This window comes from Notolepis coatsorum, assembly GCF_963971535.1.
Source record: "Notolepis coatsorum genome assembly, chromosome: 9".
Taxonomy (NCBI): domain Eukaryota; kingdom Metazoa; phylum Chordata; class Actinopteri; order Aulopiformes; family Paralepididae; genus Notolepis; species Notolepis coatsorum.
In genome coordinates, this window is record NC_140173.1 from 31,344,202 (window position 1) to 31,416,290 (window position 72,089).

General features: G+C 44.6%; 1 protein-coding gene across 1 annotated transcript; it reads left to right on the forward strand.

The window, feature by feature from the left end:
• Positions 1 to 12,628: 12,628 nt before the first annotated feature.
• On the forward strand, positions 12,629 to 28,095 carry LOC311234569 (pro-cathepsin H-like; the record flags this gene model as incomplete). The annotated part of the gene is made up of 7 exons (XM_084321818.1): positions 12,629 to 12,687; positions 16,918 to 16,996; positions 17,085 to 17,153; positions 17,595 to 17,701; positions 23,017 to 23,086; positions 26,571 to 26,660; positions 28,045 to 28,095. The coding sequence occupies exons 1-7, from the start codon at positions 12,683 to 12,685 to the stop codon at positions 28,093 to 28,095; spliced, it is 471 nt and encodes a 156-aa protein (XP_084177944.1). The 5' UTR covers positions 12,629 to 12,682.
• Positions 28,096 to 72,089: the final 43,994 nt, after the last annotated feature.

Consider the following 72,089-nt stretch of genomic DNA (forward strand, 5'->3'; position numbering starts at 1 on the left):
TTTGTGATAGAATACACTTTCCATTTACAAGTAACAAAATCAAAGAAGCAATACAATTTATCCATAAATTGTATTTAACTCCAATAAAAATGCATAAAATGTCTAGAGATAATTCAATAAACTGTCCTAGATGTAAAACTAACGAAGGAACATTTCTACACATGTTTTGGCACTGTGATAAACTAAAACGATTCTGGAATTGTATTCATTTATTTACAAAATCTGTATTAGAAACGGAATTTGACTTGTCCCCATGTGCCTATTTACTTAATGAATTACCAGAAATCCAGATGGATCCAAAAAAATATAGACTGCTGATTGTCATAACATACTTTGCCAAGAAATGTATTCTCCTGTTTTGGAAAAATGACTCTTCGCCCACTTTTGAGATGTTTCAAGATCAGATATCCCAGCTTCTTCCATTGGAGAGATTGACCTTGGAGGAGCGCGGCCGGGGGTGGATGTTCCGGGACCTTTGGTCTCCGCTGTTTTCTCGATTGAGCAGAGGGGCTGTTGATTGATACGGCTAGTGGCGGTATGTGAATATATCCGCATGCTGTCGCTGGCCGTGTCGATTGGTGGTTTTGCTGTTTGGTTGGGGGAGGGGTGGGGGCCGGGGGTCTTGGGATGTCTATCCCCGGTTGTGTATTTTTTGGAGGTGGGTTTCCCTAGTGGAAGAAGTTGTACAACAGACGCGTAAGAGGCCTGTCTGTTGTATAACAATGATGTTGTTGTTGTCATTGTTGTTATTATTTATTATTGTTTATTTAAAAATACGTATGAGAAAAAATGAACAGTGTAAACAATATCATTAACTCTGAATATAAAAATATGAGAAAAGCAAACAAGACGCGGTCTCGGACTGGTGGGGGCCTCTGATTCGAGGTCTTGGTGAGTCGGAGTGTTAAAGAGGCATGATGCTCTGGCTCGCTGGGGCGCCGGATTTGGGGTCCTCACGGGGTAGGGACCTTGGTTGTCGATACTGGAGATGACTGGTGCTCAAGTAATCTCGCCTTATGGTACATACATGTGGGTATATGCATGTATATATGTATATATATGTATGTGTGTATGTATATGTATATATATATATATTCTTATTAATTTATATATTTAATTTATACATGACTATTTTATTTTTCATTATTCTGATTTAACTGATGGTCTTGTCATTGTCGTTATTATTATTATTATTATTATTATTACTGTTATTGTCCTGTGATGTCTTGTTTATTAGTATTGTTATTGTATTGTCTTGTTTCATGTTGAAAAGGGAAAATAAAGAAACTGTAAAAAAAAAAAAGTATTCTGTACTTCTGTATGACAACTATTAAAGAAACTTGAAACTTGAACTTGAAACTTGTAAAGGGCTAACCTTCTGTATTGTCACAGTGAAAGGGTTAACCGGCTGTCGTGTGGCAGTGAAAGGGTTAATGCCAATATCGGACATCCCTATGTCGTACCTCTGGAACCAGGGCCCTGTTTCATGTACGTGGTTCAACTAAGTCGATCAAGATGTCCATTATCCAGCTTCAGTTAACCCGATGTTCGAAGCCGGGATTTTCCTGTTTCACAAAGGTGGATTCAGTCTCGTTAACTCAAGCCAGACTTGCGAGTCAGGCTAAATGCGCGCGGCCGTTTTAGGTGAAAAGCCAGCACGTATCGATGGCAGAGATCCTGATTCTCAACGGCATTGATTGATTAATTGATTTAAGACTTTATTGACAGATTGCAATACGGCTCAATCGCCTCGCCGACAAGTTAAATGCGTTATCTATAGGCTAATTCTAAGTCCCTCATTACCTCAATCAATCAGATTATATTTCTTTAAACTTGCCTGCTGGATTGAATAATCAAATGAGATCTTGCTAGCGAAAATTATTAGTTAACTGTTATACAGAATTACGATACGGCTCTCTTACCCATTGATTGATGTATAGTCAATCTTTTACTTATCTTCTCTGTGGTGTAACGGGTTCTTCTTTTGACTTTCACACGGACGACCGGGGTTCAAGACCCTAGTCTTTTCCTTCTTTTTGCAATATAGGAATAATTCAATTTGGTGCACGTTGAGAGCTATATAAAGAATGACATCCTCAATGCATGTAGATTTATAATATTTTAACTTAAAACCAGGCTACTTTGGCGTATAATCATTAATATTATATTCAAAAAAATCATATTGGAAACACCGGGATTTGAACCCCGGTCGCTGGATTGGCAGGCTTGAGCACTACCGCTGGGCCACTGGGCCAGATGGGATAAATTCATTGTTTATACATTAATGAACGAGAGACCCGTGTTTAGAATATCCTTTGTTTTGAATGAAGTTTATCTCCTTATCCTCATTCATTAATGTGACGTCAACGGCTCATTCAATTTCTCAAATCCGTCAAACAGCGCATCTCATCAGACATCTTAATCCCAGTTACAATTAAAATAACCACATCATGTGTACATCGCACGAGCGAGCGCCACCGTCGCCACGGTATATATAACGTGCATTATTTAGGACAAAGTGAATTTAATATCAGCATTTTGGGTCTATTTTACATTTCAAAAGCCCCCTCTGGAAGAATGGAGCACAAAAACGTAATTCAGAATGGTATAATGCAGATCGTAGACTGTGGGAATAGTTTCAGGAAACGGGCTGTCACTTCTTTGCGGGGGCGTGGCGATAGTTCAGGCTAACTTGAACTTGAACTCTGCTTTCGACCAGGCTCAAACTTTTGGATATGTTGTCATGGTGATTTGGAAAATCCACGGACATGAAACCGGAAAGTCCGGCTAACCCAGTTATCCAGCTAAAGTTATCCGGCTAACTCAGTTATCCAGGTACAAGAAACAGGGCCCAGGTCTGGATGGTGCTAGCTAGGGCGTGTTCAGCTGCCGTACCTCTGGAACCAGGTCTGGATGGTGCTAGCTAGGGCGTGTTCAGCTGCCGTACCTCTGGAACCAGGTCTGGATGGTGCTAGCTAGGGCGTGTTCAGCTGCCGTACCTCTGGAACCAGTTCTGGATGGTGCTAGCTAGGGCGTGTTCAGCTGCCGTACCTCTGGAACCAGGTCTGGATGGTGCTAGCTAGGGCGTGTTCAGCTGCCGTACCTCTGGAACCAGGTCTGGATGGTGCTAGCTAGGGCGTGTTCAGCTGCCGTACCTCTGGAACCAGGTCTGGATGGTGCTAGCTAGGGCGTGTTCAGCTGCCGTACCTCTGGAACCAGGTCTGGATGGTGCTAGCTAGGAGGTGTTCAGCTGTCGTACCTCTGGAACCAGGTCTGGATGGTGCTAGCTAGGGCGTGTTCAGCTGCCGTACCTCTGGAACCAGGTCTGGATGGTGCTAGCTAGGGCGTGTTCAGCTGCCGTACCTCTGGAACCAGGTCTGGATGGTGTTAGCTAGGGCGTGTTCAGCTGCTGTACCTCTGGAACCAGGTCTGGATGGTGTTAGCTAGGGCGTGTTCAGCTGCCGTACCTCTGGAACCAGGTCTGGATGGTGCTAGCTAGGGCGTGTCCAGCTGCCGTACCTCTGGAACCAGGTCTGGATGGTGCTAGCTAGGGCGTGTTCAGCTGCCGTACATCTGGAACCAGGTCTGGATGGTGCTAGCTAGGGCCTGCTGAGGATACAGCTGGTTCTCTCTCATGTACAGCAGGACACCGAACAGTCTGTCCTGGTACTCCGACCGGGACATGCTCTCTCTCTCCTCCTCCTCCGTCCATCCCTCCTTCCACACTCCTCCTCTGAACAGGGCTTCCCAGGTGTCTTGACTGAGGAAATCATTCAGGCCAGGAAATATAGTGCAAAATATAGCCCCAGTCAGGCCACTTTTTAAGCAGGGGGTCTGGGGTCCCCCACCAGGACATTTCTTGTTACAAAGACTTAATTTCCTGCATTCTGGTGCAGGCATTTTTTTATTTGTACCCTTTAAATGCCAGTGTTTGTGATGGCATCACAAATTATTGTTAAAAAACAGGCTAGCATATGTATGATTAGCAACAACACTGATTTTGATGGATTTTCATTTTTTTTGTAATGTCAGATTGAAAATAATACAATCTTTTATTCAACTTCAGCCCTGATCATAACACCACATATTAATTTTATAATTCTAACCCTTTAAATGCCAGTGTGTGTGATGGCATATATTTGCAATATATTAAATGCAAAGTAGATTTTTCTGGGGGGGATTAGCATGTGTCAATGATTAGCAACAACAGTTTTTTGTAAGGGTCCCGCCTCCACCAATCACATGCGGCTCCTTTTGTGTGTGTGTGTGAGAGCAAGAGAGAGAGAGAGAGAGAGAGAGAGAGATAGTTCTCCAACTTGTGTGAGTTGCAGTGATCTCCTGGTTGTTCCCCACCTAGGTTATCTAACTATTGTGCTGCTGCAACTAGAAACACTGTCCTGGTCTGCTCCTAAGTTCAGTGGCCTGACTGCAAAAAAAATAAAAATTTGTTTTGGATTTTTATTTTTATTTGTATTTTTTTTAAATCATCTGGCATTAACCAGATACGGTAGTAATAATGATTCACTTTAACCAGATACTGTAGTAATAATGATTCACTTTAACCAGATACTGTAATAATAATGATTCACTTTAACCAGATACTGTAGTAATAGAATGATTAACTTTAACCAGATACTGTAGTAATAATGATTCACTTTAACCAGATACCATAATAATAATAATGATTCACTTTAACCAGATACTGTAATAATAATGATTCACTTGAACCAGATACTGTAATAATAATGATTCACTTTAACCAGTACGCTGTGACCTGCTGGGGCAGCGGACTGAGAGCAGGGGACACAACCAGGCTGGATAAGCTTGTCAGGAAGGCCAGCAGCGTGGTTGGGGTGGAGCTGGACTCTCTAGCGAGGGTGGCAGAGAGGAGGAGCCTTGCTAAGCTCCAGGCCATCAGGGAAAACCCCACCCACCCACTATACACAGACTTGGCTGACAGGAGGAGCATGTTCAGTGCTAGGCTCACACTACCCAAATGCAGCACTGAACGGCACAGGAAGTCCTTCATTCCAACAGCCATCAGACTATACAATGCATCACTGTGCCTCACTGCATCACTGAGCACAGAGCGGCAGCTCCATAGTGGCAGGAGGCCGCGATTAGCGGCCTCCAGGCTCCACAACAGGGGGCAGCGACGGCTGCCAGACATTGACCTAGGACTAATAGGAACCCAAGGAGGACAATAACACTACCTGATGCATACTGCACCTTATGTGACACTGTGAATACTGTGAATATATATATTTCATTTCAGTTAGTTAAATAGTTAATTATATTGACCAATTTGTTTACACTGCTTGTGTTGTTTTTACTACCTGTACCCCCCCTTCTCCCATGCTCAGTATATTTTTACTGTATTTATTTACTGTATATTTTATTCTATTTGTATTCTATTTTACTCTACACTTATCCTAGGCAACTTGATTTGATTTGTGTTATTATTCTAATTCGTGACCTGTCCTGTCTAAATGTTTAAATGTTGAGCGATTTGCAGTGTCAATTTCCCACGGGATAATAAAAGTATTTTATTTTTATTTTTTTATTGATATTTTTGCACAAATCTTACAAATATTCAAGAAACATCTTTCAACAGCATAATATGCAAAGTCCAAGATTTGTTTTTTTCTTTTTCGTATTGACATATAAAACATACAAAAGACTTATACAGACATACCAAAAACAGACATGGAAATTAAAAAAGTACTTACAAAAAAAAAACATTACTATATGTGCATATATAACTAAGATGCATATACGTTAATGCATATACATATATAATACAATATAAAGTATAGGTACCATCAAGTCAGATCCCATTTTTCACCTTCATCATTGATAATACTGAAACCCCACCTTAATCATTCATCCCCAGACCGTTCAGTCAGGTGTAGAAAACTGTCCCACACCTCAGCGAAGATATCCTCTCTTCCTGCGACTCTATATGTCACCCTTTCATATGATGCTGTCCGGAACATTAGTTCCATCCATTCTTTAAAAGTAATATCAACAGGTGATTTCCAATGTCGTAATGCAATTCTACATCCTGATATCATGGCCATTCTATACCACATTCCCCGGTATTTAGGCAGTTTAATCCCTTTCGGTACTATACCCAAAACACATGCCATTGGGGCGTTATTTATCTTCACATTCAGAACCTTACTTAGGAATATCACAATTTGATCCCACATTTTCCGGACCTTCTCACATTCGTATAACATGTGCAGTAAAGTGCCTGTCTCCTTCTCACATCTCCAGCAGATGTCACTGTCCCTTAATTTCAGTCTGGCCAGTTTACTAGGCGTCCAATAGCTTCTGTTCAACACTTTGTAAAAAATAAGTTGTGATTGCGCCTCCCTAGAGAATTTACTCCATTTGGACACCAGTTTCTCCCACATTTCCTCAGTAATATCCTCACGTACATCGTTCTCCCAGCTCAATCTCAGACCCGCCAATTTGGGTGCATTGTATTCTCTTATAACATCATAAAATCTTGACGCACCGCCTTTCCTACGCCATCCTTTATAGAATATTTCTTGAATTGCAGTAATCGGGCCACACTTTGGTCCTCCTATTGATGACGATATACAATGTCTAATCTGTAGGAATTTATAAAAGTTTTTATTATCTATATCAAAATTCTCTTTAATATCCTCAAAAGGCAAGACCCCATCCTCCCCGGCTATATCACCTAGTACATGTATCCCCCTTTTAATCCAATCGTCCCATATGACTGATTTCTTGCCAATCTTTAGTTTCTTATTATACCATATAGAGGCTCTCGTAGTTAAGTATGGGCTATCACCAGTCATTTTGTGCGATTGATTCCAAGTTTCCCTGATAAATGCCATTAAAGGGTTTTTAAAAGGTATAGGTCTGTCTGATTGTGTCAGGAAGGATTCCAGAGATGAGGGATATATCATTTCCTCCTCCATCTTGACCCAAGCAGGTGCCTCCTCAGACGAGTGATTCAGTTTGGAGAGCTGGGAGAGCGAGAATGCATAGTGATACCAGTCTAGTTTAGGCAGGGATAAGCCGCCATTTTCCTTTGCTGCATACATTTTGGCCCGTCCAAATAGCGGCCTTTTGCCCCCCCACAGATATACATTAATGACTTTGTCATACTGTTTGAGTAACTGGGTCGGGAGAGTCAGCGGCAACATATATAGGATATAATTTAATTTGGGAGCCAGTATCATTTTTACTAGGTTTATCTTTCCCAGGAGGGACATATTCATTTTGGCCCAATTCTGGGTCAGAGCACTAATGTGTTCGATTATAGGGGCAATATTGGCTTGCATCAACTCTTTCAGACCTGGGATCAGCTTTATTCCTAGGTATATCAACCCTGACGGCATCCATCTGTATTGCCACCCCCTTCTGATATCAGGGGGACAACATTTAGAGAGAGGCATTGCTTCTGACTTGCTCCAGTTGATTGTGTACCCAGATATTTCGGAGAAGGACTCGATAATAGTTCCAATGACCCCAGCTGCTGTTCGGGGATTGCTGGATACCAATAAGATATCGTCCGCATACAAAAATAATTTATGTTCTACCTGCCCCGCTATTATCCCTTTGATGTCCTGATTAGTCCTTAGTGCGATAGCAAGTGGTTCGAGGAAGAGCGCAAACATTTGGGGAGAAAGCGGAGAACCTTGCCTCGTCCCCCGCCCTAGGTTAAAGGGCGAGGATACGATCCCGTTGGTCAATACTGATGCCATCGGATTTGTGTATAACAGTTTTACCCACCCAGTAAACGATGGTCCGAACCCGAAGCGCTCTAGCGTGTGAAATAAGAATGCAAATTCCACCTTATCAAAGGCCTTTTCGGCATCCAATGAGAAGGCCACTGTAGGTTCTATATCATTCCTGACCTTCCACATTATGTGTAGGAGTCTGCGGATATTATCAGCTGAGTTTCTCCCCTTCACAAAGCCCACTTGATCTGAATGCACCAAAGTTGGTAATACATCTTCTATTCTATTCGCAAGTATCTTTGCCAATACTTTTTCTTCCAAATTGCTCAGGGATATAGGTCTATAGCTTCCACAGCATTGAGGGTCTTTGCCCTTTTTCTGTAGTAATGTAATAGTGGCAGATCTCAAACTAGTGGGCAAGCCCCCCTTTAACAATGAATCCTCATATACTTTTAATAGTCTCGGAGCGATTATATCACTGAATTGTTTGTAGAAATCGGGAGTAAACCCGTCGTCTCCTGGTGCTTTACCCAATTTAAGGCTGTTGATTGCCGCGTGTATTTCTTCTATCGAGACCCCCCCCTCCATTGATTTTACTTGTTGTTTCGATAATGACGGTAATTTGATTTAGTCGAAGAACGCGTCCATTTTTAGCTGATCCACCGCCTTCTGTGGGGTATACAAGTCCTGGTAGAAGCACCTGAAAACATTATTAATTTCCTTTTTGTCTGTAATAATCTTGTCATCTTTATTACGAATCGAGGATATAATATTTTGATTATGCATTTGTTTAACCCGATTCGCTAGTATTTTACCCGCTCTCTCCCCTTGTTCATAATATCTTTGGTTGGTCCTAAATAACGCATATTCAGCCTTCTTTTGATATATGTTGTTCAATTCGTATTTGGATTTGCTTAGGTTTCTCCACGTTTCTGGGTCTGGTCTCTGACTGTGCTGTTTCGAGAGTATTTTAATTTCCTCATCTAACCCTGTCATTTTTTGTTTCTCTGCCGTTTTTAGTATCGCACCGTATTGTATGAGTCGTCCTCTCATGTAAGCTTTACATGTGTCCCACATTATGCCACTATCATCTATTGACCCTTCATTAAGTTCCCAAAATTCCTTAAATATAGTTCTAATGTACGCACGCGATCCTTCATCATTTAACATCAGGTTATTGAATCGCCATCTCCGAGATCGTTGCGCTTCTTCCATGGATGTGATCACTAAATCAACCGGAGCATGGTCAGATATTACAATGTTCCCTATCCCAGTACTTGCCACCTGTTCTACCAGTGCGCTAGAGATCAGGAAATAATCTATTCTAGAGTATGAGGAATGCGGGTGAGAGTAAAACGTGTAGTCTCTTTCTTGTGGGTTCATAACCCTCCAAATATCCACTAGACCCAATTCCTCTATCAGAACACCAACCGCCAGTCTCCCTGTGTTGTCAGCGGTCCTGGGTTGATACGATCTGTCCATTAAGGTGTTTCCAACCAAGTTGAAGTCCCCCCCTATGATTACGTTGCTATTCCCTATTTTCCTGATCACCTCACATACCTCATGGAAAAAGTCTGAGGACGACCCGTTGGGCGCATATATATTAGCTAAAGTAGTCCTCTGTCCCTCTAAATCAGCATCCAGTATAACCCATCTTCCCTCATCATGTGAGAAACTATTGTGCACCTTTAGGTCTAAGTTTTTTCTCACCAATATTGCCACCCCCCTCTTCCTAGAAGAGAACGTACTATAGTATATTTGTCCCACCCAATCCCTTTTAAGCTTGGCCGACTCCTCCTCATCCAGGTGCGATTCCTGAATTAGTGCAATATCTGTCTTTTTTTGTTTCAAGAACGTCAATATCTTTTTTCTCTTAATGGGATGATGACATCCGTCTATATTCCACGATATTATTTTAATCAGCCCCATATTCCTCATAATGCATCTCCCCTGTGCAATCCAGGACGTAGTCTAGTGCCTGAGACTGTGAAGATATATATACAATAGTATAGCATACAATGAAATAAAAAAGAACATATAAAAACATAAATACATTCCCCCCCCCCACATTTACCCAAGCTACGTTCGATATGACCCCAGATAGAACAGTCGTACCGAGGGTGAGATCGATACTCACCCATGCACCTTGGTCCCCCTCGACTAACAGAGGAGTGCATATGGCACAAGGCAGGTTGCCCAAAACTGTGCCCCTACTATCTTGTATACCCTGATGTAACGTATGGCTCACACTGTAATCTATATACAGTGCGATCAATTCAACTGAACTTGACAAAACGGTAACGTTTCCAACAATTAACATTTGTATATCTCTCAGATATATATTGGTACATTGTAACTTCTATGACATAGCCATAGTGGCCTGTGGTTCATTTCGTTATACTTTTCTTGTATCCATCCGGGATATTTCCCCTCCCACAATTTTATCATATTCTCCTATCCATTGCCCTCTATTCTCATTTCACATTTTTTTTTTTTTTTATTATTATTATTTTTTTTTTCAATCACTTTTTTTTTTTTTTTTTTTTTTTTTTTTATATACATATTGGCATTTTGTGATGTTATTTACTCTATGACGATGCCCCCGTGACTTATCTGTATCCATGCGCTTCATGAACTTTATCTCAATTGTCCGCCTCCGACTGTCCCCGTCTGAATCCCTGTAGTTTCTCCCGGTATCCGTGATGACCATTGCCCTGCTGTGTGGGGCGTTCAGTCCCCGTCGCCTGCATGTCGTCCCCCGGTCCCCGTTTTCTTCCCACTGTCTGCCAGGTAGACAGCCGCATTATCTCCTCTCAGTCCGGGTCGGTAGTCGGGTTCACCACGGTGATCTTGAATCCACGTTTTGCCATATCCGCCGTCGCCTCCGCCGCGCTCTGGTACAGGCGGGTGCCATCCTCGTAGAATACCCTCATCTTCGCTGGATATGGTGTCTGGAACTTGAGATTCTTCTCCTTCATTATTCTCTTGGCCTCGGCATATTCTCCTCGCTTCTTCAGTATTTCAGTGGGGAAGTCATGGTCGACATAGAAGCGATCGTTGCCACATGAGACGTTCTTCTTCTGCCATGTTCGGCGTATTATCTCTTCCTTCATTTTGTAACTCCCAAACTTAACCACGATTGACCGTGGCTTCAGCTGTGGGTTGTTAGGCCTTGGGGCCAGTGCCCGGTGTGCTCGTTCGATACGAAGGTCCATGTCATGAGGCAGTCCGAGTGCGTCCTTAAACAAGCCGTCTAGAAATCCATGCATGTCTTTTCCCTCTTTCTCCTCCGGGATACCATACACCCGCAGTTTAGCCTCCATGTCGGCCTGCCTCTGTATCAGTTTTTTTATTAAGACCGTCGCCGCATCAAGCACATTTTCATTTTCTCCGATTCTCCCCTCCGTTTCACCGAGCCTGTCGTTCATTTTGTTCATGTCATTCCTTATCTCCCGAAACTGACGCTCATTGTCTTTTCTGAAGTCTTTGAGCTCGTTGTATATGTTCAACAGCGTGGCTTCTTGTTCACAGTCATCGTCGCCATCTTTTCCTCCCGTTACTTCGTCATTCTCTGCCATTCCGTCGTCCTTTTCAGTCGTAATCGTGTTCGCCCTACGTCTCGTGATAGCCCCTTCTGTCATCCCTATTAAATATGTACCCTGGTGTTGTTAATAAATGTTTTCCGGGGCTAAATCATTTTGCTGTCGGGGAGCTCGCGAGTTAAGCAGCCATGTTCTTCCGCGGTCAAACCGGAAGTCAATAAAAGTATTTCTATTCTATTCTATTCTATTCTAACCAGATACTGTAGTAACAATGATTCACTTTAACCAGATACTGTAGTAATAATTATTCACTTTAAACAGATACTGTAGTAATAATGATTCACTTTAACCAGATACTGTACTGTAGTAATAATGATTCACTTTAACCAGATACTGTAATAATAATGATTCACTTTAACCAGATACTGTAGTAATAATGATTCACTTTAACCAGATACTGTAGTAATAATGATTCACTTTAACCAGACAGATACTGTAATAATAATGATTCACTTTAACCAGATACTGTAATAATAATGATTCACTTTAACCAGATACTGTAATAATAATGATTCACTTTAACCAGATACTGTAATAATAATGATTCACTTTAACCAGATACTGTAGTAATAATGATTCACTATGCCCTAACATGTTACTTGTTTATTGCACAATGTTACTTGTTTATTGCACAATGTTGATTCTATTATATGTTATTTGCACATCGTTGCAGGCAAGACCACCCGCATTTCATTGTATACTTGTATGCCGTGACAAATAAATCTCTTGACTTGACTGACTTAATCAGGAACAAATACAACCTCTCTGTAATAGTTAGTTACAATTTCATCCAGTCAAATAATTTACATGTACATGTTGGCTCACAGAAGTTGTTTGCAATACCCTTATAAGTATTTGTAGAGAGAGTACTGTAACTAGAGGTCCACCGATACCACTTTTTGCTGACCAAGTACAAGTACTTCATTTGGAGCACTCGCTGATACAGAGTACCGATTTGAATGCTCTACTTGATATTGAAAATGTTCAACAGCTACTTTATTCTGTAGAGAAATTGTGTTGACATTCTGTCTACAGACACAGTTTTATCTTTGAATCTAACCAAATACCAACCTCCCAATTAACCTTCTAATTTAACCCATAGATACTCCTTTCATTGTCATTAGATAGCATTGTGTTAGTACTCAGTTCTTAGTATCTGTGACATTAATCGATACATAATGTGAGTAGTTTAGCCTGGGATCTGGATGCTGGGTACTGGTCCTGGTACTCGATGCACCTCTAGCTGTAACATTGTGTTTTGTTTTGCTTTGAATTGCATATCGTTTTGTTCTCTGATCTCTGTTTCAGTCTGAACAGCAACTCATAGACTGTGCCCAGAACTTCAATAACCATGGATGCATGGGGTTAGTGACACTAATGAAATCACAATGCCATTATCATCCTTGCATAAACCTCCAATCATTGTTGACTGAATGCTGACCTGATTGCTCAAATGGTATTTCTAGTTATTGTCAACTTAGAACATATTTTTCTAACATGTGGCATTATACTAAATGGATTCAGACCAAAATGTCATCAATGGGGCTACTTGTGAGCTGTGTGAACTCTCCTGGCTACAATTCCATTTCTTGGGACAACCACTAGAGTCGAAGATTGTCCTTAACTCATTCAGCGCCAGTCACGATGAGTCAGGTTTTAATCGTTATTTATTTTATTAGCGATATCCATTCATTTTCATCCATCCAGCCTGATGTTATCGTTGGGAATGGGTCTGAGCTCGCAAAAGGGCAAATACCGCCACCTACGCCTTCCAGCTGGTATTGCACCTCATTGGGAATGGTGCAATTCCTTTTCGGGGACGATCCTAGCCGTGCAGGCTGGGTTTAAATACTCAGGCGAGGTAGGTCTATACAAAGATGGCATGGACATGTAACCCCGCCCCGCCCGCCCATATGTAACGGTCGGTAATGTGGTACGGACCTCCACGAGCAGTATTTGGAATGGCGATCAGATAATTGGATTATTTCTTTTGCATTACATCAGATACAATGTAAGAACACTATATATAAATTTGATCGTTGATCTGATATTTATTTCTACCTCGATCGACGCTGTGTGTGTGTGTGTGGCTGTGTGCCGTTGGTGGCAGGAGGGGGGGGGGAGCCCCGCGGTCCTGGGCTCTTTTCATTCTTGCACGAGGAAGGATAATAATGAGGCTCTAGCGTTGATTTCAGGCTAGACTATACTCGTATTCATAACGGTATAAAACGAAAATGTACAGATGAAAAACCAATCCGTTTTGTACATGCTGACTGGAAGCAACTCACTGATAATCGACGGGGGTATTAGACCCATAGCTATAATTTAAGATATATTTTAAGCACTCGCAAATCTCGCAGTCCCCCCATTGACTAAAGCGGTGGCGTACTAGCGCCCTCTAGCTAATTAAGCGATGGCGCAGAATGAGTTAAAAGCCCTCATGTCCCAGATATGTCCAATGGCATGCTCACACTCACTTGTTTCTTTGTTTATTTACATTGCGTACAGCTTGTGTTATATTACGTTTTATTGTATTTTCTTATTCTTGTGGCCATCTTGGTCTATATGTCATTGGTCAAGTATATTATTATATACTTATTGTTATGTGTCTTGTAAGCCCATATGGGCTGGTCGCGTGAATACTTTCGGCAGCCAACATGCCCTTCCGCGTTGCTCTGATTGGCCGAGCGCGCGCACACACAGTAACTACATGCATGGTATGGTATTTATTTTAGACAACAAAACATATACAGATCATTACATCACATATTTGCTTTTGTCAAGGATGGGAACGAAAAGGCGCAATGACTTATTTACATCGTTGTCCTTGGATGTCAATTAGATTAGCCCCACCGTTAATTGTAAACAATGATGCATGTAGTTACTGAGTGTTGTTGTAGCCACCGGTTAATTCGCGATTTTTTTTATTGGTTTGTCATGACAAACCAATTACATAATCCAACATATGTGTAAAGAAACAACATATTCCAGTTAACAGTATATTTTTTTAATGATTCGTTACGGCGTAATCAATACTTCCATTTGTATAAATTGCGTTAAGGGGAGTTTAGTATTCCTGCCTGGATGAGGAGCTTGTTGTCGCGGTTCATGCGCATGCGCGCGCTCGGCCAATCAGCAACGCGGAAGGGCATGTTGGCTGCCGAAAGTATTCACGCGGGCTGGTCATACACCTGTAGTATGTAAGACACGAAAATAAAAAACATCAAATCAAATCAAATCAAAATGTAGTGATCCATGCCTGTTATACTGTATTAGTTATGGAAAACAAGCTTTTGTTGGCATTGTGCATTGACCCAAGACTTTCATATTTCCTCTTCTCAGTTCTCACATTTCTAATAGTTGGTTAATTAAAGGAACACTCTACCCCCCCCCAAAAAAAAGCTGATTTATGATGCCCATGATCTCACACAAAACTCCTACAAAATGATTTGTACAAATTGTGTGATGTCACATAATACAGGAAGTATTAAATTCCAGGCTGGAATAGATAGGGTTGTAGCTGAAAACGTCTCATGGTGCCAATGAGCCCACTTACATTTAATTATCTTAAAGTGAGCAGTCACGGGACACCACATTGTACTTGGGCTTATCGATTCTTTCCTCGTTTTCTTAGCAAAATTTCATACTTTTTCCAATAACTTAGCATGAAATGGCTGGTATGTCTGGATTCCTCTGGTCTGTCTCTGGTTTTATATGATACCTATACTGTAGCTTCGCTCTAGCCTTAAAACTGAGCTTGCGAGAGTCTCTGAAAGACGGCGAAACTCTCAGTTTCAGAGGGTTCAAATAATGGTTTTGGAAATGTTAAGTGATATGATAAATGACGCCGCAGGCCCCAAGTTGAGTATCATTGCCTTAATGAGTGATTAACAGTTCCTAGAAAGCCACATAAAAAGGGCTTGATATGTTATTTTTTTATTTTCATACATTTCTCTGACCTTTATTTAAAATGTATCATAATGACATCACACATTCCATTTCTTTAACCCAATAGTTAAGTTAATAGTAAAGTTTTGGGATGTGTGAGATTATGGCCAAAATATAATCACTATTAATCATAATTTATTTGGTGGAATGGTCCTTTAATAAGGTCATGGATATGCATTGAAAACGAGGTGGGGGCACTTTTGTGGATCAACCAACAGAGTGAGTTATAGAGCTGCTAGTGGCAGCTAATAATAATAATTCATTACATTTATATAGCGCTTTTCTAGACACTCAAAGCGCTCCCCACAATGTAGGGTGGAAATTGCCTCCTTCACCACTACTGGTAGCACCCAACCTTGGGCTATGCAGGCTCAATGGCTGCACCAGGCACACATCACACTACACAATGGCTGAACGGCTCAGGAGACAGGGATTGGTATCAGCCAATTAAGCGGAAAAGCTATGTCTCATTGTGAGTATAGAGTAAGAACATAGCCATCTGGTATTTTTGAGGATGTTCTTTGTCCATTGTGTGGTTTGTCCCCATGGAATGACCTGGAGCAGGGAGAACAAGACCGCACACTCAACATCAGTGACACAGATCATGGTCGGAATCAATCAGTCTGATGCTTAACTCAATCAGTGCCAGCTATTAGACTGGGCCCGCTGTAGTTAGGCCAGCTTTCCATTACAACTTTTCACTGTGAGTCACGTTGTTTGTAGAGCTAAATCTATATTTTATATTATAGCTATGTATCCAATATCATTGTCAATTGACAGTAAGAACCTTCCATTCAAGATGCATAAAAGAAATATTCTTTTCATCAATACGTTCCCGTTTTATACCGTGGTGAATATGAGTGTTATATCGGAATGATCTGGGATAATTCCTGCAAGGCTATTTATAAGGCGCTAAGCTAATAACGTTAAATCCATTGGCGTTTCATCCCTACACACGATACACAGTTAAAAATCCAAATGCATATGATCGGTATTATGTTCCATCATGAATGCATGAAAGGGGGGGGGGGGGGGGGGGGGGCGTTTCTGATTAATTGATTGCCAATAACGGCATTCGTTATAACCACAACATAGGCTGATCTGGGGGATGGCTATTAAATCCTTGCACGATCAAGCTGAAATTGACGTCAAATTGCTCTTACCTTTGGCCGGTTGGATTCCAAAAAGAATTTTCCAATTATTTGATCGCCACATTGGCCCATGCTATAACCCTTTACTGCATAATGAATTCGGCATCCCAAGAAGTATTCCATGCGATCGAGTGAAGCCCTCGCTTCAGACTAACAGAAAAGTCCGCCCGGAGCGTAAACAGTGTGACACCAGGTCTGCAACAGGGGTTACTGCATTCTCGAGACAGCGCCACTACCAGGATCTGTCCGGTACTGCACTTTCGGAGTCCCAATATGCCTTTCCAGCCAAAATACAGCTCTGTGACAGTGAATAGGATATTAATATCGGGAAAAAAAAAAAAGACGAACCAAAAACGTAATATTACGTGGCTGTCGGGCAACCGCATAATATTAGGCGGTTGGCCCCGAATGAGTTAAGGGATAGGAAAATAGGGTCTAGGTTGAAAATAACCTGAATTATCCTTTTTAATAATGAAAGGAATTGCTTTGTTTCAGCGGGCTTCCCAGTCAGGCTTTTGAGTACATCAAATACGGCGGGCTGATGACAGAAGATGACTATCCCTACAAAGGCCATGTATGTAATTTTTCCTACGTGAAACTGTATACTTTATAGTTTCAGAATATTGTTTCTTGAGGTGGCTTTTATCCCTCTTCCTTTTTAGGATGATACTTGCCATTTCATGCCTGAGCTGGCAGCTGCATTTGTCAAGGATGTTGTCAACATAACAAGTGTGAGTATGTCCAGTATAGGAACATAGCAATAAATGATAGGTTGGATTCCAAAATGGAATTTACCACCCAATATTTAAATATATGAATTCAGATGATGCCCATTGAAGGTAATAATATGGCAAATAAGATTAATGAGACTTCATAATGACTTTTACACTCTTGTCAGTAGTCATGTATTGTAATAGGAAGTATGCTAATGCTAATGATACATCTTTAAGCCTATCTTTTCTGGTATATAGTTTTTTTTATTTCAAAGTCATGGCACGTATGGAGGTGGAGAACACATTGTGATGTTAGTTTCACCCATTATACAGTATGTGGTTTGCTTTATCAATTTCAGACATATTGACAGACACATCTTGAGCCTCTGTATACATTTAACGTTTTCATAGTAGATTCTTGTAATTCATTGAGCTTTCCGTGTGTTTGTTCTGCAACAGTATGATGAGAAGGGGATGGTTGATGCAGTGGCCAGACTCAACCCTGTGAGCTTCGGCTATGAGGTCACAGCTGATTTTGTTCATTACAAGGAAGGTGTTTATACCAGGTGAGAGGAGGAGCTCTGTGGCTTTTATTTCTGTAGCATGTATTTCAACTTCGAGGATAAACCCCTTGAGATATACAATCTCGTTTTCAAGGGGGTCCTCATTTATCTTCTCTCACACCCATGAATGGTGTGTCAGTGAGGTACCATTAGAGCCATTTATAGATGGTTTGGTCTTATTGTACTGTGGATGCCATGTTACCGTTAAAGTGATGATGTGTAATTGTGGTGCCTACTGGCCACGAGTGGTACTGCCTCTGTGATAACAATATATTTCCCATGAGCGTCACGTCTGTGACGTAAGGTAGTTGCCAACGGCATGAGAAACATCAGCCACAAAAGACCCATAGCTACGTATATCCACGCGATTGGGTTTCGTTCTTATTTATTTATCCACTGTCATTTGAAGTGTTGGTGTAGTGCTTTTATTTATTTTCGGACATCACGATGCATCGTAGAGGCATGGACATGTAAAACGTATTTTTTTTATATTATTGTATTTATTATTATTATGATTATTTAATTCTAAGAATGTCTGTTAGGGGTGGAACGGTACGCATTCAAACCGTACACCGTTCGGTACGACCTCCACGGTGTGTGTATTGTTCGGTTCAGGGGATGCGCAAAATAATACGCACATACACGCACGCACACACCCACCCAGAGACAGAGAGGTGGTAACTAAGCTAAGCTAACTAACGTTAGCCGCTAACCGTGGAAACGCTCACAGAGAAGTGACTCCACGACATCAGTTCCATAAGTGGGGGGGGGGGGGGTATATTGACGAGGCTTGACAACAGAGGTTCAAAGATAACTTCACATTTATTGGCTGTTCGTTTATATATATCGCTTCATGCATCAGGCTTCTCCAGGTTCCAACGCCGTGTTACTGTTGACTATTGACTTCCTCATGTGACGTCACTTCAAATACGGCTGCCAAGACGCTCAAAAGTCAAACCTAATACTTCACGGGGGAGGGAGGCTGTATCTCTCTTTACTGCATGCAGTGGAAAACGAACAAAGGCGAGTCGAGTAGGTACCATGTAGTGGAAAAGCGGCATAAGAGAATGTTTCATGCAATTAAAAAGTAAATATATATATATTTAGTACACATGATTTATTTATTTTAAATAACACAGTGACACTTTTCCTTTTTGATAAGAAATCCAGCCATATTCCCTTCATTGCATTTCAAATACTGCACTTTAATTTCAAGCGGAAAACTAATCTTTCCATTAAGAACTGACAATCAGGGAATTTAAACATAGTTGACATTGTTTTTGTGTGTTTATTTTAAAGAAAGGAAAGTCTAGTGCTGGTTGAGCATATGCATACTTTATGTTGATGGCCTTTGTCTATAATGTGACCACACAAATAGAAAGGTTTAATTATTTTGTTTGTTTGCACGAAGTTAATACTTTGACAAATGTAGCCTATAATTCTTCGTCTTTGTGTGCCAAACATTATTTAAGGTAAACCGCTGTAAACCTTTTTTTTTACCAAATAAATGAGAAGCATGTTTAAATCAGCAATGCCTCCCCTCTTGCTGTACCAAAATATCTCCTAGCTCTAACCGTCAAAATGGTGTGCCTGATGTCAAACTGCCTCATTCTTTCAGTTTTTGCATGACTACGTCCTTGAGAATAACTGAAAATTTGGATTCTTTTTAGGCTATATATCTTATGCTGATGTATGGTATTTTTTGAGTGTTAAAAAGCAAACAAAAAAAAACAATGTATACCGAACCTAACCGAAAACCGTGACCCCAAAACCGTGATATGAACCGAACCGTGGATTTTGTGAACCGTTCCACCCCTAATGTCTGTAGAGTCGACGTGAACGCAATCACCATGATTCCTCCCAAATAAAGACCTTAAGAACACGGCGCACACCAGTCTGTCCGACTTACGACTGCTCTTCAGCGCTCCTAAATCCTACTCTTAGCTACGAACGAATCCCAGAGAAAGGACCGTTCGTGAATCCCAAAATCGTCCCGAAGAGGTCTCAAGTGGAGCTACGATGAAATTTGCTCTTAACTTTTGTCTTAAGTCCGTTGGTGAATGACACCCAATGTCATTAATTCAAAGCCTGTTGTGAAGGGCCAGATTAAACTGAATATATATATGTATCGTTTGATATACTTTGTATATTATTTATATATATACACGGAATATCCCTTTACCTGCGTTCAGACCAGAGCAATATTCGCTCTCCTATTGGATAGCACCCTAGGCTCCAGGCAGTCTCGCACTCAGACAGGTGCAATGGGCGAGTTTGGGGCATGTCAGAACATGCCTTTGGCAGTGTATTGATTCAGGAGCAAAGTGGTCAGGTTTGGAACTAGATAATCACTTAAAGGGGCTATGCGTTATAAATGTCATTTTTCAGTCTCTAGCATTGTATTATAGTAATAGGAGTTCGTATCAATGTGTTTTTGGGCCTAAATACTATATTGACGAATTCCTCAGCTACAGCCCATCCCCTGTTTGCCTCTAGTAAATCAGGTCATGTTGATTTGACGACCTGGTGCACGTCACAGGGCGCTGTTTATAGCGCACGGTGATGTGATTGGCTCTGTGGTTTTAGTAATGCCCGCCTCCATTCTTCGACAGACAGACCGGCGTTAGCTCTCGGGATTCGGGAGCGATCGCTAGCTAGTTAGCACCAGCCGGGGCCGGCGTTAGCAACCGGGGGCGTCGCGGAGCATTCAGCCTGCTGGCTACCTAGATCCACTTCAACCAGCGTCGCGGAGCATTCAGCCTGCTGGCTACACAGCTTGTCGGTGTGCTAATAGCCTCTGCAAGCTAACGGTAGCTGGCTCCAGGCTATTAGCACATCGACAAGCTGCTGGAGCTCCCGACGCTCGGCTGGTTGAAGTGGATCTAGGAATGCTCCGCGACGCTCCCGGTTGCTATCATGTGCAGGTCCTCTTCTCAGACCTGTGTACTGCACACGCATCATGCAAGCTACACATCGCTGCATGTTGATCAATGGTGGCCCACTCGGTGCATCACAGTGGGCTACTATTGTGCTAACAACAACCGCGGTGTCCGGCTTGTCGGCCGGCATGAGTGCTCGATTTAAAATGGTTCTCTCCTCTTTGTATACCTTTGTCCTCACAAGTATTCTGCCAGGGAACTTATGGATACGACAATAGTAGTAGTTATAAGGTGTTTGATCATTGTGTCGTTGTACATATTGTGTATACACCGTTAGAAGCTAACGTAGCTTAGCTTGGTAGCTATTGTGCTAACAACATACCCCGACGTCTAGCTTGTTAGCCGGCATGAATGCCCGATTTAAAATGGTTCTCTCCTCTTCGTATACCTTTTTCCTCACAATTATTCTGTGTACCACGATAGCTATGAGCTAACTAACGTTACAAGCTCAAACACCTTATAACTACTACTATTGTCGTGTCCATAAGTTCCCTGGCAGAATACTTGTGAGGACAAAGGTATACAAAGAGGAGAGAACCATTTTAAATCGGGTATTCATGCCGGCTAACAAGCTAGACGTCGCAGCATGTTGTTAGCACAATAGTAGCCCACTGTGATGCACCGAGTGGGCTACTATTGATCAACATGCAGCGACATGTAGCTTGCATGGTGCAGTGCTTTGCCCCACAGGTCTGAGAAGAGGACCTGTGGTACCCTTGACTGAGATTTCATAATCAAAACTGTTAGATCAACCCTGAAAACTGAAAATATCTGTGGTAATAGTTCATAACATGGACTCTCAGAGTGATGGAACCTATGTTAGCTTCTAACGGTGTATACACAATATGTACAACGACACAATGATTTACATTATTACAAATATGGTAACGTGGTTGTGGCTTTTACAAATAGTGGTAACATATATATATATAGATAGACAGTACTGCTACATCTCTATATTTATGACATACCATATTTGTATGTAACCTGAAACCTAAGGGGGGACCCTGATGTAAACAAGACGAAAGTCTTTCTCTGGTCTGCATCCCCTTAACAATTGTGTGTATTGAGCTGTACTGTATTGTACCCATTCTACAATCTGTTAATAAAGTTTTCAATCAATCAATCAATCAATCAATCAATCAATCAATAAGACCTCCACCTGGATGGAATGACGGGGAGATGGGCGGAGCTATTTGGTGGGTGGCTGTCACTCAAAGTGTGGGTGGAGCCAAGCCAATAATAGCCTGCTTTCATGAGGCTGAAAAATGCTGGTTTTGAGTACAAGATTAGAAATATAAAACAATGATTATTTTTGGAATAAAAATTACACATGTGTTACATAGACTCACAGGAAGTGTGTAAAGTTGCCCAAATAGTGCTAGGAATAGCACTGCATGACACCTTTAAGTATAAATACAGCGCAAGGTGCGCACACCGTGCTTAGTCGCTTCGTTCATTCAGTTCATCTAAAGCAGCAGTGTGACAAGTTCGGTAACATTGAAGTGAGCAACTTTGCATCTAAATAGAGCATTGAGAACCGCATGCAAATAGAATGTTAAAGTGTCAGAGTTTAATGCAGTAACGTTGAGTTCGACTTAATCTAAGGTGAAGTAATAGTCGATCATTTATTGTGTGTCGTGCGGCCACAGTTCTTCCGTGTGTAGCATTACCCATCGGTTCGTTGTGTCTTTAGCTAGTGCACTTATCCAGGCTGTGTGGCCTAAATACGTGCCCACACCCGAGGAGTCCTAGGCGAGAACCGTTGGACATGTACACAGGAGAACCAGCACCGGCGATTGCAGAACCATTCCTGGTTGGATTATATTGCTTTGGGACCGTGACCACCGGAGAAGAGCACCGTTGATTTCCACTGTCGTTTGGGATTTAACCTCGTGAGGATTACAACCCGGGCCTGCCTCTTGGAAGGGGCTGGCTAGCTGTCGTCAATGCTGTCGAGCATCTTGGATTACAACTATTGCTTTTGTCTGCTGATCAAGGGAGACAGCCCCTTCATTCATTGTGCTAAGCTAGGCTAACATGCAGCCAGATAGCTTTCTACTGAACGCACAGAGAGGAAACTGGTATCTATCTTCTTGTCTCTCTCTGGAGAAGACGGTAAGCTAATTTACCAAAATGTTGGCGTGTTCCTTTAAGTGACTGGTTCACGGCAACAACGCATGAACAAATAAACTAAGACCAACATGTGACAGCTGCCCATGCCACTGTATAATGGTATAATGAGCTCATTTTTATTCTTATTTTTTAATGATAATTAGAACTCACTCAGAACATTTTAGAAGGCTGGTTGGTGGCAAGGTACGCTATTATTAACTGGTAGACATCATGTGTCCTTGATGTGTCCTTGTCATCCCTCAGATACTTCCTGATTGAGCGAGGGAAGAACATGTGTGGCCTGGCAGCTTGCTCGTCTTACCCTCTGCCTCTGGTAGTGTGAGCCACAACGCATTGCCTCTGGTAGTGTGAGCCAAAACGCATTGCCTCTGGTAGTGTGAGCCACAACGCATTGCCTCTGGTAGTGTGAGCCACAACGCATTGCCTCTGGTAGTGTGAGCCACAACGCATTGCCTCTGGTAGTGTGAGCCACAACGCATTGCCTCTGGTAGTGTGAGCCACAACGCATTGCCTCTGGTAGTGTGACAACACTTTGCCCACAGAAGACCCAAGTGTGAGGACCTGTGTGATGTTTTAATTATTCATTTTATGTTTTCAATTGCATGATTCCCCCCCCCCCCCCCCCCACCCAAGTTGGTTTTCATTTGCCCCCATCCAAGATTTCAGATATTGATATGCCTTGTTGGCCACTAAAGCCTATACTCTGGAAGTTGTGTGCTATTTATTAACAGTAATGGTAGTTTGAATACAGAAATCAGGACTTGTGAAGGACCTGTCAGCAACAAGCGGACCACATCTGAAAGAGCCTCATCTGAAATACGAGTTTATTTTTTACACCAGTGTTAATGTTATAATTTTATATTTCATCGCTGGGCCTATGGAACAGTATTGGTTACTTTTAATGTTTTAACTACGTTGCAGATGGAACAAAATGTAAATGAAACCTCCCTGCCACCGAACCACTGTATGTATGTCTCATGTCGCCTTCAAGTGGTGCTAGCAGGTACAGCACCTAAGTATCTAATGGAGTTGGAAAAGCCTGTTACATTGGTGCCATTTGACTAGGATCACATGGTGAGCCCAGTCTCCAGTGTGGAGTGAGTACTGTTGTGCATATTTGATTTGGCGTGATCGGTAGAGCTGCTGCCTTTCATGTTGCCTTGTGATTCAAAGCTGGGTTGAGGTGCAGGTTTCAGCCTAGACTGGGAAAGGAAGTGAAAGTCCTTGCTGAAAAGAATGACACTTCTAAATACATCTATACAAAACCACACACCCAACTTTCATTCTATGTTCAACAAGAAATCGGCATACACTTTCAGCTTTTTCAGAAAATGTGTGTATATATATTGTACAATAGATAGACTATTTTGAATGTATGTTGTCAATTTAATAAAACAAACAAAAGGAAACATTACTACTCACCTTGAAGTGCTGCTTCTAGCTTGCATTTGGTCAGTCCTCGTCAACCCATAAGGTTGGACATTCCCGAGTTTACCACCAGAAAGTTGCACTCGGAACATCTGGCCAAAGGTAAATACCAGTGAGAAACTCTGCAAGTTTCTATAACCTAACATACATTATGTAACTTTTTCCTGTGATTGATTGATGTACTTTATTTACATATTTTAAGCGAGATTGGGCTGAAGTTCCATGATTCCCAAGTTTACGAGTTGTGACATTTCTCACTGACCCTGGATGGAGTATGAGACATCACTCTAACCACCTGCATCAAGAAAGAAAGGTTGAATAATCTGCTGCCCTGCATCTGACTGGTCTGGTCCTGACTTTCCAATATAACCAGCGCACCCAAACCTGTATCATTTGATCACATGAAAATCTTCAGACTTTATGAGGACCAACCGAAAATGAGCTCTTGCATCCAAATTTGACTATTTTACATACAGTACATCTATACCATGCAAAATAAAATAAAAAATGTCAAAACATATCAAATTGGTGTTTTGTTTTTTCTGTTTTTGTCAGATACAATTTTAAAATATGCATATTTCTAAGGACTTGAAGGCATATTTTGGTTGATGCCAAATCACACGGCCAGGCTGCAACAAAAAATGTATTACAAGTTTTTTTTAATCATTTGTTTACATGCATTTTTTTTTGCATAATCGAATTATGTATGCGCTAATTTGGATAAATACCACAACAGATGTAAACATTGGATATAGTCAGGTGAAAATGTCTTGTTGAATCTTATTGACCTAATGTACTACAGTAAATACTTAATGTTAAGGTAAATGTCTGAATGGAACCCATGAGCATTCATACAGAGAGACAAGGAGGCAGAAGGTACTTCAAGCCAGTGGGTGTACTCCTGTACTATTTATTAATTATTATCGCAGAGATCTGGTTTGGGGCTGGGTCCATGGGACTGTTTCTGGGGGATGGAATCCGAAACTGGCCCCTGTAAATGTCTAAACCCAACCCCCTCCAATGTACAGTTTCCTACCCAACCTCCTCCAATGTACAGTTTATTTCCCCTCAAATGTATACTCACTTTCTTAAACTCTTTGTGTATCACAAACAGTACTGCACTTACTGTATTTGTAGATCTGGTATGTCGTACATGTCTAGATGTAGCAGTATCTGTATAGTCATGTTATGATTAATTGAAAATGGGGGACCCTCACCCTGATGTAAACAAGACGAAAGTCTTTCTCTGGTCTGCAGCCCCTTAACAATTGTGTGTATTGGGCTGTACTGTACTGTATTGTACGGTACCCATTCTGCAATCTGTTAATAAAATGTTCAATCAATGGATGGGAGACAAAGAGTAAGGAGAATGCAGAGGACAACAAGTAGGTAAAAAAATAACACTCTCCCACTACCTAAAAATGTAAAATAAATGTTTTTCAGGGCTACGGGTAGGATGTACCTGTGCGGGTTTCCCCGACCAATCGTATTGCACTGTCCATAGATACCGCATGTGCGAACTGCGAACACGTCCCACAACATCGTTTCTGGAAGTCCACATAGGTTGGGCAAGGTAGAAGGTAGGCTATTGCAACGTTTTTCCCCCTGATAATGTCCAGATAATAACTATATAAATCGTGAGAAGGTTTTGAAATTGACCACTACAACACACCACACCGCTCATTGTTCTCCCCCTGAGAACTACGAGTTACTTAGCTATAGCTTAGCACAGTTGAAGTCTGGACAAAAGTTTGATGTTCTAAATGGAAAATGTGTAGGAACCTTGAACTGAAGTTCTATTTCAGACATTCGCTCGACATGGCTCTTCAGGGACCACCTGAGGGAACTCGAATAACTACTCGTCGTCAAGCAGCTGTAAGAGCCTTCAGTCGGTGGTTGCAGCAGGAGAGAGGGGCTCCTGAACTGCGCGGCCCCCACCATGCTCCGAAAGCAGGCAAGAAGAGAGAGGTAACACTGGATGAGAAACATATTGAATGTTGGCATCGCAACTACAATGTCAAGAATAGCATTATCGTGATGATGATAACAATAATAATAATAATAACAACAATCTTAAGATTGTTGGCCAGTTAGTTAGGGTGACCTACAGTATATGATAGGCTGCTGAATTGAGGTATTCCTCAAGATCCTAAAAAAAAGCCTAACTACTGCACATCAACCATATGTTATGGCACAATGTCATAAATGGGCCCAACTGGAGATGGGATTTTGTAATAACCGACTGAATTAAGATGCAGGAGCTAAAAACAGCTATTATGCTATTTAGTGTAAAGGCAGCACAAAAAAAATTAACGTTTTTCTAGTTTTGAAGTACAGGTGTGTACTCTTCTGATATGTGTTTTCTACAGGATGAACCACGTCTGTCAAAGTATGAACTGGAACGCCTGGACAACATCAGACGTAACCACGAGTTTCTGTCCTCCATTAAACTTCACCAGGTTGGTCGTGTCCTCATTAGTTTGGCCAAAACTCACTGCCTAAATGCAATACATACCCTTTAGTGGATGGATGCCTTTATCCAAAGCTCCGTACAGTGCCATGAGTACATACATGACAACATCCCCTCCAAATTCCTCAGAGACTCAGCAGCCGCCATCACCCCAGTCATCACACACATAATAAACCTCTCCATAAAACAGGGACACGTCCCCAAATACTTCAAAAAAGGCAGCAAATTAGACCCAGGCAACTACCGCCCTGTTTCTATTCTTACCTCCATCTCGAAAGTCATGGAAAAAATAGTCTACGAACAGGTCGAAAAGTACCTAGCGAAAAAAAATCTAATCTACGAATTTCAATCTGGCTTCAGAACATCCCACTCCACTGACACATGCCTTCTCTATTTGAACGACCACATCAAACAAGAGGTGGACGCGGGCAAATACTGTGGAATGGTCATGCTGGACCTACAAAAGGCCTTCGACACTGTCAATCACTCCATTCTGATTGACAAGCTACTGTAAAAGCAATTGGTTTTGATCGTTTTTTTTTTTATCCACTTTTTCTCCTCTTTCTATTTTTCCTCCCATCCCAATTTGCTGTGCGAATTCTCCCCTCCCCTGTCTTGAACGTTGCTCGCATATGCCCCCCACTGGTCGGTTGTAGGGAGGATAGAAGCCTTGCATCACATGTCCCCTCCGATACATGTGGAGGCAGCCTGTCACATCTTTTCACCTGCCAGCGCGGACTCTCATTGGCGAGGTGTAACGTGTGGGAGGCTCACACTACCCCCGCCATTTCCTGTCTCTGCTGTGCAGGCGTCCCCCAACCGACCTGTAGGAGTCGCTGTCCACAACGTCCATATTACCACCCATTGACTTCCACCCGCTAACTCTGCCAATGAGTTAGTATGACGGCCGGCCCAAGCCGGAGGCAACGCCGACAGCCGGAGTCGAACCCGGTGTCTCTTGCGTTGGTGACGAGCGCAATGTCCGCTGCGCCACCCAGCCGCCTTGGTTTTGATAGTTTATCAGTGAGCTGGATGCAATCCTACTTTTTTTAAACTACAAGGGTGAATAATACTGTTTTTTTTGCTATTTTCTTTTAGAATACTGTTGGAGTCTTAATTGGGCATATATAAGCATTATGCTTCAGTCTGTACCTTTTCAGTCACTGTAAAATCAAATATTGTTAAATGCTACTACTAATACACTAAAGCTATTGACTAAAGCTATTGATTGATTGATTGATTGATTGATTGATTGATTGATTTTATTTGACATAATAAAATACAATACACAGGTGCATACAGTATACAAATATATCAGGATAGTGCAAGAAAGTCCTTAGACTTATTTCCATTGTGGTCCATTGTGTCAAAAGGCAAAAGAGGAGTTGAAACTCATGAAGCCCAAGAGAGTTCTTAAGAGGTAAGCAGATGACTGATGGCACACACGTGTAGCCTACTAACACAATAACCAAACAATTTGATTGCATCAAAATCAACTTTTGTAATATGGATGTTAAAGAATAAAGCCAGTGTGTTGTAATGTATTAATATGAAAAGGGGCATTGGAGTTATTACGAAATGTACTTCAAAAGGCAACAAGCTCCATCAATCTATTGGTTGATGTACAGTAGTAAATAGAACAGCATGCTCATTAAACTTGCGTTCAGGAAAAATTGCATTTCCTATGTTCATCGCAACAATGAATTATGCTGACCAAAGCAACAATACGGCTCTGTGACTAGTTTTAACCCTTTTCTTTAGACAATAATGGATTATTTTTTTTTTTTCACTTTTTCCACTTTTTCTCCCATTTTTCTATATTTTCTCCCATCCCAATTTCGTATCATCCAATTCAACCCTCCCCTGTCACGAACGCTGTTTCTTGCCTCCCACAAGCCGGCTGCAATGTGGACTAAGTCATACATAGCACAAGTCCCCTCCGGTACTTGAGGTAACAGCAGTCGCATCTTTTCACCTGCGCAGCTCGATCTCTCAGTGGCGAGGAGTAACGCGTGGGAGGCTCACGCTGCCCCCGACACTTCCTGATTCTACTGCGCAGGCGCACCAACCGACCTTTAGGAGTCGCTGTCCACAACGCCCGATCCCCACCCATCAGTTTCCCACCCCCTAATACGGCCAATGTGTATTAGTATGAACGACCAGCTAAACTGAAAGCAATGTGGAGCGCTGGGCTCGAACAGGCAAGCCCAGCGTCTCCGTCATTCGTGGCGAGCGCCTTGCCCATACAATAATGGAGTTCTATGACTTCTGGATATGAGATAATATGGTGTTTGCTAGATGGACTATACTTGTAGGTAGGATAAATGCATTGTGGGGCTGTGTTGACAATGAGAAAATAAAAAATAATGAGAAATTCACTGGCCTTATTCTTTAACACATTTTAAATTGTGAGTTGAAAACATTTACATGATTTAAACAGTGGTTGGCTTAGTAAGTGCTATTACTCCAGAGCAATTTTCAATTTCAGCCACTAGGTCAATGTTTATACCGAGCATTACAGTTATTGGTGGAGCTGACCAGGGCTGAGGGTTAAAACAACACAGGTCGTGCCGCTGACTCTCCCGACCCAGTTACTCAAACAGTATGACAAAGTCATTAATATATATTTGTGGGGGGGCAAAAGGCCACTATTTGGTCGGGCCAAAATGTATGCAGCAAAGGAAAATGGCGGCTTATCCCTGCCTAAGCTAGACTGGTATCACTATGCGTTCTCGCTCTCCCAGCTCTCCAAATTGAATCACTCGACTGAGGAGGCACCTGCTTGGGTCAAGATAGAGGAGGAAATGGTGTATCCCTCGTCTCTGGAATCCTGTCTGACACAATCAGACCTATACCTCTTAAGAACCCTCTAATGGCGTTTGCCAGGGAAACTTGGAATCAATCGCACAGGCTGACTGGTGATAGCCCATATCTGACTACAAGAGCCTCTAAAAATAAAAATAATAAAAAACTAAAGATTGGTAAGAAATCAGTCATATGGGACGACTGGATTAAAAGGGGGATACATGTACTAGGCGATATAGCCGGGGAAGATGGGGTTTTACCTTTTGAGGATATTAAAGAGGATTTTGGTATAGATAATAAAAACTTCTATAAATTCCTACAGATTAGACATTGTATATCGTCATCAATGGGAGGGCCAAAGTGTGGCCCGATTACTGCAATTCAAGAAATATTTTATAAAGGATGGCGTAGGAAAGGCGGTGCGTCAAGATTCTATGATGTTATAAGAGAATACAATGCACCCAAGTTGGCGGGTCTGAGGCTGAGCTGGGAGAACGATGTACGTGAGGATATTACTGAGGAAATGTGGGAGAAGCTGGTGTCCAAATGGGGTAAATTCTCTCGGGAGGCGCAATCACAACTTATTTTTTACAAAGTGTTGAACAGAAGCTATTGGACGCCTAGTAAACTGGCCAGACTGAAATTAAGGGACAGTGACATCTGCTGGAGATGTGAGAAGGAGACAGGCACTTTACTGCACATGCTGTACGAATGTGAGAAGGTCCGGAAAATGTGGGATCAAATTGTGATATTCCTAAGTAAGGTTCTGAATGTGAAGATAAATAACGCCCCAATGGCATGTGTTTTGGGTATAGTACCGAAAGGGATTAAACTGCCTAAATACCGGGGAATGTGGTATAGAATGGCCATGATATCAGGATGTAGAATTGCATTACGACATTGGAAATCACCTGTTGATATTACTTTTAAAGAATGGATGGAACTAATGTTCCGGACAGCATCATATGAAAGGGTGACATATAGAGTCGCAGGAAGAGAGGATATCTTCGCTGAGGTATGGGACAGTTTTCTACACCTGACTGAACGGTCTGGGGATGAATGATTAAGGTGGGGTTTCTGTTATGGTTTGACAACGACCCCAAACACAAACGGCACAGAGAGAGTAGTTTCAGAGTTAGCCAAAATCTAGGGCTTGTTTATTTTACAGAATAACAGAAATAACTTGGTTGAGAACAGAAACAAACTGGGATACAAGCATTTGAGGAATGTTGCTGCTCTGCAGCTTCTCCCGGGGAGGTTAAGTTTGAGGAATCTGTCCGTGACGTCAGAGCCGCTCTGCAGAATCCTCCCGGCAGTACTCCGAGGTGGTAGCGGAACAGGGAGAGAGAGAGAGCGGGTTAGCTCAGTGAATAGTTGGGAACTGACAGGTGACAGGTGAAGTGACTTGTCCCAAACAGATAATCCAAGTGACAGAATCTTCGGTGTGAATACACACAGTGAGCAATGTCCCAACAATAAATCCAAGTGATAGAATCTTCGGTGTGAGACACACAGTGAGCAAAGTCCAAACAATAATGAATCCCAATGAATATCCAAAACAGGCAAAAAGGGTGAGAGACAGTCTGAACGAAAAAACAGGATCTCTTCAGTGTTTACACACACGAAAAATGATTGACTCACCAGAGCGCTGTGCGTGAAGCGAGCAGATCAAACAGGGCGAGCGCTTCGTAACGGGGAACGGGTTGTCCAAACGGGATACTCCTCGAGAGTCCTGGGAGGCAAAGCACAGGGAAAAGCAGGCGACGGAAGGAACGGCAAATGCAGAGAATATATCAGAACGATCCAACAACACTAAATGGGGAATCAGGGTATATATAAGCAAAAGGAATGCTTAATGACAAGCTGTGACAGCTGCGGGATGAGATTGACAAGCGTGTGGTTGGGGGAGCACCAATCAAACGGCATCTACAGGAAGAAGCGTGTGAAGAGGAGAATGCAATTAATTAACCGAAATCTTAAAGGAACAGAGCGAGTAGGTGAGCAGCGGACAAAAACCTCACAGTACCCCCCCCTCCACGGGAGCCACCCGGCGACCAGGCCGACCCGGCTCGCCCGGATGGGCACGATGGAAGTCCGTGATCAGGCCGGGATCCACGATGAGCTGTCGGGAGACCCAGCTCCGTTCCTCCGGGCCGTAACCCTCCCAGTCCACCAGGTACTGGAACCCCCGACCCCGCCGTCGAACGCCCATCAACTGGCGGACCTGCCACTGGGGGTGACCGTCCACCATCTCGGGAGGTGGAGGATCAGGAGCTGGAGGCATCAGGGGACTGAGAGAGACAGGCTTAACCCGGGAGACATGGAAAACGGGGTGAATGTGCATGGACGCAGGAAGTTTTAGACGCAGAGCCGCCGGACTGAGTACCTTCAGAACCTCGAAAGGTCCGATGAACCGGGGGTTAAGTTTCTTGGCCGAGGACCGAAGCGGGAGGTCCCTCGCGGAGAGCCACACCCTCTGCCCAGGGTGGTACGTCGGCGCAGGAACCCGGCGCCGGTCAGCCCCACGACAGGCGCGCTCAGATGTCCGGAGCAGCGCGGTCCTGGTGATCTCCCAGACCCGTCGGCAGCGGTCGAGGTGGTCCTGCACGGAGGGAACTGCCACCTCCGTCTCCTGTGCGGGGAAAAGAGGGGGTTGGTAGCCCAGGGACACCTCAAAAGGTGAGAGGCCGGTGGCGGAACTGACCATGGAGTTGATGGAGTACTCGACCCAGGGAAGGAAACGGCTCCAAGAAGCTGGTCTCTCGGCCGCCACACACCGAAGAGCAGACTCCACGCTCTGGTTCATCCTCTCCGTTTGTCCGTTAGTCTGGGGATGATAACCAGAGGAAAGACTGACCGTCGCCCCCAATCCCTTGCAAAAAGCCCGCCATACCTGGGAGGTGAACTGGGGCCCCCGGTCAGAGACGATGTCCTGGGGAAAACCATGAAGGCGGAAAACGTGGTGAGTCAGGAGGTCCGCCGTCTCGGCCGCCGAGGGAAGCTTGGAAAGGGCCACGAGGTGAACCCCCTTGCTGAACCGATCCACCACGGTCAGAAGGCAAGTCTTCCCCTGGGAGGAGGGAAGACCTGTGACAAAGTCCAGCGCCACATGTGACCAAGGACGGCTCGGAACGGGAAGTGGCTGTAACAGCCCGGAGGGTGCCTGGTGGGAGGCCTTGCTGCGGGCACAGACCGCGCAGGCCAATACGAACTCCTTGACGTCGTTCCTCATGGTGGGCCACCAGAATCGACGAGCCAGGAAGGAGAACGTGCGATGAACGCCCGGGTGGCAGGCGAACCGGCTGGTATGGCCCCACTGCAGGACCCGGGACCGGACAGAGTCGGGGACGAAGAGACGATGAATCGGTACGTTGCTTGGAGCGCGATGGAAGTGTAGGGCACGCCTTACCACCCCCTCGATGCCCAAGGTGACGGCTCCTACCACCCTGGCCTCCGGGAGGATGGGAGTCGGGTCCTCAGTGGGTGGAGCCCCCTTGGAGTGTAACCGGGACAGGGAGTCGGCCTTCGTGTTGCGGGAACCAGGACGAAAAGTCAGCGAGAAGTCGAACCGACTGAGGAAGCTGGCCCATCTCGCCTGCCGACCGTTGAGGCGCTTGGAAGCGCAGATGTACGTCAGGTTCTTGTGGTCCGTCCAGATGGTAAATGGCTCCTCGGCCCCCTCAAGCCAATGACGCCACTCCTCCAAAGCAGCCACGACCGCCAGCAGCTCCCGATTGCCGATGTCGTAGTTCCTCTCGGCAGGGAGGAACCGACGCGAGTAGAAGGCGCACGGATGTACCTTCCGGTCCGTTGCCGAACGCAGGGATAAGACAGCCCCCAGTCCAGTATCCGAGGCGTCCACCTCAACGATGAACTGTCTCTTGGGGTCAGGGTGGAGCAAGATCGGGGCGGAAGTGAACCTCTTCTTGAGGGAGCGGAACGCAGCACACGCCGCTGGGGACCAGTCGAACGGCAGGGCGGGAGAGGTCAGTCTGGTAAGTGGTTCCGCCACTTGACTGTAGTTCCGGATGAACCTTCGGTAGAAGTTGGCGAACCCGAGGAAACTCTGTAACTCCTTCCGAGAGGTGGGTTCAGGCCATTCCTCCACTGCTTGGATCTTGCGAGGATCCGCTCGGGTCAAGCCCTTCTCCACGATGAAGCCCAGGTAGTCGACGGAGTCGGAGTGGAAATGGCACTTCTCCGCCTTGACGAAGAGCCGATTGTGTAGGAGGCGCTCCAGCACACGGCGGACATGCTGGATGTGCTCCTCGAGGGTCTTGGAGAAGATGAGGATGTCGTCCAGGTACACCACCACAAACTCCTCCAGCATGTCACGAAGGACGTCGTTCATGAGCGCCTGGAATACCGCCGGGGCGTTGGTGAGGCCGAACGGCATCACCAGGTACTCGTAGTGGCCCCTGGGGGTCTTGAAGGCGGTCTTCCATTCATCGCCCTCACGGATACGGACTAGATGGTAGGCACTCCGGAGGTCCAGCTTGGTAAAGACGGTAGCCTGGGTGAGAGGCTCAAAGGTGGAGTTCATGAGAGGAAGAGGGTACTTGTTCTTGATGGTGATCTCGTTGAGCTGGCGATAGTCGATGCAAGGTCGAAGGTCCCCGTCCTTCTTCCCAACAAAGAAGAAACCGGCCGCCACCGGGGAGGAGGAAGGCCGAATGAGTCCTGCTTCCAAGGACTCAGAGATGTATAGATCCATCGCCGCCTTCTCCGGAACGGTCAGACTGTAGAGGCGGCTGCCGGGAAGGGGAGCCCCTTGGCGGAGGTCGATGGCACAGTCATAAGGACGGTGGGGCGGAAGGGCCTGAGCCCTGGACTTACTGAAAACCTCCATGAGGTCGTGGTACTGGGGGGGTATGGTCGAAAAGTCTGGAGGCGGCTCACTAACGGACCTCCTGGGCGGGGGACAGGACGCCGCCTGTAGACACTGGGTGTGACAGGAGGAGCTCCAGCCCTTGATGGTACCGGAGGACCAGGCGATGTGGGGCTCGTGCAGCGCGAGCCAGGGCCGACCCAGGACCACCGGGACAAGAGGGGATCTGGTGATAAGGAACTGGATTCTCTCAACGTGGTTTCCAGCGATGGTCAGCATGACAGGGCAGGTGCGTTGAGAGATGTCGGCCAGGCGGTGTTGGTCCAATGCGAATATCTCCAAAGGCCTCACTAGGTCCTCAAGTGGAATGTTGGCCCGGGTAGCAAACTCGAAGTCGAGGAAACTCTCGTCTGCCCCCGAGTCAATGAGTGCCTCCACCGTGGCCCGTTGGTCCGCCCAGGCCAGGGTGACGCTCATCAGATGGCCAGGTGGTGCACGGCTCTGGGAATGAGAAAAACGGCTCACCAGGATCTCCCGGGGTCTCGGCGAGCCTGATCTTTTGGCCGGGTGGGGCAGTTGGCGATTCGGTGTCCCTCCCGACCGCAGTAGAGGCAGAGACCGGACCTGAACCTCGTCTCACGTTCAGCTTGGCTCAGATGAGAGCGTCCCAGCTGCATGGGTTCCTCCTCGCGAACCGAACGGGAGGGGAAGCTACCACCAGTCGTGTTGGGGGCAGGGCGACCAGCAGTAACGTCAAGAGTACGGGGGGTCCGGAGTCCCTCAGGAGGTCCCTGTCGGGTTCTCTCACGTCTTCTCTCCTGGAGGCGTCCGTCGATGCGAATGGCGAGGCTGAACAGGTCCTCGAGGGAATCAGGTTCCTCCCGGGTCGCGAGCTGGTCCCTGACTGCGTCACTGAGCCCCCTCATGAAGGTTAGACGAAGAGCTGGGTCGTTCCAACCGCTCTCCACCGCCGCCAGTCTGAACTCCAGCACGTAGTCGGTAACCCCGCCGCTGCCCTGCCGGAAGGTACCCAACCAGGCTCCAGGGTCCAGACCACGGGCTGGATGGTGGAACACCCTGCGGAGCTCAGCCACGAAGTCTGGATAGGAGAAACAGAAGTCTGCCTCCATTGCCCAGGAGGAAGTGACCCACTGGGCTGCCCGGCCTGAGAGCAAGTTAGTCATATAGGCCACTTGGGCTCCTCTTGAAGTGAAACGACTGGGTTGATGACGAAAAACCAACTCACATTGCATGATAAATGTGGCACAATCCTCGGGGTTGCCGTCGAACAGCCGTGGTACGGAGAGACGGGGTTCCCGAGGTGCGGGATCGGGAAGCGCGGGGCCTGCTAGGGCTGCGGGGGATGCTCCTGCCAATGTTCCTGAAGGAAGTGGGGATACAAGCAAGGCGTTAACGGTGTCGTTCAGCGTGTGTAGATGGAGGAGAATACTTGATTGTTGTCCTGCCAGAGCGGCCAGGGACCCTTGAATAGGCTGGACCTGCTCCCTGAGTTCCTGTACAGCAGCCGCAGCCCTCTCTAGTTGGTGACTGTGATCCTTGGTTAACTCGATCTGGCCAGCTAGTGCTGTTCTGACTCTCTCTGTGTCGGCTGGGGTTGTCATATTGGTTGGATCGTAATGTTATGGTTTGACACCGACCCCAAACGCAAACGGCACAGAGAGAGTAGTTTCAGAGTTAGCCAAAATCTAGGGCTTGTTTATTTTACAGAATAACAGAAAGAACTTGGTTGAGAACAGAAACAAACTGGGATACAAGCATTTGAGGAATGTTGCTGCTCTGCAGCTTCTCCCGGGGAGGTTAAGTTTGAGAAATCTGTCCGTGACGTCAGAGCCGCTCTGCAGAATCCTCCCGGCAGTACTCCGAGGTGGTAGCGGAACAGGGAGAGAGAGAGAGCGGGTTAGCTCAGTGAACAGTTGGGAACTGACAGGTGACAGGTGAAGTGACTTGTCCCAAACAGATAATCCAAGTGACAGAATCTTCGGTGTGAATACACACAGTGAGCAATGTCCCAACAATAAATCCAAGTGATAGAATCTTCGGTGTGAGACACACAGTGAGCAAAGTCCAAACAATAATGAATCCCAATGAATATCCAAAACAGGCAAAAAGGGTGAGAGACAGTCTGAACGAAAAAACAGGATCTCTTCAGTGTTTACACACACGAAAAATGATTGAGTCCAAAGACTGTCTTGCAAAAACTCACCAGAGCGCTGTGCGTGAAGCGAGCAGATCAAACAGGGCGAGCGCTTCGTAACGGGGAACGGGTTGTCCAAACGGGATACTCCTCGAGAGTCCTGGGAGGCAAAGCACAGGGAAAAGCAGGCGACGGAAGGAACGGCAAATGCAGAGAATATATCGGAACGATCCAACAACACTAAATGGGGAATCAGGGTATATATAAGCAAAGGAATGCTTAATGACAAGCTGTGACAGCTGCGGGATGAGATTGACAAGCGTGTGGTTGGGGGAGCACCAATCAAACGGCATCTACAGGAAGAAGCGTGTGAAGAGGAGAATGCAATTAATTAACCGAAATCTTAAAGGAACAGAGCGAGTAGGTGAGCAGCGGACAAAAACCACACAGTTTCAGTATTATCAATGATGAAGGTGAAAAATGGGATCTGACCTGATGGTACCTATACTTTATATTGTATTATATATGTATATGCATTAACGTATATGCATCTTGGTTATGTAATGTTTTTTTTTTATAATTTCCATGTCTGTTTTTGGTATGTCTGTATAAGTATTTTGTATGTTTTATGTCTATACGAAAAAGAAAAAAAAACAAATCTTGGAATTTGCATATTATGCTGTTGAAATATATCTTTGAATATTTGTAAGATTTGTGCAAAAATATCAAAAAAAAAAAAAAAAAAAACACAGGTCGTCACCAAGGCCACTGCAAGCTTATCTCTGTTGATGGAGGATAATGCTGATTATGTTTCTATGCAGAAAGTCTAAAGAGAGCCTTGAGAGAGAAGTGTTGCCCCTGCGGAAGTCAGATCGCATCAAGAATAAGAAAGACCTGAATTATTATTATTATTTTGCATCGTGTTGAATCGCATCGTATCGCCCCGAATCGCATTATGTTGAATCAAATCGTATCGAATCGTATCGTATTTCAACAGGGGGTGAATCATATCGCATCGCATCGCCCGGTGCTTCAAATGTATCGTTAATGTATCGTATCGTTGGCACCGTATCAAGATGTACATCGCATCGGCCTCAGTGAGGAGATGCACATCCCTACTGCCCACTGCGGTGTCAGTATCAGCTGCCACTGCTCTTTCTCTCTCTGCCTCCTTGTCCTTCGGGTAAATGTGAAGCATGCTAGGATGTCTGTTAGGGCTGTCTTAAATACTTCAAAGCTTCGAAGCTTCGTTCGATGGGCATGGGATTCGAATATGAAAAAAAAATTCGATTATTAAAAAAAAATATATATATATGATTTTTTATTTTTTTTTGCTAAATCAACTCTGCCTCTCTTTGTTAACTACAACAAGCAATGCTGTTTGTTATTTAAGATGAGGTCGGACTCGGCACTGACAGATTTGTGTTCATTGTGCTGCTTGTTTCGTTTGTCTAAGATTTAAAAAGGTTTAAACTTTACAGCACTGACAAAGTTGAACAAAGTGCTGTACAAGTCCCACAACATTAAAAAAAAAGAATCTAATTTTTTTATTTTTTATTTTATTTTTATTTCGAAGCTTCGAATTAAAAACGAATCTCGGCCTCGAATCTTCGAATTCCAAAAAAGAAATCGAAGGTCAGCCCTAATGACATGACAGTCGCCTCCTGCAGTCCTTACTTATGTGCCCTCTGCACAAACAGCCAAAACCGATTCCGTGCTCTCTCAGGAAGGCAATCTTGTCCTCATGTGCCCTCTTTTCTAGTAGCGGGCACAACTCCAGTACTTGTTCATCCTCGCAACACAGGCAGGTCTTTTCATCCAGTGAGCCTCCTTCCTTTTGCATAATAGTCCTTTCCCTCCACAGAAGTGACTGTAGTTGCAAAACGACTTCCTTGGTTGTATTGACGCTGTTGGCTTTGCTTCGCACTGTGGTTGGAGTATCCTGTATATTACCAAATACAGGGTCAGCTATAATTTTCACCTGGCGCTCAATGAAATCCACAATGTCAGGAAAAGTAGCTCTATTATGACGCCTCTCTTGAATATCACAAGCCACCGTCCTCCATTTGTCTCTTAGCTTGTACGGTAACATGTTGAGCTCAGACATGTACTGTATGTCATCCATCGCGTTACAACATCCTCTCAAAAAGAGACTGTTGTGAAGGGCCAGATTAAAGCTGAGAATCTACCTTTATTGTTTTATATACATTGTATATTATTTATATATACACGGAATATCCCTTTACCTGCGTTCGAACCAGAGTAATATTCGCTCTCCTTATTGGATGGCGCCCTAGGCACCAGCTCGCAAGCCCCCAACGTCAGGTTCAAAGACAAGCTCAGGCATGTCAGAACATGCCCGGAGACAGCGTATTGATCCCAGACAAGAACTAAGGTTTGGGACTAGATAATCACTTAAGTATATATACAGCGCAAGGTGCGCACAGCAGCAGTTCGTTCATCAAGTTCATCCCGAGTCAGCGGGTAGTGAAGTGAGCAACCGTGCGTTGAGAACATGTGCGAATAGAATAGTAAAGTGTCAGAGTTTAATGCAGTAACGTCAAGTTCGACCTAATCTAATGTTAAGTAAATAGTCGTTCATTTATTGTATATCGTGCAACCCAGTTCGTTCGTGTGTAGCATTACCCAGCGGTTCGTCGTGTTTTAGCTAGTGTACCTTAGCCAGGGTGTGTGGCCTAAATACGTCGCCAGCACCCGAGGAGGCCTAGTCGGAGAACCGTTGGACATGTGCACAGGAGAACCAGCGTCGGCGATTGCAGGACCATTACTGGTTGGATTATATTGATTTGGAACGTGTTACCCGGAGAAGAGCCTTGTTGATTTCCACTATCGTTTGGGATTCAACCTCGTGAGGATTACACTCGGGCTGGCCTCATGGACAGAGGCTGGCTAGCTGTCATCATTGCTATCGAGCATTTGGATTACAGTTATTGCTTTTGCTGCTGATCGTTGGATTTACAAGGACTGACTTCTGTACGTGGAGTCTCTTTATTCTTCATTGAATCAGACTGAGTATCCGAACATTCCTCTACCCTCTAGGCCTTACAACCCCGGAGGGAACCCAGTGTCTCCAGGCGGTACCAGCGTTGCCTTCTATAGTCAAGTCAAGTCAAGTCAAGAGTTTTAATTGTCACGGCATACAGGTATACAATGAAATGCGGGTGGTCTTGCCCGCAACGATGTGCAATACAGTGGTACATATAATAGAATCAAAAGAAGAAACAACATTGTGCAGTAACAGATAGCAGGTAACATGGAGTGACATCTCGATATCTGTACATAGTTATTTACAGCGCATGTGTGACATGCTAGTTAGCTTTGGTAGTGCAATACACTGTTCCTGTTATTCTAATTTAAAGTGACCTTTCCTTTGGCCATAAGTGTGCGTGTGTGCGACATGAGTGTGTGCCCGCTCATGTTAAAGTGTTAAGTGGCTGCTCGTGTGTGAGCGTGCACAGTGTGCGTGTCGTGTGTGTGTTCATGTGTGCTTGTGTGTGGACAGTTCAATGTTCTGAGCACTCAATGTACATTGTTCATGGCTCTGATGGCCTGGGGGAAGAAGCTGAGCCTAAACCGCTCTGTCCTAGTAGCTGAGATTTGCAGGCGTCTGCCTGACCTCAGCAGCTGAAACAGGCTGTTATTGGGGTGGTGAGGGTCTTTCATTATCCTGCAGGCTCTGGATTTGCACCTCTTGTTGTATAGAACCTGCAGGGGGGGTAGTGCAATACCCGTGGTACGCTCGGCTGAGCGCACCACTTTCTGTAGGGCCTTCTTGTCCTGTGCCGTGCTGTTTCCATACCAGGCAGTGATGTTTCCGGTCAGGATGCTCTCTACAGCTCCTGAGTAGAAGGACTGGAGTATCTTCCCCGATACTCTGAACTTCCTTAACTGTCTCAGGTGGTAGAGACGCTGTTTCGCCTTATTTACTACTGTGCCTATGTGTGTTGACCATGTCAGGTCCTCTGAGATGTGGACCCCCAGGTACTTGAAGCTGCTCACCCTGTCCACGGTAGCCCCGTTTATCATCAGTGGTGTGTGTGTCTCCCGCTGTCCTCTCCTATAATCCACGATCAGTTCCTTGGTTTTGCCAATGTTCAGGAGCAGGCTGTTGTCCTGGCACCAGCGTTCCAGTACCTCCACCTCCTCCCGGTAGGCCTTCTCGTCGTTGTCCGAGATCAGCCCCACCACCACCGTGTCATCTGCGAACTTCACTATGGAGTTGGAGCTGAACTTGGCCACACAGTCGTGTGTGTAGAGTGAGTACAGCAGGGGGCTCAGAACACAGCCCTGGGGGGACCCGATGCTCAGGGTGATGGTGTTGGAGGTCTGACCCCCCACCCTGACCGCCTGGGGTCTTTCGCTCAGAAAGTCCAGTACCCAGGCGCTCAGGGCGGAGCTCAGACCTAGCTCGATCAGCTTGTCCACCAGTCTGGTGGGGACTATGGTGTTGAACGCTGAGCTGTAGTCAATGAACAACAGTCTCACATAGCCCCCCTTCTGACGGTCAAGGTGCGAGAGGGTGCTGTGCAGTACCTGGGAGACCGCGTCGTCGGTGGACCTGTTTGTCCTGTATGCAAATTGCATAGGGTCCATATCACTGGGGAGGGAGGCACAAATGTGGTCCTTGACCAGCCTCTCGAAACATTTCATGACCACAGAGGTGAGTGCCACCGGTCTGTAGTCATTTGGACATGCTGGGGAGGGTTTCTTCGGCACAGGGATGATGGTAGACCTCTTGAAGCAGGCAGGGACCACTGACTCCGCCAGTGATTGATTAAATATGACGGTGAACACAGGGGCCAGCTGGTTGGCACAGGTCTTGAGTATACGTCCTGTTATGCCATCTGGGCCAGCAGCCTTCCTGGTGTTCACCTGCATAAATGCTCTTCTCACACTGTGTTCCGACAACGAGAGAGCGTCCCCCCCCCTCGCGGTTGCCCCCCCCCCTCCACAACAGCCGGCGCGCCAGTGACGTCACTAGCCGGAGAGCCAGCAGCGCCACTGTCCACACCAAACCGAGCGTAGAAGGTGTTGAGCTTGTCCGCGAGGGAGGCGTCGTCGCTCCCCATTGACGGGGCGCTGACTTTATAGTCAGTTATTGACTTCAGTCCCTGCCATAATCCTCTTGTGTCGTTTTGTGCCATTTGTGTCTCCAGTTTGTCAGCATATGTCCTCTTAGCAAGTTTGACTGCTTTGCGTAGAGTATAGACTGAAGCCTTATACTCCTCCATGTTTCCTGACTCTCTACCCAGGTTGTAGGCGGTGGTACGAGAGTTCAGAGCTGCTCTAATAGTGCTATCCACCCACGGTTTCTGGTTTGGGAAAATCCGCACCGTTTTCCTGAGGACAATACCATCAGCTATTGTTGTTATGTAGCACACCACTATGTCTGCTAATTCACTGACGTCACTGGCACTTCCTATGAACATATCCCAGTCCGTGTCTGCAAGCACGTCCTTGAGCGTGGCCTCTGATTCGTCGGTCCACTTCTTAGTCTCACGTGACACGACGGCGTCACGTGATCTCTGTTGATATGCCGGAAATAGCAAGATGGAGTCATGATCGCTCGAGCTTGTGGACCCCGTTAATGGCGGAGCGGCTATTGCCTTGTAACCCGCTTTGAACGGGGAATAGCAGTGGTCGAGTGTGTTCTTCCCTCTGGTGGAGCAAGCGATGTGTTGGAAAAAGGACGGCATCACTTTCTTCAGGTTGGCCTGGTTGAAATCGCCGGCCACTACCATCGCTGCGTCTGGGTGTTTGATCTGGTGTCTGTTGAGATGATCGTGTAATTCGCCCAGCGCTTTGCCCGTGTTCGCGTGTGGGGGAATATACACGGCAGTCATGACGACTGCTGTGAACTCCCTCGGGAGGTGAAACGGACGACATAGGATAGAAAGATGTTCCAAGTCCGGCGAACACGAGTTTGAGAGGACCTGCACCCCCTCGGGATTAACCCAGGAATTGTTCGTGATGAGGCAGACTCCGCCGCCGATGGTCTTTCCTGAGCCAGCGTTGCGATCTGCACGTAAGACTGTGAAGGCATCCGAGGGAGAGACGCTTTTGTCTGGGGTCGTCGACGTGAGCCATGTCTCTGTGAGACATATAATGTTGATGTCTCTCATCTCCCGTTGGAACCGGACCCTCGCTCTCAAATCATCCATCCTACCCTCCAACGAACGGGCATTCGCCAGAAAGATGGATGGAATTGCTGGGCGGTAAGCAGCTCTTTTTAGTCTCAATCTGATACCTCCTCGTCTTCCTCTGTGTCTTCTCCTGCCGTCGCCTTTGTTCTTTTCTTTGCCGCCATTCTCCCGTCTGATTTCTGCTGGCCATTCTAGGTCAAAAGTGTCTCCAAACTCCTCTTTGAGCCCGGGGTTCAGGTCCATAAGTGTCTGACGGTCGTATGACGTACCCGCCAGTGTTGCTTTAAATAAAAAAGTAGCAAAAACAAACATAATAGCTAAAAGTGAGTACATCGTTGCGGAGCTAAAACCAGAGGCGTCTGACCAGGGTCGCGTCCTCAAGCTATAGTTGCTATTAGACACCAGGTGGCGTCAACTTAGACCCATCGTAGGAATCCTGCTATTCCCAGTGACTCATGCTACTGACTGACTTTATGCATATTCTTCGCCATACAAGCGCGACCCTAATTCTCATTCTGTAACCTAATGTTGCATAATAATAAAATACCCTCAAATACTATTTCTTTGTCAATGCCGTGTTATTATGAGTGTTCACCATCTATATTCGATGTACTGTCTGGCCAGTAATTAAGTACATACCTAGCAGTGGTTTAATCTATCACAATCTTTAATACAGTCAGGGTATTGTAACCCCTCAGTTACAATTGGTCCTTCGAGCCGGAGGGTATCAGTGATATTTTTATTTTTTTGATCAAATTTTTTATTGACATTCTCACGAAACAAGACAACACATTAACCACAATCACAATACATAGAACTTCACAAGAAAATAACAAAAACAATAATAATAATACAGACTAACAATTATACAGACAAGAGAAAAGAAACCAGAGTTCAACCTACTAAATTAATTCCAAGGGGTACTATCTAATAAATGGTCTTTCCCAGTGTTCAGCCCCGATTCCCGGCCGTGTGACCCCATATTAATAAAACGTACATCTCCAACCCACCACAAGGACCATTTTTTGGGGGAACACGACCTGAAAACAGAGCAATGAACCTTCATGAAAAAACAAAAACCTGTAGAGGTGTTCCATAGACTCACAGAGACCGTGTAAAAGTGGCCAAACAGTGAAGAAATAGTTAAATAGCTGCCCCCCCATAATATCCCCAGCTAAACTCAAGATGACAAGACAAGGGACAAGACAGACAAAAACATTTCCTCCTCCCCCTCCCAAGAGACCGCCGGACTCACCCGAACACGCACCCCAACCCCGCTCAGCCGCACACTGCGGTCTTTACCTTCTCAGCTGCTGCGAACCACAGGTCAATTCCAGCCTGCCCCACCCCAATCACCCGGGCTGTGGATATCTCAAGATAAATCACATCCAATAGAGTTAGGGACCAGTTAATCATTGTAAGCTTCTCAGGCTCCTTCCATCTCATTGCTATTAGCTTCTTCGCTGCTGTGACGCCTGCTAGGACAACCCTTTTCAGTTGTACGGACGCGGGTAGTGTCGTTATATCGTTCAGGAGTAGCGTAACAGCTGTGAATGGGATAGTTAAGCCACACAGATCTGAAAGTTTGTCCGTTATTGACCTCCAGAAGCGGGCCACTGGTGGGCAATCCCAATACATATGCATATAAGTGCCAGTGGCCTTTTGAGAGCACAAAGTGCACCGAGAGTCGGTTATCAGTCCCATAGCAAATAGCTTCCTAGGTGTAAGATAGGTCCTATGAATATAATTAAAATTAATTTGCTGGTGATTGGGGTTGCGGGAAGATAATGCCACATTTGCCCAAACATCATCCCAGTCAAACTCGGGGTCCAACTCCGGGATATCCACACGCCAGATTGTATCCAATGATACATTTTTATACGTGGATTGAATTAAGAGCATATAAAAGTCGGAGACAAACCCTCTGGATGTCGTCCTGTCCACTATGAGCCTGAGGAAGGGGTGTGGGTGCAAGGCTTGAGCCCACGGTACGCCATGCGCCCTCAGTGCTGACCTTAGTTGAAGGTAAAGAAAGAAGGACTCGCCGGGAAGATCATAAAATTCTCTTAAGTCCTGAAACGCACGGAGGCCGTTCTTATCATAAATATCCTCCAGAGTATGCACTCCCCTCCTTTGCCATTGAGGAATATTAACCGGCTTGTGTCCAACAAGTAATTGCTGGTTATTAAAAATTGGAGAGTCCAGGTGCCAAGGGCATTTAACCCCACACGACCTCTGTACATTACGCCACGTTTGGATCACGTGAGTTATGATCGGTCCATACCTCAGCCGGCATTTCGCAATAGAGACAGTGGAGTACACTACATCCTGCAATCTTAGCGGAGACACCGCCGCCGCTTCTAAGGAGCGCCACGATACAGCCTCTACAGGGTCTAGCCAGCACATAAGAGGTCTCAGTGAAAAGGACCAGAAATAAAGTCTAAAATCAGGGATTGCGAGGCCCCCATCTTGTTTCCTACGTTGAGTAGTAGCCCTTTTGATTCTCGGGCGTTTGTTATTCCAGACAAACTTAGATACCATCGATTGTACCTTGCGCCAGTGGTCTATTGGAGGGGGCAGGGGGAGCATTGAGCTAATAAAATTTATCCTAGGCAGGATGTTCATTTTGATTATGGAAGCCCGGGCTTGTAAGGAGTTAGGAAGGGACGACCACCTGTCTAGATCCTGGCGTATTTTATCATAAGTACCCGTGAAGTTGTACTTAGTAGTTTGGTTCAGCGTGGGGAATATCTCTATGCCCAAGTATTTAAAATGTTCTACTATGGGGATATCAGCTGGTAGTCGTACCGCCTTGGCCAGTTCATTAAGAGGTAGGCAGGCTGATTTGTTCCAGTTAATCTTAAAACCTGACAATTTACCAAAGTCGTCGATTATCCTCAATAATTTTGTGGCCGACCGGGAGGGGTCGTCCATGAAAATCAGCAGGTCATCCGCATAGAGAGCAATTTTGTGTGGAGTATTGTTGACCATTATGGGGACGATGTCCTCCGATTGCCTAATAAATTGGGCCAAAGGTTCGAGGGAAAGCGCGAACAGTCCCGGGCTCAGAGGGCAACCCTGTCTAGAAGATCTGGAGACTGGAAAGAGTGTGGAACAGTTTTTGCCTGTCAGTATCATCGCAGACGGCGAGGCATACAGGACTTTAATCATATGAATAAAACTCTTTCCAAGACCCATGACCTCAAGTACCTTCCACAGGTATGACCACTCAAGTCTGTCAAACGCCTTCATGGCATCCAAAGACAGAACTGTGGATGGAGTTGTATTGTCTTTACTGTTATCGATTACATGCAACAGCCTCCTAAGATTATCTGCAGCCAGACGCCCCGGGATAAAACCAGTTTGATCGCAGTGTACCAATACAGACATAAATCTCTGCAGGCGACGGGCCAGCACCTTGGCAAACACCTTTAAATCGGCCCCGAGAAGACTCAAGGGTCTATAGCTACCACAATCATTGGGATCTTTGTCCTTTTTGAGAAGTAAAGAAATCAACGCCATATTGACATCTCTTGAGAACTCCCCTTGTTCGATAGCGTAATTGATCATATCGAGCATCAATGGACCCAGTTGGTCCCAGAAAGCTAAATACACTTCGGGTGGAATACCATCCCAGCCTGGCGCCTTACCCCTCTGCATTTCAACAATAGTCTCCCTCAATTCTACGAGAGTAATCGGTCTCCCCAGTTCCTTGGCCTCTTCCTCAGAAATGTGGGGTATCTCAAGCCCGCCAATGAACGATTCAAATCTAGAGTCATCCAGATTACCCTCTGAGCTATATAACTGTGAGTAAAACTCTTTAAAAGTGTCATTGATCTTTTTCGAATCAGTAGTGACTGCACCCTGGCTCGTCCTAATCGAGGGGATATCCGAGAAATGATCATTTGAGCGTATTTTCATTGCCAATAGATGGCTAGGTCTGGAGCCGTGAAAATAGTAATTTTGTCTTGTCCTATGTATCAAGAACTCAGACTGTTGTTTAAGTATGGAGTTTATTTCTTTTTTGACTATCTTACGTTGTGTGTTTAGTCGTTCATTATAGTCAGTTTGCAAGGATGCGTATAGGTCCGCATATAATGATTCCAGTCCTTCTAGCTTTTTTGACCGGGATTTTCGCAAATTGGAGGCAAATAGTGTGACATGACCCCTGATGAATCCTTTCAATGCGTTCCACAGGACCCTAGGGTCTTCTACTGTGCCAACGTTGATCTGCAAAAATTCAGCTAGTTTACTCCTGAACTCAGAACAGAAGTCATCGTTCTTTAGCAAGGTCGAATTAAAACGCCATCTGGGAGCTCTTGCGGAGAGCCTGCCAAAGGTTGCCGTAAGGAAAATCCCCTTGTGGTCTGAGAGAGCCAAGGGAACCAATGAGACATCGAAACTATCAAACATATTAGGGGACGCGAATGCATAGTCAATTCGAGAGAAGCTTTTGTGTCTGGCTGACAGGTGAGAGTAATCTCTGAGGGTGGGGTTGCATAAGCGCCAGAGGTCTGTGAGCCCCGTGTCTTTGGCCCACATCCTGAGGGCCTTAGAGGCCCGTTTCTGGTCGCTCGTTTCAGAGGGCCCGGACCTATCCATCTCCGCATCCCAGCACGCATTAAAATCGCCACCCACAATGAGAGCGTATCCATTAAGTTCCAACATATTCTTCGTGATTGTATTATAGAACGCTGAATCAAATGTGTTAGGAGCATACAATGCTATTATAGCCATCTTCCTATGCAAGAATTCAACTTTTGCTATAGTAATCCTTCCCTCCGTGTCCGACCATACATCCAAGATTTTGATATCAAGGTTACGTCTTGTAACTATGACTACTCCTTTCGTCTTATCATCGGCTGAGGATGAGGAGATAACGTGATATTGCCGATTTGCCAGTCTTGACACGTCACCTACCATTAAATGCGTCTCACTAAGGAGAGCAAGGTCAATATTTCTCCTCTTCAATAGCCAAAGGACACTGGCACGCTTGTGTGGGGCGTTAAGCCCTCCTGCGTTCCAAATTAAAATATTCAATTTAGCCATGGTCGAGCTTGTATAAGTGCGTAGAGAACATACCCATGCAGCCAGGCTGAGTACAGAGGTGCCGATCCCGGCGGGCCCGGACGGTCAATCCCAGGAGTTCAGAGGAGGAACACTTACACATATATAAGACAACAGTACATAGAACACATAAAAATACCACCCCAGCTACAACCCCCCCTCCTTCTACTCTAAACCCTAACCCACCCGTCCTACTATAAGTTCCCCTATACCCACTCTCCAATCCCCACCCTATGCCCCATCCACTGAGGATGGTCATCTTCCTATCACTTCCCACTAGAGACATGGATCAATAAGACGCTCCCCACTCCCACCCCCCTCTAGATAAACCCCTGAGTAAACCCCCACTAGTCCAATAAACACAAATAATAATAAAATAAAATTCAATAAAGATATCGGTCGAAACCCACCTGAGCCCTGGCCCCAACATGAGACAACCATAATGGTAAAAATAGCCATTATTAAATAATAACTCCGCATCAACCTGCAGCCCTCTATTTCCGAATCTGCGCTTCAACATCACATTGTTATAGCCCAAAAGGGTATAGGAAAATTCAAAACAAAATTAAATTAAAGCATCCCAGCCGATAGTCTAAGGCAGGTTCGGGTCACAGGTTAATTGTGCAAAATTGTGTGAACAGTGTCAATTAAACAATGACAAAAAAAAGGAGGAAGGGAAAAAAAAGGTTATGGTCAAAGTGCACCCCTTTAGCCGTCCCTCTGATCAGGCACAACGGCTGAAATGACATAACCTATGTAAGAATAGAATTAAACACAATCATTCATTAATCAATCCGGGGATGGTAATAGGCAACACCTGACACCACCTGTCATCATACATTGTTTCAATAAAGATATCGGTCGGAGCAGTTAGTCCAAGGTAGGATCGAATCACAGTTAAATTGCTCATTCAAATGCCATTAAAACAGCGACACTAATTATTATATAATTATTCAGCATCAACCCTGTAACCAACTACCTTGGAGTCTGCATATTAATGTCGCAACGTTATAGCATAAGTGGATCACGGAAAATTCAAAACACATTTAAGGCAGATTAGCAGTTAGTCCAAGGTAGAATCGGATCACATTTAAATCGCGTATACGGATGACATAAAAACAGCGACAGTAAGAAAGAAAAAAGGGAAGGAAAAGAGGGTAATGGCTATAGTGCAAGCCATATAATACATTGTTTCAATAAAGATATCGGTCGGAGCAGTTAGTCCAAGGTAGGATCGGATCACAGTTAAATTGCTCATTCAAATGCCATTAAAACAGCGACAATAATTATTATATAATTACTCAGCATCAACCTGTAACCATCTACCTTGGAGTCTGCATATTAATGTATCAACGTTATAGCATAAGTGGCTCACGGAAAATTCAAAACAAAATTAAGGCGAGTCAGCAGTTAGTCCAAGGTAGAACCGGATCACATTTAAATCGCGCATATAGATGACATAAAAACAGCGACAATAGGAAAGAAAAAAGAAAGGAAAAGAGGGTAATGGCTAGAGTGCAAGCCATATAACCATATAGCCATGAAGTGCAAGCCATACCCGACCCAACCTGTTATCAAATATTGTATATGCATATTCAACCGACCTTGGCATCTACTTTGGATCACCAAAGCTCAAAACAACCTGGATATAAAAATAAAAAGCATACCAGAAGTTAGTTAGGGACTCGGTCACTCTTGAACTGTGCAAACCAATGTCCCTTTGAACAGCAACAGCAACCAAAATACGTAACCATTAACGGGTCTCGAATGTCTCAGCGCAGACCATAGTCGAAGCCCGCTGGCTAGCCCGAGGCTAGCGCGTAAGCTAGTGACGAATCCGGATAGCACGTTAGCCTACTATGTACATTGTTCAGCTAGCTCGTTAGCTTCCAAAGAGGCGATACACAAGTACGACCATGAGGTCAGCTTTAGCAAGTAACAGAAGTCATTGGGAAGCCCCGCTAGTTGGATGGGCAGAGGACAGTTAGCATGTCTGGGCATGACAGCAAGTGTTTGTGAATAGTCGACCTAATCAATGTATATAGGCCCAAACCGCCAAGTCACTCACCCTCCATAGATATCAAGCAACAGACTCGGGTGTCTCCGCGAGATACTCCTTCGCTCTAGCCAACGACCAAAACAAACGCTGACCACCGACCTTCTCCAACACAGATAATTTCGCGGGAGCGAATAACGTGGGCCTCAGGCCTAGTTTCCATAGCTTAGTCAGGACCACCTTGTACTCGGCTCTCTGAGCTTGAACCTCCGGTGTAAAGTCCTCGAAAATGGCCACTTTGTGATCGCCAAGCCTCAGAGTACCCCTTCTGGTACGAGCCGACCGCATGATGATTTCTCTCTGTTGGAGTCTGTTCAGCTCGACTATGATGGGCCTCGGTTCTTTGTTCACGCCGGGAGAAAACCTGCCCGCTCTGTAGGCCGACTCACAGATAGGAGGCATAGGGAGGACGTCTGTCCCTAGTATCTTCTGCAGCAGTTCGGGCACGGTCTCAGAGAGACGGCCTTCACCGCTGGTCTCCGGTACTCCAACAATCCTGACGTTGTGGCGTCTATCCCGGGACTGCATCTCCTCCATCGCCGACTGTAGTTTGTTGACTTCAGCCTGCCTAGCCAGCAGGGCGGATTCAAGACCCGCCATCTTCTCACACTGTGATGATACCTCCGTCGTTAGCATGGCTAGTTCGTTAGCATTAGCCGATGAGGCAGCGTGAATCGTCTCCATCTTGTCTGTCAGCGGGACTACCGCCAGCCGTATTTCTTCTGATATCTCACGACGGAGGCTGATACAGAAATCCGCCAACACTCTTCTGTGCTTCAGCGATGCGTGCCTCAGAGTCTGCGTGTACTTTCTTCTGTGCTTCAGCGATGCGTGTCTCAGAGTCTGCGTGTAGCTTGGTCATGACCAAGAGCACAGCTTCGCTTAACTCCCCGACAGCGGGAGACGGTGCGGCCATGCTCGGCGGTGCCGGTGTCGTGCCTAATTCTTTCATGGCTCTGGTTTCCACCCCCGCCATCGTAGAAAGTCGAAAAAAGTTGATGAATGTATACTAAACACGACGACCTAGCAAACAGATAAAAAACAAATAAAAATAAAATAAAGACTAATGGGGAGAAACGTATATTCAGCACGGTAGAAGGGAGCTCATGTGAAACACGTCTACTCCATGATCGCTCAGCTCCGCCCCCGTATCAGTGATATTTAATATAATATTAATATTAACATGGCCAGCGGTGGACACTCTCCAAACGGCTCCCCCAAGCTAGAGCGCCCGAAGCGCAAACGTCAGCTACCTCCATATCTGGAGGACTTCGCTGTCGTTTTACCCCCTAGCTTATCTAAACAGACGTTAAATACGGATAAAACGGATAGTTTAAGCATGCCCAATCCTATCGACTTGGCGGCCCTGCCAGTAGAGACCCCAGTGGGTTCAAACGAAACTGACTTAGCTCACGGGGGGACCAAGTGGGACATGACGTGACTATACCTCCAGACAGCGTCACCGGGATAGACCCCGGAGCGCTCCAGGATAAAGAAAGCGATCCAGGGATAGACCCCGACGCACAACCAAGAGAAGAGTACCGCGCTCAGGAGATAGACCTCGGAGCGCGCCAGGAGAACAGATCTCCACCAAGCCCTGTCAGCACCCGATCACCTCCGTCAGTGTCATCCCCCAGCGAGGCGGACCAGAGACTGGCGCAAGCCTTGATCGCCACGCTGACAGCTTCAACCGAAAGAGACCGACTCCAGGGTGAGCGCGACCGGCTTCAAGCAAAGGCGCTTAGTGAGCGCGAACACTCTGCAGCGGAACGAGAGCGCCTCCAGGCGCAACAACTAAGCGAGCGCGAACACTCTGCAGCGGAACGAGAGCGCCTCCAGGCGCAACAACGGAGTGAGTACGACCGCATCAGACTGGAGGAGAGGCGCCTTCAGACGGAAGAGAACATCCAGCGAGAACACGCCAATGCACAGCGCGAAGCAGAGCGCGACCGGCTGCAGGCGCAGATGATAGAACAATTGATCGCCAGGGCGACACCCCCTCTCTCCGCACGGAGCTCCCGGAGATCATCACGACAAGGGTCTAGGGCACCTTCCCCTACCCAACAAAGCAACCCGGGACCCGGCCAACAGGAAGAACCTGCCTACGTCTCCGAGCCCTCTCCCCGACGGGTCCATACGAGACCCAGCCAACGGGAAGAATCGGCCTACGTCGCCGAGAGACTAACTAGAAGACTCAAAGACCTAGAAGAGGAAGAGGAGGGATATCAAACCCACCAGCATGAACATACTTTGGACCAGGAGGCCCAGTACAGCCCCGACCTCAGCCCCGAGTCACTGCACTACAAACCCCCGACCCAACTCAAGGGTGAGTTTGACGTACAGTCAGCACCGAGGAACAGCACCTGGGGACCCGGCCTCTGGTACCCACCAAGTACTAACCCACGACCACCCGTACGGGGAGACTCGCCCAGGAGGCCTCTCCCCCTACGCTCATCGGTGTCCCAGCCATCCATGGCATCTTACCTTGGCACACCGACGTTCCCAGACTTTACGCGCGAGGACAGAGCACAGTACACAGAATTACGCATGTGTTTAGAGACTATAATGTCCGATGTCCACGACGAGTCGTACAAATATGCCATCCTCCTCAAGCATCTCAAGGTGCATAACATAGCGCTGGCATATTCCAACTCAAGCACCCCATACTCCGCGGCTCTGGTGGCCCTCGACGCGTGCTATGGACGCATATGGGATTACGTGATCCAAGAAATACGAGATATCGACCGCCTCCCCCCAGCCAAAGACAATAGAGCACTGGACAATCCCTCGTGGGGATGCTGGGGTCCCAAAAGGAGAAGGGGAGATATGAACTGTATGCAAATTCTAACGTGGAGCGGATACTGGAGAAGCTCCCTCCAGCCCGTCAAGAGCGTTTTCGGCGGCAGAAAGACCACCGTGACCCCAACGGCCCAGAACCATCCCTCCTAGACCTGGCTGCTTTCCTCGCAAGGGAAGTTAGCAGTCTACGACTGGACACATTTGTGTGGAGTGGCTCTAGCCCAAGAGATGGACCTCGGAGGTTCAACGATAACCGCCGGTCAGTGACAGTTATGCACCAGGCCGAGTCAGTGCCGCAGCACAAGAACCACAGCACCCCCCACGTGAAGGGAAAGTGGAAGATTGTATGCCAGTACTGTGAAAATGAACATTGGCTGTCTCAATGTGACACCTTCAAGAAGCTGACCGCTGACGAGGTGAGTCAGTGGATCAAAGCCAACCACCGCTGCTTCCGCTGCGCGCGCAGCCATATGGCAGCTGAGTGACGCCTAAAGAAAAGATGCAGCAAGTGCGACGGCGCCCACTTGGAGGTCCTGCACGACAGCAACAAGAGGAGACCCGTACCCCCAAGCAGCTCGAGAGTGAACGTCATGTACATAGACCCTGCGAAGAGCGGGAGCTCCCGAGTGCTCTTGAAGGTGGTCCGAGTGCTCCTAAGCTACGAGGACAAGGTCATGGACACTTACGCCGTCCTAGATGATGGGTCAGAAAAGACTCTCCTCCTCGCGTCCGCCGCAGCCCAGCTGGGTCTGCGAGGTACCGAAGAAACAATGACAATCCGTACCATTAGAAGAGACCTAAAGACCATAAAGGGTGAAAATGTCTCCTTCACGATAGCAGCGGTTGAGCAGCCCGAGAAGCAGTATAGCATCACTAACGCCTTCACCAGCCACGACATAGGCCTGTCACGGTACACCTACCCCATCACAAAGCTGACGGAGAAATACGTGCACCTACGTCAACTACCTATACCGCTCATCGACGACGCCACCCCGACCCTGCTCATAGGATCCGACCACGCACACCTCATCGTCCCAACGGACCAGGTCCACATCGGGCCCAGAGGCTGTCCAGCAGCGGTCACGACCCGCCTGGGTTGGACACTACAAGGCCCCCTCTCCGGGTCTTCCAACCGACCGACAGCCACTCGCTGCCTCTACATGAGGATAAACGAAGACGACACCACCCTCTTGCAGCACGTCGAGAGGCTATGGACATTAGACGCGATGCCCTTTAAGAATGAAAAGAAACTCGTTCGCTCAAAGGAAGACACTTATGCCATAGCCTCCTCGAGCAGAAGACAAAGAGAGTCGAGGTCGACGGAGTGATGAGATACGCAACTCCACTCTTGAGGCGAGAGGGGATGCCCACCCTCCACGCCTCAAAAGAAGCGACAGAGCGATATCTACTGAACACCGAGCGGCGTCTAGCCAAAGACCCCACTCAAGCCACTGTGTACCGCGCTGAGATCGACAAGCTGATCACAGCGGGACACATAAAGAAAATTGACATTCAAGAGGCCGACCAGACGACTGAATCCTGGTACGTGCCCCACCACAAGGTCCACCACAATGGCAAGGATCGCATTGTATTCAACTGCAGCTACCAGATCGGACTACAGAACCTGAATAAAGAACTCTTGCCCGGCCCGACACTCGGCCCCTCTCTCCTCGGCGTACTACTACGTTTCCGCCAAGACAAGGTGGCCATCAGCGGCGACATCAAAGGGATGTTCCTGCAGGTGCGACTAGTGGAGGAGGACAAGCCCCTGCTGCGGTTCCTATGGAGAGAGAGGATCAACGATGAGCAACCATCCATCTACCAATGGGAGGTCCTCCCCTTCGGCACCACATGCAGCCCATGCTGTGCTACGTTCGCACTACAAAAACATGTGACAGAAAACCCTGAAGCTGACGAGGAGGTCAGACAAAGTATAGAGAGGAGTTTCTACGTGGACAACTGTCTGCAAAGCGTCTCGACGCCAGAAGAAGCCGAAGCCCTCCTGCTCAAGCTCCGCGTCTCACTGATCAAAGGCGGCTTTGATCTCCGGCAGTGGGCCAGCAGTGACCCTCAAGTACTTCGCAGCCTCTCCCCAGAGACAAAGGCAGCAAGCAGCGAGACCTGGATGGCGACCACCCCAGGTGAAGCACAGGAAATTACATTGGGCCTAGTCTGGCGCTTCAAAACAGACTCGCTCCATTACAAGCACACACCCCTGACCCCGGAGCAGGGAAGGTCGACCCCTCTACCGACCACCAGACGGAGCGTATACAGAACACTCGCAAGTCAATACGACCCGCTGGGGTGTATCCTACCTTACACCACTCGGGCGAAAATGATTGTACGAGAGCTGTGGGACAAGGAACAGGGCTGGGACGACCCCATACCCGACCACCTAGCTTCCACCTGGAGAGAGTGGGAGAGAGAACTCAGCTCGCTCCAAAATGTGAACATACGCCGGAGCTACTTCCCACCCACAGTGCGGCTGGAGACGTGCCAGATGGACCTGCACGTCTTCAGTGACGCCTCGGAAGTAGCCTACGGTTCGGTGGCTTACTTGCGGGCCCGAGAGGAGGGAGGAGAAATACACACAGCCTTCATCCTGGCTCGCTCAAGGATAGCCCCCCGCAAGCAACAATCGATCCCGCGTCTAGAGCTCTGCGCAGCTCTGGTAGGCACGCAACTCGCCACGTTAATCCAACGTGAACTCACCATCCCGGTGCAAAGAACAATCTTGTGGTCAGACTCCATGACCGTACTCACATGGATCCAGTCCGATTCTTGTAGATACAAGGTCTTCGTGGGAGTCAGAGTCACAGAGATTCAAGACCTGGTAGGATCAGCATGCTGGAGGTACGTTGACACCAAACAGAACCCAGCCGATGTCATCACACGGGGGATGTCCCTAGATGAACTCACCCGTCACAATATCTACAGTGACGGTCCTGAGTTCCTCAAGCTCCCGGAGGAAGAGTGGCCTACCCCCACCCCACGGGAGGCTAGTCAAGAGGAGGCAGAGATCAAGAAATCTATGTTATGTGGGCTGACGCACATCCCAGTCCCCACTGACCCTAACATAGACGACTGCCTCACCCTTGAGAGTGCGCAGTTAAAAACATTCCTGTGGCACCACCCTGAGGTTCCCCCCACTACAGACATTGACGCATCGAACTACGCAGAGGCAGAACTCCTTCTGCTACAGCGAGCCCAAAGAGACTCGTTTCCAGATGAGCTAGACTGCCTGCAGGGAACAAAGCCAATCCCTTCAGACAGCAGACTGCTCCACTTGGCCCCTGAGCGCGACACCCATGGCCTCATCAGGGTGGGTGGTCGTCTGAGACGGGCCCCGGACTTAACGGATGACGTCAAGTATCCTATAGTCCTCAACAGCCGACACAAGGTCACGGAGCTCATCATAAAGAAATACGACGAGGATGTGCACCACGCTGGCGCAGAGAGAGTCTTCGCTGAGATCCGACGTCGTTACTGGATACTGCAAGGAAGAAAAGCAGTATGTAGTTTCCAGCGGACCTGTCTAGACTGTCGCAAGTGGCGAGCACAGCCCAGTATACCCATGATGGCCGACCTGCCTCCCTGCCGCCTCCGACTCGGCGAGAGGCCCTTCCACTCCACGGGCGTGGACTGCTTCGGCCCGCTCTACGTGAAGAAAGGAAGAGGGACAGAGAAGAGGTGGGGCATTGTATACAAATGCATGACCACCCGAGCAGTACACATAGAACTCCTTCAGACCATGAGTACGGATTCATTCCTCATGTCCTTCCGGAGATTCACAGCAAGAAAAGGAAAACCGTCTACGTTGTTGTCTGATCAAGGGACAAACTTCAAAGGCGAAGAAAGAGAGCTGAGAGAGAGCTTCCAGGCCATGGGCCCAGAACTTAAGACCCACCTCGCTCCCTATCAGATCGAATTCCAGTTTAACCCCCCGAACGCCCCTCACTTCGGGGGAACCTGGGAAAGAGAAGTACGTTCCATAAAGACAGCTCTGTACGCCGTGCTTGGGGCCCAGACCGTGGCGGAAGAAGTCCTCACGACAGTCCTCACGGAGATCGAGGGAGTATTGAACTCAAAGCCCCTCGGTTACGTCTCAAGTGATGTAGCAGACGTCGACCCAGTCACCCCCAACACTCTCTTGATGGGGTGGCTGGACCCTGCTCTCCCACAGACGGTGTACAGACCTGAAGAAGCGAACGGCCGAGGAATGTGGAGGTACAGTCAAATATTGGCTGACCAGTTTTGGAACAGTTTCCTCCTCCACTACCTACCGTCTCTCCAAACCCGTCAGAAGTGGGTAAAGGACAGAGACAACTTACAAGTGGACACAGTCGTTATGATCATAGACCAGTCACTACCCCGAGCTATGTGGCCGGCCGGCCGCGTAAGCAAAGTGATCACTGGTGCCGACGGGAAGGTCAGAGCGGCAGAAGTTATTGTCCAAGGGCGGACCTACACCCGACCCGTAGCGAGGCTGATAGAGTTGCCGAGGCTCCCTGACTCCCCTGATGACGATCATGACCCACTGACTTTGTAGATTGCCCTACTTCTCACAACAGACATTGAGCAGTTGACTGGACTATTAATCTGTCTCCCTTAACTAATTAGGTGCGGACTAATTAGGAGGCGGCTGTTGTGAAGGGCCAGATTAAAGCTGAGAATCTACCTTTATTGTTTTATATACATTGTATATTATTTATATATACACAGAATATCCCTTTACCTGCGTTCAAACCAGAGTAATATTCGCTCTCCTTATTGGATGGCGCCCTAGGCGCCAGCTCGCAAGCCCCCAACGTCAGGTTCAAAGACAAGCTCAGGCATGTCAGAACATGCCCGGAGACAGCGTATTGATCCCAGACAAGAACTAAGGTTTGGGACTAGATAATCACTTAAGTATATATACAGCGCAAGGTGCGCACAGCAGCAGTTCGTTCATCAAGTTCATCCCGAGTCAGCGGGTAGTGAAGTGAGCAACCGTGCGTTGAGAACATGTGCGAATAGAATAGTAAAGTGTCAGAGTTTAATGCAGTAACGTCAAGTTCGACCTAATCTAATGTTAAGTAAATAGTCGTTCATTTATTGTATATCGTGCAACCCAGTTCGTTCGTGTGTAGCATTACCCAGCGGTTCGTCGTGTTTTAGCTAGTGTACCTTAGCCAGGGTGTGTGGCCTAAATACGTCGCCAGCACCCGAGGAGGCCTAGTCGGAGAACCGTTGGACATGTGCACAGGAGAACCAGCGTCGGCGATTGCAGAACCATTACTGGTTGGATTATATTGATTTGGAACGTGTTACCCGGAGAAGAGCCTCGTTGATTTCCACTATCGTTTGGGATTCAACCTCGTGAGGATTACACTCGGGCTGGCCTCATGGACAGAGGCTGGCTAGCTGTCATCATTGCTATCGAGCATTTGGATTACAGTTATTGCTTTTGCTGCTGATCGTTGGATTTACAAGGACTGACTTCTGTACGTGGAGTCCCTTTATTCTTCATTGAATCAGACTGAGTATCCGAACATTCCTCTACCCTCTAGGCCTTACAACCCCGGAGGGAACCCAGTGTCTCCAGGCGGTACCAGCGTTGCCTTCTATAGTTGCTATTAGACACCAGGTGGCGTCAACTTAGACCCATCGTAGGAATCCTGCTATTCCCAGTGACTCATGCTACTGACTGACTTTATGCATATTCTTCGCCATACAAGCGCGACCCTAATTCTCATTCTGTAACCTAATGTTGCATAATAATAAAATACCCTCAAATACTATTTCTTTGTCAATGCCGTGTTATTATGAGTGTTCACCATCTATATTCGATGTACTGTCTGGCCAGTAATTAAGTACATACCTAGCAGTGGTTTAATCTATCACAATCTTTAATACAGTCAGGGTATTGTAACCCCTCAGTTACAGAGACCATAAGCTTGGAGTGCTTTGACATCCTCTACCTTAACCATTGGCCAAGAGAGGGCTTTGTTCAAATAAGCTGCAGCAATATTTTGCTCATTCCCAAAATGTTCCTCCAAAAAAGCCTTTGCCTTGTAATATCCTCTGTCTGCAGGCATTTGTTGACAGCTTTGAAGTAGCTCTCGTGGTTGCCCCCTGGTGTACTGTGCCAAGAAGTGCAGACAGTCTCTTACATCACCTGTCCTTTTTTCAATGTTGTACTCAAAACTTTAGTTCTCATAAAAGCATGGTACTGAAGAGGATCTCCCTCAAACACAAAGACGAGACATTCTGCTGTTGCACCAGCATAGCTGTAATTTCGTTTTGTCTTGCCATTATGGACAACAAGTTATTCCTTTCATCTGTGACTGACACATGAGCATGTGTACCGGCCACAAACTGAGGTGTTGAGACACAAGTCGTCATATTAGGAGCCATCCCAAGCCTGGGTGGTCTCTGGTGGATTATTCGAGATCCAACATCCACAGTATTTTCCCTTTCATTTGGCTTAGTGGAATGAGACTTGGATGTCATTGTGATTAGATTATCAACTTCTCCTTGGCCACAAGGCACAAATGAATCCACATAAATATTGAGAACAGCATGGGCCCCTCTCTCCATGTTGTTCAAATGGAAACAGCATTTATCGTCAGGTTTCTTAGATATGCTCCCAGTCACATTGCTTCATGAGGCTCTGAATACATCAATCCTAGCCTGTGAGGCTGCTATCTCCACTTCAAGCTCAAATCGCTCTTTCGTCTTCCTTATTTCCTTCTCCTGCTGGTCCAGATCTTGTTTGTGTTTAAGCAACCTTTGACGCGTAAGGAGAGCAGCCATTTCAGCTTCTGCGTTAACACGGGAAGTAGAGGAACTTGAAGTCGTGGACGACCTAGATTGTGAACCATGTCCTCTTTTTCCAATATTTGAGATGCTGTCATTTGGCAGAATTTCATCCTGCATCTTTCCAGACAAGACATTCTGCTCCATGTCTGAGGACATTTTGTTAAGCTGTAGCTCACCCAACCACAAGCCTGGAGGATCTTTACACTCATGAGTCTCCATGTCCTTTGTTGCATGTTTTGAAAATGTCTGTCATTTTCAGAGAGCCATTGTTTCACATCCTCGATAAATCCTTTGTTATTTTTATTGATGCTTGCAAACCATGCATTTTGTTTACACTGCTCCTCCTGAGGTATCAAAATCATGAATGACTCATGCAGTGAAATTGTGTTGTCATGCAACTGCATCAAAGTAGCCAGCTGAGTTTGCACCTGTGAAGCATTATCATCATTCACCATGAGCTCCTTCAAAGCAGTGATGACACCCTTTATCTTATTCACTTTTGCATGACAGGCTTTCTGAAGCTTAATTTAATTCGCCAAGGCCTTTTCAGTGAATTTCCTTTTAACAATTTCATCATCAGCTCCATTGACATTCGAACCAGCATTTAATTCACCGACATTTGAACCAGCATTTAATTCACCGACATTTGAACCAGCATTTAATTTGCTCATATTGACATCCAGCTTCGCTACTTTCCATTCACGAAAGCAATCAAATATTGTCTGAGTAGTCGAGCAACAGAAATAAATGAGTCAATAATCCACGTCCGCCACTTAATGTGCGTAAACGAGCGATCCACTCACTCCGTCAACACAGTATGAATGAACTGAGTTAACACCATAGGTTGCGTGCGCTGCCATTCATTCACGTTTTTGTGTGTTTTCCTTTACTCACGGTTTGCATTCAAAGTGGCTGAGTGGTTCATCGTTCTATGCGCAATTCCAGCGAAGCGCTACATGGGATCCGTAGCCTTTCTGTTGACACTGTAATGAGACTATTTTAAAGTGACAAGTAAAAAGCCGCTGAGAGGGCTTGGGCAGGGAGATCTGTCCGACACGCGAGTCCAATGAATGAGCCTGAGTGAATGAATGAATGAATGAATGAAAACTTTATTTAACAGATTGCAGAATGGGTACAATACAGTATGGCTCAATACATACAATTGTTAAGGGGATGCAGACCGGAGAAAGACGTTTGTCTTGTTTACATCAGGGTCCCCCATTTTCAATTCATAGTGGAATTGACATCCAGGCCTAGTCATAGAGTCCGTAGCTGCAATTCAAGGGTGTTTATTTTAGCCTTCGGTTACATGCTCTTGCAGATGGTATATTGATTTCTATGGTAACTGAGGTAACTGGTAATGCGGTCAACAGAAATATAGGCACCCTGCCCTCACCCTCTCTCTGTAACAAACAAACACTGAGTGGTTCCCAGGCACAGGTGATATTAATTACCCTTCTTCCCAGGTGACGCACCCACACCTCCAGACAGACACACCCACCACCACTGGTGACAAAATGACATACACCTTCCTGCTCCCACAGGAGGTATAGTCGTTTTTTCATATCCATTTTTCAAAGCATCTACAAATGTGTTACTACAGATTAAATAACATTATTTAATGATGAACAAATCAAGTACAAACAATGTTGATAATGAAAAATATATATATAGTTATAAATGATTTAATAATAATTTACGAATGTATATAATGGTTTGTTCATGATTAGTTCATTATCTACAAATACCTTATAAATGTCTTATAACTGAGTGTTATTATAAAGTGTTACCGATTTGGGTATGTTTTTTCTATATATATTTTTTTTAAGATGACCCAGAATGTAATGTAATGACACAGTTAGAATGTCCTGTTATGTTGTCATGTATAGCCTACTGTTGTCTCTTTAGTACCCCAAAACGAACAGCAGGCCAAGGTCAAGAGAGGGTTTTACACCATCACCGGGTTTCCCAACATCATCGGAGCAATATACTGTATACCCGTATGAGGGCCGTCAGACGCTATGAGGTTTTAAACTGAAAGCGCGTTCTGGTACACCTGAATTTGCATACAGGAAACGTCCCACTAGCTCCTTATAAGGGAGAGGCTAAGCATTGCACTTGTGCTGACCCCTGTGAATTCCCCACAGTGGGAATCTCGATTGCATCATTTCTGGTAGTGGGGATAAATATTCAAAAGCTATTTGTGACTGATCAGAATTAGATTAGATTAAAATGTATTGTCATTATACAGCACAAGTACAAGGCATCTAACCAGAGTACAAATGTAACAGTAAAGTGCAATAGTAATACAATGCACAGGTGATTTAAACTGGGTATAAAATATATATATATATATATATATATTGATTGATTGAATTGATTGAATACTTTATTTTGACACAAATCGTATGACAAAAAAACATTTTAAAAGACAAGACAATAACAGTGTCAATAACGCTGGTCAAAAATGTATAAAACACAATAAATCCAAGGCTTGTTTCCATTGTGGTCCATACATGGAACATAAAAAGGCACAGAAACACAAATGGACATGTACACTGACAGGACACATTCTAAAAGAAAATTATAAAAACACCTAACCTGACAACTCATACAGTTAACTAATGTTAAAAGAAAATCCGCAAACCCTTAAAAGCAACTCATGATAAAAGAAATAAAAGCCAAGTTATGATAAAAGAGATAAAAAAAACATTTTAAGACCAATTTGAGTTGCTGCTGAGCCATGTTTTTAGGGCGGATTTAAATCCGAGAGGGGAGTTCAGGAGTTTTATAAATGTTGGCAGGGCATTCCACATTACCGTAGCCAAGGTTCAATTATTGGGCCTTTGTTATTTTTGTTATATATCAATGACCTCCCTAACGTCTCAGACAGGCTGTCGAAAATTTTATTTGCAGATGACACGTGTGTATTCTATTCACATAAAGATCCTGATACCATCATTAGGGTCATAAATGAAGAACTTAACAAACTATCAATTTGGTTTAAATGCAACAAATTATCACTAAACATTAAAAAAACTAATTTCATTTTTTTTTGTCTCAAATCTGTGATTTTTAACTCCTCATCTATAGTAGTGATCAATGACATCCCCATAGCTAGGCTGTGTTTTACACGATTCCTTGGTGTTCTGCTTGATGAATCCCTATCATGGAAACCTCATATCATAGCCATAACTACAAAAATGGCCAAGAGTATTGGTATTCTTGGAAAAACATGTCACTTGCTGAACACCGAGGTTGCCACAATGTTATATTACTCTATGGTTTACCCATATAACAATTACTGTAATTTAGTTTGGGGTAGTACTCATCAGACCAAACTTGAGCCCATATACCGTCTGCAGAAACTAGCTCTAAAAATAATCAGCTGTGTTCAACGAAGTCATTCTTCTCAGCCTCTATTCCATAAGTTAGGTATACTCAGTGTTTATCAAGTGAATCATCTTCAGACTGGTTTATTTGTGCATAGTTCTTTAAACCCCCTTTTTTTCATGACATGTTTGCCCACAATCACCAAATTCATAATTACCCCACACGTAGTTCCTGTTTGCTTAGACCACCCTTTTCCCGCACTTCCCAATCTCAGTTTTGTTTGCTCTACCGAGGGTCAAAGTTGTGGAACTCTTTGCCTCCACATATTTTGGAATTTTCTTTTCTGAAATTCAAAAGACCACTGAAATCTCATCTCCTAGATCACCAATATTTCCCATATGGGCTTCCTTTACAAACTGTGGTCTGATGGCTTGTTGTATTTTGTTATTGTATTTTAGTTTTATTATATACTCTTCCTGTCATCAATTGTTTTCTCTATACCAGAAATCGTATGGCATGGGTGCCTGCTTCGGTGTTTATGTAGGCCTGCTTGTGTGTGTTTGTTTGTTTGGGGGGGGGGGGGGGGGGGAGGGGGGCAATTCTCCTACACATCCCTTGTGGATTATATTGTATTATAATGTAATTGTTTTTATATGTGTAAATAAACAAACAAACAAACAAAAACAAAACAAAGGCGCCTTATAAATTAAATGCATTATTATTATTATTATTATTATTATTATTATTATTATTATTATTATTATTATTATTATTATTATTATTATTATTATTATTATTATTATTATTATTATTATTATTATTATTATTATTATTATCATCATCCAGGAGGGAAAAGACACTTTGGATAGTAGGGACTGCATCTCTGCCTGTCCTGGCCAGGAAACACTTTGCAACTGTGATCTCATCTGGCAGTAGTTGGATATTGTAATGTGTGGCGAGGGCTTGCAGCAATTCCACTGAGAGAAACTGGTCTGAGGCTGGATAACATGCCTGTAAGCCTCTCATAAGTTGTTCTCCAACTCATGAGAACCTGCTCTCAAGCTCTTGCAGCATTCTGGCGAGGACTGGATACTGGATAGAACAGTCTCTGTCTCAGCTGAACTCCTAAGCTGAGGTCTGAGCTTGTGCCACAAGATGACTCAACTACATACTCGCCCATCCTTTTCTGCTTCCTCCTTTGGCTGGTAGTATGTTCCTCAATCCCAAGGCCATTACTTATGGCCTTTGTCCTGTCATACATGTCCACTGCCATCTCTGAGGTGCGATAACCTTTGAGTGTGTCCTGCACTGTGCTTTTAAATAGTACAGAGCTAGAGCTAGGTGGTCTGTAGGTACTGTATATTTATTTCATAAATAGTGTTATTTATTTCATTAACACTTTAACTGCCGGAAACGTGTTTCGGCGTCTTTCCTAGCCATGCTCAAGTTGCCGAGGACGCCGTAACTCGTCTTTGATATCAATATTTCAAAAATCTGTGATCGGATTCATATTTCCCATCCGGAGCCCTTGACACACAGTTCTGATCTCCTCTCAATCCTCTAGCGGTTCAAGAGCGCCATCTGGTGGCCGATCGGCAGATCGAAACCGGATGTCAACCTTTAACCCGGCAGCACTCACTCCATATGGGGTCCGACCACTCGCTAATACTAGAGAGACTCTGTCTTCACACAGTGAACATCGATCGGTGCAAATAACTCGAAAAAACAACATGATTTGGACGTATATACTATTATACAACCTGGAAATGGATCGGGTATTTCGACATCCCATAATGGAAAAAAATTCTGTTCCACGATCATCTGCCAGCGGCGCGAGGAAGCCACGGTAAGATTCAGCGTTATTTTCTAACGTCTTCTATACTAACTGCTATGATGAACATATGACCCACATTAGATGAATGGTATAACGCTGCCCACGGAATTATAAACGCCCCCTCGCCCATCCGGTCAACATCAGATGACGTGTAATAACTTCTAGAACTATGTGCAGTTGAAATTTTTTATCTGTTATATTAACCTCTTAAGCCCTAGCCATATTTTCAGAAAATTTGCCTAAAAATACATACCTAGGTAAATGGAAGATTGCTCCACTTCTACAAGGACCATTTGCATGTTCTTGGTATCTAGGGACATCTATGGATCTCAGGGAATGTATTCCCAGTGTAAAAAAAGATTGTGTCTGTTAAATTGTAATGAACAAAAGGAGAATATAAATATTTTTTTAAATCATCTTTGACGGTGAATAACACCATACTAAAATTACCAGGCATGTGCCACTGAGCTCATTCAGCACCGTCTTGACCTTCAGCAGAATTTTGGACGTATTGTAGCCTGTTCAGGGCATTGCATGGGTAGCCCTATACGAGAACAGAGTTTGCGTAGTCGAGACGGGAGGTGACGAAGGCGTGAATGAGAGTCTCTGCTACAGAGTCGGAGAGAGATGGCCGGACTCTGGAAATGTTCCTGAGATGGAAAAAAGCTGATTTAGTTATTGATTTTATATGGGAATGAAAGGAGAGGGTGGAGTCCAGTATGACACCCAGGTTGCAGACTTCTGGGGAAGGGTGGATTAAGCAGCCATCCACTTCAAGGAGGAGATCTCCAACCTTCCGGAGCAGTGACTGCTTGGCCACAACCATGAGCTCAGTCTTCTTGCTATTTAGCTTTAGGAAATTGGATGACATCCAGGCCTTGATGTCATTCAAGGAGGCAGTTTCCTATGTTTTTAGGACTGACATTTATGTTGCACTCATATTTAGTTATTTAATTTTCTTATGTTATGCCTATGCTTACGATGTGTCAGAATTGTTTTATGTGTAGTGCGTTCATCTCTATGTAACTGTTGCTATGTTTTACTTCTGTGAAGCACTTTGTGATTTTATCTGTGAAAGGTGCTATACAAATAAAGTTTACTTACTTACTTACTTACTTACTTACTTACTTACTTACTTACTTACTTACTTACTTACTTACTTACTTACTTACTTACTTACTTACTTACTTACTTACTTACTATGTCCTATTCTTCATCATATATACACTGTACTAACCATTTTGACATCTGTTTGTAGGTTAACTATGCCCAAGTCAAATTGGCATAGACGGGGTGCAGGATGACTGTCGTGGCCACTACTTACAGTTACAACACAGCTGTTCCACCACAGCGGGCAGCTGCTCCACTCCTTCCTCGAGGGAAAGCACTTCGTCACCACATTGGCCTTCCATCCCAGTAGGAACACCTTACTGGGGGGTGATGACTATGGAAACCTCCATGTCTTCACTGACTGACATTGTTCACAACATGCAGCTGCAACTAAGAAGCAGGCAATTGTGTTTTTAGGACTGAGTTTCAGTTATGAATCCCCCTCTCAAAAAAAAAAAAAAAATTGCTTAATGCATTTTATTTACTTTGTTTATCTGTTCTTGTGTTGTTTGTTTTTGCTCAGTGTTCTTTTGTCTCTGAATACCGTATAACTTAATTTAGTCCCAATTAAATGCAGAGTCCCTTTTACTGGCCAGATATATCTATTTTGACAAGTAAAGGCCAGTCTCAATTAGAAGCCTAGTCTAAATTAATTGTTTTTGCCATTACTTCAAGTGCAGTTTTGTTTTTCTTTTTTATCAGCATTTGCAATAATAAATAAATTTAATCGCAGCCTGAAACAAACATGTTTCGGAACTGTAATGTTCCTTCTTCAGTGTTGATGGCCATCAACACTGAAGAAGGAACATTACAGTTCCGAAACATGTTTGTTTCAGGCTGCGATTAAATATACCAAAATCTGAGAGTGCTGGTCCAAGCGTATTGCTTTCTTTTTCTATTATACTCGACGGGATTTCAGCACCCAGTGTTATAATTTGTGAGCGCAGTCTATCTTGACTTTTCAATAATAAATAAATCAAATCTGTGCTGAGAAAAACCTCTCTCTCCCCAGCTGATTTGGCTTGATGCACGTGCATGATACGTAGTTATCTCTCAACATAATACACATCTATCTACCGGACACCCGCACAACATAGGCTACACACAGCCATCATCCATGATTTAACACTGCTCCTCATTATCACAACAATGCTTGCTAGTAAATTATTTTTGCTAACTACAAAAATACAGTGGGCCTGTAACTGTAATTTACTCACCATTAGTAGTTGTAAACTTGTAAAACAAAGTATATATTCAATATGGCTATATTCCTTTCAGCTGCTCTCTCAGTGGTGAGGTTGGTGCCAGCAGAACCATTTATTACCAGAGTTTGGCCAGTGATTAATATTTGATAGGCTATTCAATAGCCTAATTTCTATACAAGTAATATTCATACTTACTGGTATAAATAAACAATTTCACAGCATTTTCCATCTGCTGAGCAAGAGTTTTGGACAAAAAGAATATAGATAATATAGGCCGGTTGTATTCAAGTAAATAAAAGCATATAGGCTATTAATTGAAGTAGCAAAGCTTATGCTAACCATATCATGTATGTGAATGGAAAATGCTAAAACCATTATCACCATACTCCAGGAGGTATAGTCAAATAAAGACACAGATTTGCATGGTCTAACCTAGTTTGTTAGTTGGTCAATTAGTCAAGCTTTCTAACCAAGTAGGGTCCATTTGATAGATAGATTTGTTTAATCTAAATGTTTAAGCTAATACTGACCGTTTCATGTATGTGAAGGGAAAATGCTAATAAGATTAGCGCCATACTCTGAGAGGTATAGTTAAATAAAAACACAGATTTGGGTGGTCTAATCGAGTTGGGTCCATTAGATGGTTTATAGCAAAACGTGTTATTGATTGAATGGACAAATAAAATGGCACTTGAGCTGAAAGGGAGCTGTCAATCAAGCTTGATCTGACCACGTCCTCACAATCCTGAGAAATGGTCTGAGCAGCCAGGTCAGCTGTTTTTGAGCTGGGTTTTATAATTGTTATTAACCTTTGTAATCACACAGACATTTGGCCGGGTGGTTAATAAGAAATCTTTCTGTGGTGTGACAAACTCTGAACACATAAATGTTATCTTCATGTTACCCCAAATAACAAATACATCTCTTGAATCTTGAATTTTGACAAGCCTCTTGCCTTTTCCCCCTCACCTATGGCAACAATTAACAGTGTTTTCCTTTCCCGTTTACCAGTAATGTGTCCTTGATGCTGTGTGTGGAGTTAATAGGGAAATTACATTTCACTAAAGGATTTTATGTTTTCTAAGCCAAATTGCTAACACTACAGTAAATTACCTGATGTTGCAGAGAATCCACACACTCCTTTTTCCTTTTTTTAACAAAACTGTATTGGCATAATAAACATTGCAATACAGGTGCAACACATGCCATACCTGTCATATAAATAAAAGAAACAACATCACTAATACAAAATGTGACAACAAAGAACGATGGCAATAAAATACATGAACTTGGGGATGAAAGAAAAAAAGGTGGGACAGGCATTATTTCAAAAGCCTGTCATAGTATTTCAGAAATAGGTCCTTTTTGTCTTTCAATTAGATACACATTACATTTAGGATTGGATCTTAGGTATCTGTTGTATTAAAAAATTTAAACTTTCCAAACTGAATGAAAACATTTACAAAAATACATTAGAGACCAGACGGGAGCAGCCGGAAATACGTCCCCCGTAAGACGCACGCACGCCAGCTGAGTAGCCTCCAGCTGCATCCCCGGAGAAATCCGCTCACTGGCAACTTCTGCCAGCCACAGGACACGCCTGCCGCTGACAGGACACTGAGATTAATGCACAAGAGCTGTACTGGCCGCGTTAACAGAAATTATGTTTGTGCTTTCTTCTAGATAACGCCTTGGCTTCAACCATCATTTGGCCATGGGACTGGTTCTCGGCAATGGAAATAAAAAATGTTTTACAAATTGCTAAAAACACTGTCGACTGATTTCTTCTGCAGTTTATTATTGCATTTACATGTTGAAATAACTATCGCTTAGATCAATAACACTTGTGTTACCTAAAAGCTGTAAATAGTTATGTAATGCCATTAGATTTGAAACGCATTTTAGCATTACAACCCAATAACTGAACTATGTTTGTATTTGTTACACCTTATCCTCCGTATTTTGAGACACTGGGTAACACCATTAACCTCTTATCTAGGGACATCTATGGATCTCAGGTATGGACGAATCCATTATTGGAATACAGGTAGGTACAGAGCAAACGCTGTCTGATTGATTGATTGAAAACTTTATTAACAGATTGCAGAATGGGTACAGTACAGCTCAATACATACAATTGTTAAGGGGATGCAGACCAGAGAAAGACTTTCGTCTTGTTTACATCAGGGTCCCCCATTTTCAATTCATCATAACATATATGACATACACGACATACAGATAGACAGTACTGCTACATTTATACATTTATGTCATACCAGATTTGCAAATACAGTACTGTTTGTGATACAAAAAGAGTCCAGAAAAGAGAGTACACATTTGACGTAGAAACTGTACATTGGAGGAGGTTGGGTAGGTGGGGGGGGGGGGGACACTGTACATTGGAGGGGGGGGGGGGGGGGGACACTGTACAACTGTACAAGCAAAACTGCACATTGGAATATTGACAAAACCATACTTGGTCATTTACTGTACATTGGAGGGGGTTGGGTTATAACACAGGAGCAGAGTATAAACAGTACAGGAATGAGAAACAGTCTAAATAGGTTTTCGATATACGTTCTCATGTTGATAACGGAACAAGGAACTCTCCAACCGTATTGTACCCATTCTGCAATCTGTTAATAAAGTTTTCAATCAATCACTCTCTACAACCGCACGTCAGCGCAGACTTACTTCAAGATACTTCCGTACTTTCCGCCAATCAGCGCGCAGTGTCCTGTGGCTGGCGGAAGTTGCCAGTGAGCGGATTTCTCCGGGGATGCAGCTGGACCCTATTGGCTTGTGATGCTCTTGGACTATGGGCTGTATTTGCCTTTTAACAGTGGGGGCTTTATTTGACTGTGGTTTATTGTCATTTACCACAAATGTGCTGCTTGTGATGTGATACTCTCAGTATGGGGTTTTAACTGTGTGGGGCTTTAAATAATAATAATTTAGGACCTGCTCAGAGGTCATCAATCGACACGCTTAACCCATCCCAGCGTCCTTCCCCCCCAAGGGCAGCCGGGAGCAGACAGGCGTCAACGTGAGCCGCGCCAGGGGACCAATCCAAGTGCTCCTGTCCGTCTTCGTCAAGGACGCGACAGCGTTAGCGATCTTGTTGTTGTGCATGTTTTTCCATTGGGTTTATCTTATCGGGGGGGAAACCCTTTGCGAGCACGGGGAGAACATGCAAACTCCACACAGAAAGGCCTGCACTCTTAAAAAAAAATGTATTTTTACGGGACTTTCAATGTATTATTTTACAGATTACTTTTGTTTTTCTACTTTAAGTGTAAATCCCATAAACATACAGGAAATTCCATACAAATACAGTAAATAACCTTTAATACAAATATTAACCATTAAATAAAGGTTGTAATCTGTAGATTGATTTAATAAGAAATTATCTTTTTTTACAGGATTATTCCATTGCTTAATTGTCTTGAATGTTAAATTACATGTAAAACACCTAGAATATACATCATTTTACTGTATGTGAAAATAAGGCAACTTTCTGTTTTTTTGCTGTTAAACTTTAAATGTAATGTTAAATAATGTTAAAAAAGAGAATAATATAATAAAAAAAACAGTAAAAACCTTCAGTTATTCTACAGGTAATTCTTTTTAAATACATGTATTTGCTTAATTGTGTTGAATGTTAAATTACATTGAATTGTATGTAAAAACACATAAGATACTCATCATTTTACTGAATGTGAAAATAAGGCAACTTTCAGTATTTAAAAAAAATACGATCAAACTCCTTCAATAAAGTGACAGAACTTAAAGTTCAGCAGTGAAACACTGTTATTTCACAGGTTTTTCCTACATTTACGATGAAACACCTTCAATTAAGTGACATAACTTAAGTTCAGCAGTGAAACACTGTTATTTTACAGGTTTCCCCATAATTATTACAATCAAACTCCTTCAATTAAGTGACAGAACTTCGTTCAGCAGTGAAACGCTGTTATTTGGCAGGTTTTTCCTACATTTATGATGAAACACCTTCAATTAAGTGACATAACTAAAAGTTCAGCAGTGAAATACTGTCATTTGACAGTATTTTCCTAAATTATTACGATCAAACTCCTTCAATTAAGTGACAGAACTTAAAGTTCAGCAGTGAAACACTGTTATTTCACAGGTTGTTCCTACATTTACGATGAAACACCTTCAATTAAGTGACATAACTTAAGTTCAGCAGTGAAACACTGTTATTTTACAGGTTTCCCCATAATTATTACAATCAAACTCCTTCAATTAAGTGACAGAACTTCGTTCAGCAGTGAAACGCTGTTATTTGGCAGGTTTTTCCTACATTTATGATGAAACACCTTCAATTAAGTGACATAACTAAAAGTTCAGCAGTGAAATACTGTCATTTGACAGTATTTTCCTAAATTATTACGATCAAACTCCTTCAATTAAGTGACAGAACTTAAAGTTCAGCAGTGAAACACTGTTATTTCACAGGTTTTTCCTACATTTACGATGAAACACCTTCAATTAAGTGACATAACTTAAGTTCAGCAGTGAAACACTGTTATTTTACAGGTTTCCCCATAATTATTACAATCAAACTCCTTCAATTAAGTGACAGAACTTCGTTCAGCAGTGAAACGCTGTTATTTGGCAGGTTTTTCCTACATTTATGATGAAACACCTTCAATTAAGTGACATAACTAAAAGTTCAGCAGTGAAATACTGTCATTTGACAGTATTTTCCTAAATTATTACGATCAAACTCCTTCAATTAAGTGACAGAACTTAAAGTTCAGCAGTGAAACACTGTTATTTCACAGGTTTTTCCTACATTTACGATGAAACACCTTCAATTAAGTGACATAACTTAAGTTCAGCAGTGAAACACTGTTATTTTACAGGTTTCCCCATAATTATTACAATCAAACTCCTTCAATTAAGTGACAGAACTTCGTTCAGCAGTGAAACGCTGTTATTTGGCAGGTTTTTCCTACATTTATGATGAAACACCTTCAATTAAGTGACATAACTAAAAGTTCAGCAGTGAAATACTGTCATTTGACAGTATTTTCCTAAATTATTACGATCAAACACCTTCAATTAAGTGACATAACTTAAGTTCAGCAGTGAAACACTGTTATTTTACAGGTTTCCCCATAATTATTACAATCAAACTCATTCAATTAAGTGACAGAACTTCGTTCAGCAGTGAAACACTGTTATTCTACAGGTTTTTCCAAAATGATTACAATCAAACTCCTTCAATTAAGTGA